Here is a 72089-nt window from a genome sequence, read left to right on the forward strand (position 1 = left end):
GTCTCCAATAGTGGTAGTATTGCACCGAGTAATGAGTGTATAATAAATAAATAAATATGATCTTTATTGTAAGGTTCCTAGGTACATGCAGGTACCCTTACCTTTACAAACCATTCACGTTTGTAAAGGTAAGGGTACCTGCATTAAACCAGGGGTTAACAAGCGGCAGAGATATCATCTCGCTGGAAATGTAATAAATACATAATAGGATAAATAAATAGCATACAGCAGATTGAATTTAGTTAAAAATAAAATATAATAACAATAATACTTCAGATTAAAATAATAAAATAAATTAAAATAACACATGACAGTTTCTTGAATTCAAGTTTCCCTGAAATTCTTGCCGAGCCGAAGCGATCTCACATCAGTTGATGGGTGTGGAACACACGTGCAGATCCAGGACGCGCCGTCTGTACTTTAAGTCATCGAATTTTGCACAGGTCGGCGCCCAAGGACTGAGCTAGATGGAGCTTCTGATAAGGGAGGAACCGATCTTTAAAATGTAACCTCGACGGAAGAGCAAGAAGCTTGGGAGTGGAGCGGATTGCTGGTTGAGGGATTCTCCAGCACACGGTGTCCCAAATGTTGGGCTCTGAGACTCTTCCAGCGATCATTTTGATGGTGAAGATTAGTCTTCTTTCGTTCATTAAGGCACTGAATCTGGTTAAATTCACTGCTTTGGCCATCGGTGTTGTGTGAAGTTGTGGTGGGAGATGACACTTCCAGGTAGCTCACTTCAGGAGCCAGTATTCCGCGGCGGTCAATGGTTTGATTGTTGTGTCTGCGGCCGAGCTCCACAACTCTACCCCATACAGTATACCTCCGAAGATCATCGTCCTGATATACGTTCTTATCAGATTGGTGTTATGAATATGTAGCAAGTGCTGCTTGGCAATCCACCGTTTTCTGTTGAATTTTGCACAGAGTTCTTCAATGTGATGATGGAATCTTAATTTTCGATCAAAGGTCACACCTAGATCATTCTGCTTTTCGACGCCGGGGACCAAGACTCCGTCTATCGCAGGTTGAATTATTGTTGGTGTGGGTTTCAGTGAGAAGACCATGATGGCGGATTTTGCAGGATTGACTTGCAGGTAAAATCTCATGAGGTACTGCTTTATTTCTGATAAAGTCTTGTTGATGGTTGCTGTTGTGTCTATTGCTTTATCGGAGCTTCAAATCATCCGCATATGATGATATATCTGGTCTGTTGTGTACTAGCGGGTTAATTATGGATGTGAAAAGAATTCTAGACAGGACCCCCCCCCCCCCCTTGTGGCACGCCTGCTTGTATTTGCCTAGTATACGTCTGCTTTCTTATGGACATTTTGATGGTTCTATTCTGAAGAAGAGATGTCAGAAACTTCAATACTTGGCTTGTGATATGATAGAAATTTTGAAGGAGCTTAAGCAAGGCAGGGATGTTGACACTATCGAACGCTGCTCGTAGATCCAGGTATGTGATAGCAATTTCTTCTTTCTCCTCAAACGATCCAAGGATGACATTGGTGGTCATAAGCAGATTGCTAATTGTTGATCTGTCCTGCAACGCATAATGAATTTGATGATGGCCTGTGAGGGAGGGAGGATGTGTGTGGTAAGCGTTTTCAGTACTGTTTTCTCAAGCAGCTTCAGTAAACACGAGGAGTGAGAGATGGGTCTAAAGTGCTTGGCTTCAGTTGGCTGGGAGACCTTTGGGAGTGACCTGATGGAGTACACATTCCAAGCTGGAGGGAAAAATTCTCCTTTTAATATGCTATTAAAAATTGGTAAGAGGGGATCAATTAGATATTGACTCAAACATTTTATTATAAACTGTGGAACTTCGTCAATCTGCAGTACCAGTTGCAGGCAATTGATTAATTGCAGATATGAGGTCGTGTCTTGTGATTAAAATGGTTGCAAGTGCATCTCTGGGCACATCATTATCAAGCAGAGGAATATCACTGGACTCATGGTTACCTCGCTGAAATTGTGCAATAAAGTCCATCCAGACATCAGGATCGAGCTGTGAGGAGAGATCAAAATGTTTCTGTCGGTATGATGGGGCACCCTTACATAGTGTGACTTCAACGTGGTGTTTTATGGCTTGAGACTTGAGTCGATCGAAGCTTGCTCGTACTTTAGAGTAAGCAATTCGGTCTGGGATTTGTCCTGTTCTTTTCCATTGTTTGTAGAGTTGCTGTTTAATCTTAAAGCTTTTGCTGAGCTCAGGGGGTCCACCATCCTCTCGAGCGTTCCGAGATCCTTATTTTCTTTGAGGCTGCAAATTTGTAAATTGTGACGAGCCAGCTAGTTAACAGATCCAAGGCAAGTTGGCTGTCACCCTGCTGAAGTGCATCCCAAGGAATTGCAGTGGCTGCTTGAAGGCATTTACTAGTGTTGATTAATTTCAGGCTGGTTATTACCTTTGTGTGCACCCTAGTCGAAACATTGTAGTTTGGAGTCGGAAAAGACACGTTAATGAAAATTGACATATGATCAGATTGAAAGGCAGTTTCTGCTATTGAATGAAGTTCACAGTCGCTTGATGATAGCACAAGATCAAGATAGTTGTCACCCCTCGTCGGGAACTGATTGATTAGATAGATTCCTAATGGATGAAGGCTATTTAGCATTCTTGACTGAAGATGCACAAGTTGAGTGGATGGCATTGGTGGCGATTACTTGCCTTGCCGACGGACGAAGCCCATGAATGAGCCAATTAGTTATCTCATCGATAGTTTCAGCATTGGGTCCTGGGGGTGTATAAATAACTGCAATATCAATGCGGAGTGATATAAATTGGCATGGCGCAATTAGTGCTTCGAACTTATTAGAATGGCTTTTGTAATTCTTTGTTACAACCATGTTGTAAACTTTTCTATAAAATACCACGTTTTATAGAAAAGTCCCACTCCACCCCCTCTTTTGTCCTGTCGAGAGCAAAGAATCATATTATAACCGAAACTGCAAATGGAAAATCCTCTTCATTATGGTCAAGCCAAGTTTCTGTTATGCAAAGCACATCATAATTGTGTGAGAGTAAAAGATCTTCTGCTGTTTCCAGCTTATTACGGATGCTACGGGCATTCTGATGGAAGAGGGCCAGGCTATTACATCTGGGGATCTTCCTTAGTACTTTTTGCCTCTGTGGTCTGTATCTACCACCTAGTACTGCCTGGTGATACAGGGTTGGTCATTCTCCTGTGTAATGAGGACCCCACCTTGACCCTTGCTTATGTTAGTTCAGACTTGAATTGTCACCTCCAGTATACTAGGTGCAGTATTTTTGACTGCATATGAGAAAATGTGGGTAAATCCAGTAAAAACTCCACCATTGTGAAAATGCAGGCAGAGGACTTCGTGGACTTCGCCGAAATTCGATCCACCTCATTCATAAATAGGACCTGAATGCCAGTTTCATTAGTGTTTTAGATTTCCAGGTGGCAATCCCTGTCATACCTGGAGGAAATTTTGCGACAGACCTCAAGGCACGTTAAGATGGCATTTCGATGAATGATTTCTCGATCCCTAGACGAAATTCTTATCGAAGAATCGAGGGCTCATGAAAGTCTTATTAAATAATTTTGGTTGTTGTTGTTATTTGGTTTTTAGGAGCATTAGCAACTAAGGCCATATTACTCTGGGATATGCGGTGGTCATTCCCTGACCTTTCCGCATCCTCCGTATTTGGTGGTCATGGGCTCGAACCCCGGTCTAATCAAGAAGCGTGTGTTACGTACTGCTGCTCCTTCCCACCTGGCTACGGTGGCGCCTAATAATTTTGGTGTATCCAAATTTCATCGCGCTGTCGATATTAATTGCTTTTTCGTATGGAAAAATCTCGGGCCCCTAACATGTCAACAAATTTTAAGGAAATTTTGTAAAACTCCATTAGAATTCAACTCATCCTTTGCAAAACCGTAAAATATTAAACTTCATCTTCCTTCGTTCAAGTGACCACATTTTAAAAACCTCAATGCTGGGAAAAAAGGGGGGGGGAAAGAGAGACTGTATACCCTTTAATTCAGTTCCCCCCATTACAAAATGAAAGATTCAGTAAAACAAATAACAGCAATAGATGCTAAAAAATTATCATTGCAAAAAATTAAAACTATTAAATATATTTGTTGGAAGAATGCATTTTTTTATATATTGTCCTTATTTGATATTGCATTGAGAAACTCTTGCGACAAGTTTTTAAGTGAAAATTGTACTTAATAATAAAAACTAGCTGTTCTCATTGCGAAAATTTCGCAATTGGTAGCAGTTTTTCTCCAGCTGTCCTAAAGAAATGTAGTCCGTGTTTCGTGTTGAGCAGGTAAGCCAGTACGCGTAGAATCCTTTCTTATTTCTGTAAAATAAAACTGTTCTTTCTTTTAAGGTAGGCAGCGCTAGTAGAGAAAATTGGTCCGTTCTGTAAAATAAAACTATTCGGATTTTTGATATTTTCCCAAGTTTCTGCACACCTAGGAAGAAATAATTTCAATTTGAGACGAAATCAGTTAGGCCTATCGTACGCAATGGCTACAGCTGGCTGTACCCGTTGCGAAAATTTCGCAGTTGGTAGTAGTTTTTCTCTAGCTGTCCTAAAGAAATGTAATAAACTATGTAGTATCAATATATACAGGTAAATGTATTCAGGATCGGTCTTTCAAAACGATCCTGAATATATTTGCAGAAACATGAAAAGGCGTGAGTCTTCTTTGCCGCAAGGTACGTTCAACACGACTTATCAGAGTGGCATTTTGACTGTGACATATTTTCTAAATATGTCATATTTCATACTTCTAAATCCTGAAATTACTTACCTTAAATAACCTCAAAACAAATAAATTCAAAGTTAATAACAATAACGACAAAATGACGAGTTCTGAACGTATTAAATGTAACAAATGGCAATGAGTGTATGAGCTCGCGTGCGCAACGTGGGGACATACAGTGAGCTGTGATGGAATCCGAACAATTAGTTATTTCTTTTAAGGTAGACTGCATGCACTAGTTGAGAATTTTGCAATTAGTAGCAGAGTTTTTTTATTATTTTTTTTCAGAACAAAGGACACGATTGTGCGAACGCACAAATTGTTAAATAGTTAAAGTGCAAATTGTTAATCTGAAAAAAAAAAAAAAAAAAAAAAAAGCCTTATCAACTTAGACAACAGTTTGTTTAACAGTTAACATCTTCCTGTGGCTCCATCTATGAAGTGGCAGTTGAACTATTCTCGTTTGTAATACAAAACTGGCCCGTTCCGTAAAATAAAACTATTCGGAATTTTTAAATTTTAACAACTTTGTGCACACCTAAGAAGAAATATCTTCAGTTTGAGACCACTTCCAGTTCAATCGGTTAAGCCTGTCGTTCACATTGATGGAGTAAAGAAAACGGCTTCCGTATTAAATATATAGATTATCCTTGTTGTCTGTTGTCCGCTGAGGTTATGCTGTGGACCACAATTTGTTTACCAACAAAAATATTCTTTCATTAATGATATTCGTCTCAGGTTAGCATAGAGCAAAATTGATTACTTTTTAAATCTGTATGTAGAGCAAATTCTCATTATCAAAATGTTCATACATCTGAACTCATTTTACATCTGTATGATTTTTTCCTAGTTTGGAGTAAATTGTGTATTTTTTTTTTTACATGTACAGTACTTTAATGATTTTTCAGTATCCTGCCAGAATATTCAATTTTAAGGCTTATCCACTTAAATGTACCCATTTTTAAATAGAAAAATTTAAATATGTCTCTGATAAGACCTTTAAAAATTAATAATCTGTGGCATGCTACCGCCATTTAAATTAAGCTATAGCACGCCATAAATACCTCACATTACTGTCTTTTGCACAAATTTCAAGGACGGTTCGGTATACTTTTTTATTTTGAACTGTCTTCAGTTAATTTAGACTATAGACAGTTGAATGCAATTCTTTCTTTCTTTGCAGAATATTATTATTATTGATAATTATAATCGACAGGAAAATTCACTTTGGATTTTTTATTCTTGTGATTCATGAATCCAGGGTCCAGAGAATCCTTTAATATATATATATTTTAGAAATTAAAACATCATATTGCGTAAGTGTCATTTAACTAAAAAAACATTATTAACTTAACATCATCTGCCTGACAGATAATATTGTGCGTAGTATGGTGCTGCCTGTAGAAAAAAAATCAGAAGACACAGTGAGGAAAAGGTAAAAAATTGTATTTTTTACAACTGACTCATACTTCAGATTTTTACATGTAGTCTGTATACAGTAATAAATAATCTTGGCTTAAATAAAAATTATTTGTAATGGAATAAAAAAAAAGAAGGAAAAAAAAAATTTCGCTCCTAGTTTTCTAAGAAAGTTTATGCTTTCTGGTTGTTTATTTTCTTATAGTCTCTGACGTCAAAGTCCTCCTGTTGCCAATTTTAATAATAAATTTCACACAGAAACACGTCCCTCGGATAACTGCTAGAATGCAGCACCCTTGGATACTGAAGAATCTCGTTATTCGAACGCTTGTGCGATAAAAACATTAAGGAAAAGTTCTCAATCATCGGCACATTTTAGGAAAAAGAATATTGAAAATGCTGCTTTTCTAGTTTTATTAATTTCCGAACTGATATTGAAACCTGGAAAAGCTGACGAATGAGAGAGATATTTCACATGGAATACTGTATAAATATACAGGGAATTATTTTTCCTCCAACTTTGTGTTGTCCTGTGAGTACTTTTCATCTCGGCACGCAGTCACAGGCCTTTTACGAGTGTACTTCTGGATTAAACCTAACGGAGTCCAATCTTTCATACCGTTTCAGAACCGCAAGGGTTACCTGCTTCATTTATTAGCGTTGGCCCCCTCCCCTTTGGTGAGTCTCGAGGTGCTGACCCTTTCCGTAGGACACGCATGGTGTGCATATTTCACGGTTACCGATAGAGCTTCCGGCTCTACGTGATGCGCCACTAATGCTGTCCTCCGCTGCCTCATAGCGATACTGAGGGCCTCTTCTTACCTTCATTCAGGTTGTTCTTGCCAAACACAGCACTGATGATCTTGGAGACCGTCATCACGCTGATTTTCCTTTTGCCTGGAAGTGAGTTACTCAGTTTCATGCTCCGTGTTTCTCGAAGCAAAGTCTGGAAAGCTAGAGTTACTCCCATATGACTTTCCGCTGCAGAAACCTCATAGAATTGGCATTCGAAGTGGTCCGACAGTTCCTGTCCTTCCGTTATCCGAACTTGTCTCACGTGCTCCAAATCTCTTTTGTTGCCGAGCAGCAAGACAGGAGAGTGACGTAACGCCATGTTTTCCCGAATCTCCCGTACACAGTCAGCTGCCACCAGAAAACTTGACCTGTCTGCAATGCTATACACAACTACTAGAGCATCTCCCCAGGTAACCTTCTCAGACGGAAACACGTCCTCCTGAAAAAGAAAGAAACACTCATCATCAATGCTAAAGTTCCTTAGTTTTGTAAAAGAAAGTTTTCAGTAATTACAATTAAAAAAAAAAAAAAAAAAACTCAAAATTCTAGATTCAATCAATAAAATGCATTCCTGCTCATTTGCCTTTACAATTACAATTACTTTACAATTATTACTTTAAAAATGAACTTTCACCATAGTTTCATTTCAGTATTTAAAATTTAAATAATTTTATTATAGTATTTAACAAGTAATCCCTTATCATTACAGCACTAATTTCCAAAACTGAAGGATATTGTTTGAATATATACTTTTACATATAATATAAAAAAATACGATGCTGTCTATATATAAATTTAGAATATCCTATTTTCAAATTACTTTGAAGTGCGCAAAAAATTACATGTAATACCGAACTTACAGATCCAGTTTAATCAACCCACCCACACCCATGAAAATAGGTAAATAAATCGCCAATACCAAGATAGTCGCCATTACCTTAAATATGTTGCTCTTCCTTATTGGTTTTAATATGTAGTAATGATATTGCTGCAGGTACAGGAACTCCCCGACTTACGCAAGGGTTGCGTTCTGCTGAACACTACGTAAGTCGGAATTTCTCCCATGCTTGTGCAGCACTCGCAACTGTGCTGGCTGAATTGAATCAAAAAAGAAATGGTCGACGAACATGTAAATAGAATTATTTTATTATACTTATTCAATTTTTTATCTCAGACGCAGGAAAAATTACACAAACGTGCAATTAAAAAAAAAAAATTCAAAATTATAAAATTACAAAAAAAAAAAAGAGGAGACAGGCATAACGTCAGTAAGTTTTGCCTCTTGGGCATCGTTGCCGGAATCAACGTCATCAGCTGATAAGTACGCCGCTGTGGAGGGGGAGGGCTGTGGAGATTTAGAAGGGATCGGCCGCTCAACGCTAAAGAACATATTAATGGATAACTGGACGGTGGCTTTTTTTCTTTTCATCTTAGATTTATTTGTAGCAAGCAGACATATCATTTACCCTCTGTTAACTTTTAAGAATCGTTCGCTGTCAGGATCCCACTTCTTAAATTTCGCCATTGCCGATGTAATTTCACGAAATGCCATTGCCAATCTCTCTGGTGATCAAGCGTCTCGGCTCCTCATTTGGTTCATCTTGAGCTTCGTCAGCATTATCTTCTTTCACCATCGCTGCCTGCAAGCCAATAAGTTCTTCGTTAGATAAATCCTTCTCTTCTTCCTCTATTAACTCCTCCACGTCTTTGGCGTAAACTCCAACTGAAGTAGCTCTGCAATCTTTATAACCTTATCTGTAACCTCTTCATATGATTCGTCTTTTTCAAATCCTTCGAAGCCTTTTACGTGGAGACCGTATTTCTGATATATGTTTTCTTCCATGCGCCATTTAAACAACTTTTAGTAATTTCCGCCCAGGCCTCATTAATGTTTTTAAGATGGCGTGGTTAATATCGTAAGATTTCCAAAAGTCACTTAACGTAAAATGTTTCTCATCGTCTACTGCAGACAATGCCTGAGAAAATGTTGTGCGTAAATAGTATGCTTTTATCGAAATAACACCCTGATCCATAGGTCGGATGAGTGAAGCCGTGTTTGGCGGTAGAAATATCACTCTCACACTCGAATTGAAATCATGTAGATGTGTAGGATGTCCAGGAGCATTATCTAATAGAAACAAAATCTTGAAAGGAACGTCGTTGTCTTTACAATATTTTTCAATCTCGGGATTCAAATCCTTCGAAGCCTTTTACGTGGAGACCGTATTTCTGATATATGTTTTCTTCCATGCGCCATTTAAACAACTTTTAGTAATTTCCGCCCAGGCCTCATTAATGTTTAAAAGATGGCGTGGTTAATATCGTAAGATTTCATGGTAGAAATATCATGAAATCTTACGATATTAAGATGTTTCTCATCGTCTACTGCAGACAATGCCTGAGAAAATGTTGTGCGTAAATAGTATGCTTTTATCGAAATAACACCCTGATCCATAGGTCGGATGAGTGAAGCCGTGTTTGGCGGTAGAAATATCACTCTCACACTCGAATTGAAATCATGTAGATGTGTAGGATGTCCAGGAGCATTATCTAATAGAAACAAAATCTTGAAAGGAACGTCGTTGTCTTTACAATATTTTTCAATCTCGGGAATGAAGCAGCATTTAAACCAATCCTCAAAGAGCGATATTGTTATCCATGCTCTCTGGTTCGATCGGAAATGCACGGGTAGGGTGGCTTTATCGATGCCCTTAAATGCACGAGGAATTCCAGACTGGTACACAAGCAGTGGTATTAATCTGTAATCCCCTGCTGCATTAGCCCCAAGCAAGAGCGTGGCCATATCTTTTGACGCCTTGAAACCTGGCATTGTATTTTCCTCTTCGGCAATGCATGTTCGATCCGGAATTTTTTTCCAGTACAGAGCAGTCTCGTCAATGTTAAAAATTTGCTACATTGAATAGCCGCCTTCATCAATAATTTTTTCCAGCACATCACAAAATTTCTCTGCAGCTGCAGAATCGGCACTGGCGACTTCACTGTATGTACTTTAATGTTTTGGAAACAGCGTGATGTTTGAACCTATTAAACCACCTGTTGCTTGCCACGAACATGGGTTGGGGTTTGCCGTACTTATCCTTAATATCTTCATAAATACTTGAATGGCCATTGGAATCAGGGGCACTTGCTTCTGAATCTGATTTTCCATCCATGTTATTAATAGCTGAACTTCCATCTTCGATACCTGAACACTGTTTTGTGATCACTGTTGATCTTAAGTGCGTTGATCCTTTGACATGTTCTTTTATACGCGCACTGTCCTTTAAAACAGTATTCACTGTTTCCGTGCAATAGCTGACAAACTGTCACGCATCGTGCTTCTTAATCATTTTCATCTTCATTTCCAAAGCATATTTGTTTCGTTTCCAGGCACTACCACCAATTGCACTTTCCGTTGGTCGCTTTTCCTTCATCATTGTACACCGTAAATATGAATGAAGCGAAGTTTCTGAAAATTTGTTTTTATATGATTAGATTTCAGTGAAGGGTAACACATTTCACCATAATACCGTAACGTAAAAACCCACACAATTCCAGTTATCGGGATTATTGCAAATACAATAAGATCGAGTTTACTACCCATTTTTAATAGATTGCGCTAACAGAAAAGCCCAATAAACCGGAAAGTGCAAATTTTTTTTTATTGTTTTTTGGTCGTAACCTCCAGAAACGTGCTTTAGAAAAATATCACAAAGGAGTTCAAAAGTGATTCTTATAACGGATGCAATTTCCAATTTCCATTATAAATAGGATGTTTTAGAGAGATAAATGTCTTAGTAATATAGCGATTTTTTTTTTTTTTTCCCGAGTTTGCACCAGCCGGCAAAAACTTACGTAAACTTGAATTTGCTTAAGTCCAGTATTACGTAAGTGAGGGAGTTCCTGTATTGTATTTTAAGTTTGATGTCTAAGTATGCTGATGGTGCAAAGATGGTACGGTGATTAATGACGGTTATCAGGATATACTTCCTTAAGATTTAGATAACCTAAGCGGACGGGCTGTAAAGATACAATCGAAGAAACTGAATAACATTGATAAATGCAAGGTGCTCTATTTGGGTAGTAATCCCAGAATAACATACAATTTGGGTAGCACTGAACTCAAGATAGTTGATAAGTAAAAAAAAAACCTGAGGGATAATTGTACAGTTCGATATGAAATTCTTCGACCAGTGAAGTTCGTATATACTATATAGATCATCCTATCAATGATACATACGAACTTTTCCATCCTGGTGAAAAAGGTGATTATCCGATTGTATAAGGCAATGATTAGGCTACATCCAGAATATTGCATACAGGTTTGAAAACCCCATTTTAGGAAGGATATGATTTTATTGGAAAGGATGCAGGGAAGAGCAACAAGATTAGTTGTAGGCACAAAAGGATAGTCTTACAAAGAAAGACTAGGGGTTCTGTAAATTGGACTCTGTGCAGTAGGCACTAGTTGTGGACGTGGTAGTTTTGAATCAATTTAAGGAACGTTTGGACAAATTATTGGCAATAATGGGAAAACGAAGTGGGCAATTTTTTGGATGGTGCTGTATAAACTTGACTTCAATGCATCATGTTCCAGTACTAATACAATCAACCCTTATTTGGCGATGAAATTAAATGTAGAAAAATTGGTAGTCCACAAGATAGAAAGAATACAAAAACACCACAGTATTTAGCAGTCACGTGCAATTGGGCCACGATCAACTAAAACGCGCGCGCCCTCGCTTTATTAATTAAATTTTCCCATTCTCTCTGAGGATGGGAAAATTTAATTAATGGAAAACTGGCTTAAGATCTGCATTGATTTTTAAAAATTTCTAGGCGATTTTCGTGATGTCTGAAACAGCCGCTGGCGAATTTTACCCAGTGTTTCATTACTGAGCGCTATGGTGAACGGGATTGATTGTTGTTTCTCACGAAAACGACCGGTGAGGGGTAGAACAGCTGCCGTGGCCGAGTGGTCAAACGTGAGGGTGTACGCCTTTTATTTGATCGTGGCTCAATAACACGTGACTGCTAAATACTGTGGTGTTTCTGCATTCTTTTTCTCTTGTGAACTCCTCTGATCCTGTTTTATTGTCAGTTTATTTCAAACTGAAAAGCTGGAATGTCACCTGTGCGCATTTGTGACATTTTCCATAAGAATGAATCGTAAGTAATATTTAGCAATGAACAGGCTTTGAACTTGTGAATAACATTTTTGTTTTAAAATGTTTTCTACACAAATGGACAATGAAAGAGGTTCAAAAGCATATGCACAACACTATGTATTAGAATGATATAGTAATGTATTGGCATATTGTCTTCTGTAAATACACTGCATTTTTCTAAGAAAAATGTCGTGGTATTAGGTTTTGCTACTTTACGATCACCGCTGTATATAACTCCACTGTACCTTTATAAATAATAATTATTATTATATAAAAATTATCTGAAGCTGTGGTGTGATAGTATAGACCAGTGTTTCTCGAACTGTGTTCCGTGAAAAATCGTAATTAAAAATTAAAAAAAATAAATAATAAATAAATAAATAAATAATAAATAAATAAACTATTATTAAAATAAATGACCATGGATTTGTGATTGAATAAAGGAATTTTAAAACGAGAAGCAAAGTACTTCTAGTAGTGCAACTGTGGTCGGTGAAAACGAACACAATATTGTCACACTTCAAAGTGAGGATGAACAATCGCAGCCTTTTGTTCCCCAAAAAAAATTCAAAGTGAAAAAATAAGAACTAACTAATAAAAGACCAAAACGAAAGAATGATGATAGTTATTTGAATTTCTGCTTTACATATGTTGTAAATAAAGATGCTCCTGATGCACAGTGCGTCGTATGTAATAAAATATTACAAACAGTTCTTTGGCTCCGCTAAACTTGTGTTTCGTAAGTGTTCCGTAAATATATGTGTTTTTCCGTCAATATATTGTGAGATGAAAAGTGTTCCGTGACTAAAAAAAATTGGGAAACGCTGGTATAGACATTGATATTAGATTTGAACGTTAACGGTGTTAAAATACAGAAGTGAGCCTGAGTCTAACAATTCCAAAGTATGAGGCTGGGATGTAGACTAAGGGGAGTGGGGGACAACACCGTTCAACGATATATTTTTTGCTAAGCTCTTGAGGGTCTCATAAAATTTGAAACAGCGGACGATCTCCCACGTCTAGAACCGGCCCTAGTAGAATAATTAGCAACATATAATGGGGATTTTATTATATTATTATTTATTTTTCTTTTTGGCTTATACAGTCGAAGCTCTTTATAGCAACCCTCTTTTTAACGTCCCACACGTTATAACGTCCTATGTGGTTGATTTCTCATTTTGATTCATCTATGATGCTAAACACTGACTCAAATCGATAAAATGCCTTTATTAAACAAAAATTCACATACTGACTGTATATTAAAATAAAATTAAAATGAAATAAGATGGTATATAACAAAAATAAAATGCGATAAAATATAAAATTAAAAGCACTAAAAAGCTATTTAAAATTACTAAAAACCACTAAAAAAGGAGCTTTCTGCAGAAGCGGCCGCCTTTATCAGCATTTTATCATTAACCTAATGCGATTTTTGAACAATTGATATAACGCCCTTCCAATATAACGATCGTTTTCTCATTCCCTGGGGGGTCGTTATATAATGCTTCGACTGTGTTTTTATTTTAAGCCGAAAGATCCTGTAGCTGAATCATCTTATTCAAACGATTTCGCAGTAGAAGGAGATGCCATTTTGGTTCTTCTGCTACTACTAATGTTATATCTGGATATAAAGAAGATGTTAAAACTGTTGTGTATTTCTGGCCTCACTCTTGATATGTGGTGATTAGATAGAATTTGTATATGTAGTTAACTTGTCAACAAATATATGACTTCCGTCACCTACTATGGTCGAGCTAAAGACGGTTAGCTTACATTTTTCATAAAAAAAATATATGCAAAATGCAAACGTGAGTCGTGCTTTGTACGTACAAAAGTAACACGAGTACAAATTTTTGATCACTCTAAATCCAAATAATAACACGTACGCGCGCACACGCGCACACACACACACACACACACACACACACACACACACACACACACACACACACACACACACACACACACACACACACACACTATGAAATTTCGAATTGGAAAACTGGAATTGAAGTACCAGCATTCTCTCACTGGAGTTTTATATTACTGGTGTTGGGACTAAGCATATTAGATCCTTATTGGTGGAAATTTGGCCTAAACATGCAATACAGTACTTTTCATAAATGCTGTCCACGTAAAGGTTCAAAGTATATTATAGTCACGTTTCGGTGCTTTTATTTCATTGTGTTAATGTGCTTATTTCTGATGTCTCAACATATCTACCTGCTTTCATAGTTTTTGATTTCTGACTGTTCAGGTTATTCAGTTATACTTGATTTCTGACCACACTCCAGTCACAACCCCATCTAACGGCGACGTCGAACTTTAGATGTTTATAATTCTGTTTTGGAAACCAGTGAATGCATCTTACTCATGGAAACATTTCAAATGGGAGTTTATAACACATCGTAGTTGAGCCCGGAAACCTTGATATTATATACATAGGTGGACGCGTTTACATATATTGTAAGCAGACCAGAGCCTAAAGGAGAATCCTTTATTTCGGGTAGACTTGATGCTCCCATCATCAATAGGCTCATCATTCTACCCAAAGATAACAGAAGAGCAACTAATCATCAAACATCTAGGATCCGACCTGCCCTCAACCAAATCAGCTCGCTCAGTCATGTTTCCAGCAATCAAGATTGGTCTCCTGAACGACCTAAATATTAACCCTTGCGTCGACAAGCCATACAGATCAAAAGTCTTTGCGGATACCCACACAATACAGTACTGCAATTTTAGTTGTTTTAAGTTTACTCCGCTCTCCATAGGCTTCTGTGTCTGCGGACAAATTGTACTCCTCTCCTGTTCCGGACAGCTTTCTACAACTTGCCTGTTCTCTCGCACTGTGCTTCGAGGGATGTTGAATTTATTTAGAAAATTTATCCTGAATATTGCGTTAGCCTGCTGTAATAAATTTCAGCTGTATCTTTTATATTAATGTATATATTGTTAATTTGTTATTGTTATGTTTATCCTCCTAGAAAATGTTTGCTGTGTAGGGGTAGATGTAACTTCTCCTTTTCCTTTACTTGAATAAATAAATAAATAAATCCTGAGGAATTTAAAAGGAACTGAAACCTTACCTTCGACAACAACAGATAAATGATGGCTACTAAGCAGTTGTTAAGAATATTAAGTAAAGCGACACATATACCATGGTAGAAATTTTAAACAGGATCGGAATGAACAAAATCAAATACATGACATATATCAAGGAATAGTGACTGTTTATATTTATCAAGATTAGCACGTACATTGAGTCTGTGCCTACTTTTATTAGTTACATGGTTCTTATTGAACCGCTTGATACCAGGGCAACACCATTTGAAAATTATTTCCGATCTGGTACATCCCTTAATGGCTGCAGTATATCCATCTCTGAATGGGTTCTTTCTACAGGTTAATTTTCTTTTTATACTCCGGCACAACCATCAAGTCAGTGGTTGTGCCGGAGTATAAAAATTTGAATCCAAGGATGCTTTCATAATTACTTGAGAGTATACCGCACAGGTGGTACGTTTCTCTGGGTTACTTCTACACATATGCAGTACTTTGCATTTGTCAATGTTAAACTTCAGTTGCCAATTCTCAGCCCATCTGCCCAGCTTTTCTAGATCCTTTTGCAGTAGCATACTATCATTAGTGTTATGAACAACCCTGCCAACCTTTCTGTCATCTGCAAACTTGGACATTAAGCCTGATATACCTTCATCAATATCATTGATAAATATACTAAACAACAATGGGCCCAACACTGAACTCTGGGGGGGCTATACTAATAACATTAGTCCATGAAGAGCAGTGTTCATTGATTACCATTCATTTCGTCTCCCACTCAACCCCCTTTCATCAATTGTAGCAACTTGCCCTTAATGTCATACTGCTCCAATTCGTACCGCAGTCTTCCATGTGCAACAGTATCAAAAGCTTTCCTGAAATCCAAGTATATGATATGAAAATTATTTTTTGCATCCAGTTCCTTTGACCAATCAATCATCATGGTATCCAATCAAATTTTTCAGACAAGACTTTCCGTTAACAAACCCATGCTGTATCTGAATTATTTCTGCAGTCTTGTCTAGATGATCCTGCAATGCTTCTTTAACCAGTGACTCCATTATTTTCCTTGGAACAGTTAAACTAACAGGTCTGTACTTACTTGTGTCACCCTTTGATCCCCTTTGTAAATTGGGGATACATTTGCACATCTGTAGTCCGTGGGGGACCTAACCTGAGTCCAATGATGCTTTCATAATTATGGCTAAGGATTTGCTTACTCTCTTTGCGCCTCCTTTAATACAACTGGATAGATCCCATCTACCTCAGGTGCCTTTCTTATGTTTAACTTCGACAGTTATTCCTCCAATTTCCTCTTAGCTATTACAAAATCATTTAGCTTCCTGTTAAAGCTTGAAAAACGTCTGGCCTCCACTTCCCTAGAGAATTCCTAATGTGTGACTGTAGATGCAAAATGCTCATTCAAATTGTCAGCTTGATGAGCAGGATCATCAACAGTCGAACCATCGATATCAAGTGGATCAACTTGATTTATCCCTTTCCTTCTAGCGTTTATATAAGTAAAGAAGTCTTTGCTGCTTTTCTTGCATCCTTTGCCAAAGATTTCTCGTAATCTGCCTTCGCTTGCCTAACCTCCTTTGTTACTTAATTATAGACTAGCTTATATCTACCATAAGCTTCTGTGTCTTCTGATGATTTATATGCATCCCATGCATTTTTCTTCTCTGCCACGAGTCTCATTAGTTCATCTGACATCGTCGTATCTGTGGGATAAAACGGAACTATCTTTTGGGAGTAGAGATCTGTAACCATCGAGTTTGCAACAGCTGTGGGAAGTAATTGGGTTAAATGGACCAGCATCCCTAGCACATTCTGCTCCTTGTTGAGCCTGTGTCACGACGAGTCCAGGTTGTTCTGAATGCTGATGGGCGAGGATGAAGAAATTAAGAAACTTGAAAATTAACGTTTCAAAGATATTGGAAATAGCATTGAATATGATATTGGGGTACTAATGCATGGGATCAGTTCTAAATTCCCTTTTTTATTGTAATTACTGTGAACGTGTTTAAAAAAAATCTCAAACTATTATATTAGAGTCACCTTTAATTTCTTATATATGTGTTAGGTCTGTAAATTGCGTGTTCTCTGGTTGATTTTCCTGTTTTGCTGGATGAAAAAACCCCCGTTTCTGGGAAACAAAAAAACCTTGCTATTTACACCTGCGACTAACTAACTAATTCAGCAACGGAGTGAAAAAAGCCCATTAAAATTCATCGCGTCATCGACGGGATTCAAACCCGGTCTTCTTCCACCCGTTGTCGGTGATGATAACACTGTGCTACCGCGCAGACTGTGTGCATGTTTAAAAGCGATAGAGTAACAAACACTATGAAGACAGTAGTTGACCAAAATGACCAGAAGAAGAGATTATGTAGCCGGCCGCCGTAGCTGACTGGTCAGGCGCGAAGGTACATAAGTACGCGTGCTTTGAGTGACTGCTGAATACGGTGATTTTTCTTGTACTCTTATTATCTTGTGAAGTCCTCTGACTGGGTGGTCGTACCGGAATATAAACAAAAAAATTATTTTTATATTTCTTTAAAAAAAAAAAAAATGTAGAAACAGCTGGATTAGGGTCAGTAAAATATTTTAGTGACACACTGATAAAGTTATGATGGTATGATTTTGTTGCAAGAATTGAATAATCCTTTGAAAAATAAAGATATTTGCTAGCAAAACCTCCAAGATCGTATTAATTTTCCCATCATTTTATATCTGTTATAATCAACCCTTTTAGACGTTACAGTTCATCCACACGTGGAAGGACAGTACATTGTTGTGAAAATAATTTATAAATTAGAATTTTAATATGAACTTTACGGTTCTTTTAGTGGTCTGTCTAGAATTACAAAATAATAACCTTTCATATACGTGAATTTTGTCTTCATTACATTATCAATTGCTTCATGTAGAAGCAAAAACAAAAAATGTAACAGTTGATCTCTGTTTCCGTTGCATATCCTCCCGTGTCTTCCAACTATAAATCATTATTCTTGTAAACTCATATGTTCCTGTATATCACCTCAGATGGCTTTGCTTAACAGAAAATGTTTATCGTCAAAGAATGAGGAAAGTTGATTCTGAAATTGAAACGAATGCTCTCTGAGTGGTAAACAGAAAATTGGAACCTACCTGGTCTCTTGACGTGTCCAAGATTTCAAGGTCATAAAGAACATTATCCAGTTGCATTTGAGAGCAGTACAGAAGATCTGTAAAAATAAAGAATTATTATTTTCACTAATTTTCTAATTTCTACTTGAATACCACAATAATATTCTGGTATTTTAAATAGCAAATTCTGGACCCTACAGCTTAGGCTAGACTTCCAGAAGTTCTAATTAGGGAAGAATAGGGTTCCAGAATTCACAGCTTTCTTAGTAATTAGGGTGAGTGGGTCTCACCAAAATTACAAAGTTGCAATTAAAAATTCTAATTATATGGATTTTTTGATATTTCATATAGCAAAAGCTATATAGCCTAGATAATAGAAATAGCAAACTCTCAATAACACTCCCGCTCATAACGCTATTCCGCTTTTAACGTTTTTTTCTTGTTGTCCAATGCAATACAAATATTATGAATTTTTTTAACGGCTACAGTGCCGTGACCACCAAATACGGAGGATGCGGAAAGGTCAGGGAATGACCACCGCATGTCCTCGGAGCAATATGGCCTTAGTTGCTAATGCTCCTAAAAACCAAATAACAAACAAACAAACGGCTGCAGTACTTTACTTTTGAACGGTTTTCCGCTTATATTGCATTTTTTAAGGTCTCAAGAAGTTAAAAATCCTGTTATAACCCTCCTTCTCTTGATTTTTGGCTTTGAGAAAGGAATCATAAAGACTAAATTCTAGGAATCTTTCATGGTGCTTTACTTCGTAGAAATCGTTTCCGATGCAAGTGACATTTTTTTATATTTAACTGGAGCCTTTGAAGATAAATAGGCCACTTTTTACAACTCAGAGTCTAACTATTTGTGATTGCATACGGACATGTTTTTTTTTTGTTTTTTTTTATCATTGTGTATGAGTGTTTAACATGGCATTAATAAATTTCATTAATGAAAATACTATTATTATTATGTTAACAATACATTTAATATTAGTATTATTGTTGTCAAATTATGCAAGGAAGCAAGCTTATATAGTATCAGCTAAAAATTATTTTCCACATCACCTGTCCACCTTCTCTAATAATTTATCCAATTCTTCCTTACATTTATTCAAACTACCCACTTCCACCACACTAGGTGGTAGTTTGTTCCAGCAATCGGTTACCCTCTGGCTGAAAGCAAATTTCAGCACATCTCAACATTTAGCTTATTCAGTCCATTCAGAGCCTTCAACTTTTCAATTATATCTCCTCGCATGTACCTACATTCCAGACGCTGCAGTTTGAAAAGGTTAAGCTTTTCCCCCCTTCTAAAATGAGGCTTTCAAACCTGTATGGAGTACTCAAGATGTCCCATCCATTGCTTTGTATAACTTTGTATGTCCCAACCATTGCTTTGTATAACAAGATAATCGCCTCCTTATTCCCGCTAGCAAACTTCCTGTAAATCCCTGACAGACCTCTATTAGCTATCCTGGCTATCTGTTTACACGGTTCAGAGAACATGTGTGACTTCACAGTTATCTACGTTCTTTTTCGTTCTCTGCTGCCTTCAATGCTGTACCACACAGTTGATATGTTATTCTGGGATTACTGCTGCCCATGTGCAATACCTTTCATTTCTCAATGTTAAATTTCAATTGCCGCTTCTTAGCCCATCTGCCTAATTTTTCTAGATCTTGTTGCGGTAGTATACCTTGATTACTCTCATTATCCACCCTTAATAATGGTGTAACTTCTCTTTAACTAGAATAAAATAAATTTAAATTTAAGAAAATAATAACTAGTGACTCCATTAGTTTTCCTGAAACAGAATTAAGCTTGCAGGCCTGTAATTGCTCACTTCCCACTTGTTTTTCCCCTTTGTGAATTGGGGGCACATTTCCAATCCATAGGGATTTCCTTTGAATCCAAGTATGCTTTCATAATTATGGCTAAGGGTTTGCTTATCTCTTTTGCCGCTTCTTTTAATACAAATGGAGATATCCCCAGGGGATTATTTACTTTTAGGTTCAACAATGTCTCTTTTGCTTTCTTCTTGGTTATCACAAAACCATCTAGGTCACAGTTATTACTCTTGAACCGTTGGTATTCCAGTCCCTAAGAAGTTCTTCGCAAGTGAATACAGATGCAAAATATTTATTCAGTTTTTCAGCGACCTGAGCAGGATCATCAGTAGTTATGCTATTCATATCTATTGGGCCAATGTGGTTCATTCTTTTCCTTCTAGTGTTATCATAAGCAAAGAATTCCTTGCTGTTTTTCTTTGCATTTCTAGTTACAGATTTCTCACAATCTGCCTTAGCGTTTCTAACCCCTTAGCAACTTGATTACATATTACTTTGTACTTGCTGTAGGTTTCTGTGTCCCCTGATAATTTATAATCATCCCATGCATTTTCTTCTCTACCGCCACTTTCAACAGTTCATCTGACATCCATTTAGGTCTAAACCCGGAACAATATCTCTTAGTTGGTATAAAAAGGTTACGTAGCTTCTTCGATTACTTCTCTGAATGCTTCCCATTTAGAATTTGCCGTTGGTGACTTCATCAGTTGGTTCCACTGAAGGGAATTTTCACCTTTATGAAAAATAAAATACCTCTTTCTTTTACCCTTGACAGTAATATTAGCATTAGTAGAGGCATACGATGCAAGAAAGCAAGCTTATGCAGCATCAGGCAAAAAAAATACCTTCCAATTTCACCCCTCCATTCGTTCCAAATGCCTGTCCAGCTCAGCCTTAAATTTATTTAGGCTATCAACTTCCACAACAAAGGATGAAAGTATGTTCCAACAATCAACTACCCGCTGGCTAAAGGCAAATTTCCGCACATCTATTCTACAACTGTCTTTTTTCAATCTGAATTTATGCCCCCTCAAGTTCTTAATCTGAGCAAGAGGAAGAATCCCATCAGCATTCAGCTTGCTCAACCCATTCAAGGCCTTATACACCTCAATCAGATCACCTCGCAGGTGCCTACTTTCCGGGAGCTGCAATTTGCAGAACTTAAGCCCGTCTTAGAAACAGCATCCCCCTTTGTTCCCCTCACCAGTCTTCTTGCCCTTCTTTGTACTCGTTCTAGCAACTCTACATCCTTCCTAAAATGAGGCCTCCAGGCCTGTACACAGTACTCTAGGTGTGGCCTGTCCTTGCTAGCAAAATTCCTATATATCATTGACAAGACTCCATGACCTGCCCTGGCAGTCCGTCTTCACTTTTCAGCGAACTTCATATTTGACTGCACAATTACTCCCAGGTCATTTTCACTTTCCACTTCCCTGAGTGTAGTACCACACAGTTGGTACGTTTCTCTTCGGTTATTGCTACCCTTATGCAGTACTTTGCATTTGTCAATGTTAAACTTCAGTTGCCACTTCTCAGCCCATTTGCCCAACTTATCTAGATCCAGATGGAGTAGCGTACTGTCTTTACTGTCGTTAACAATCCTGCCAAACTTTGTATCATCTGCAAACTTGGACATTTAACCTGATATACCTTTATCAATATCATTGATAAATATACAAAACAACAGTGGGCCAAACACCGAACCCTGGGGAACTCCACTAATAACATTTGTCCACGAAGAGCAGTGTCCATTGATTACCACTTTCTGTCATCTCCTACTCAACCATTCCTTTATCCATTGTAGCACCTTACCGTTAATGCCATACGTCTCCAATTTGTACAGCAGTCTTCCATGTGCAACAGTATCAACAGCTTTCTTGAAATCGAAGTATTTACATCTTCCCTTAGACCCCACATAAATATATTATGATCACTGCCACCTAAATATATTATGATCACTGCCACCTATTGGTTCCTTTATCTGGATATTCTTAATACATGAAAAGTCACTACTGATAATAAGATAAAGAGTATTGTTTTCTCCCGTTGCCCCTCTAACATACTGCTATAGAAAACAATCATCTAATAAATTCAGAAAAGTCTTGATACTGAATTTATTTGTATGACTTTTTTTCATGTTGTTTTATCACACTTATAGAGTAATACACAAGGTATGTTTATTTTAATAAAAATATTTTTAAAACATTTCATTCTTTTTTAAGAAAAAAACGTTGTAGGTGCCAAAAGAGCAACTTATATACAAACCGTTGCTCCATAAACACTGAAAAAAAAAAAAAAAAAAGTTAAAAATCAATGTCATCTGACGAAATATTGATTAAAAATGAAAAGCACCCTCTGAAAAGGGAGTGCTTATAGTCTAGTTTCCTTGAAAGCGCCTTGGACTGTTTTACTGGCAAATTTTTAACTGCACTGAATAAACAGTGTTGTGCGCGCGCACACATATGCACCAATATTCTCTCTCTCTCTCTCTCTCTCTCTCTCTCTCTCTATATATATATATATATATATATATATGTGTGTGCACCAATATTCTCTCTCTCTCTCTCTCTCTCTCTCTCTCTCTATCGTAAATTAGTAAAAAATCTTTCGATTTTTTACAAATTGCATTGATTAGATAATTTATATTGGTTTATCATGAATTTTATCTTATGTTATACAGTTGCATCATTTCTGTATGTAGCCAACTACTTAAATAGTTATAAATTGGCATCATTAAGTATATCTCATATTGTGAATACCTTCACAACAAGTTGCCATGATATTGCACTACCTCGAATAAGTAACGCTTGTACGTCAGTTAACTCCCTACGTAATCTGAGGCTTTAGCCCTAAACTATTCTGCAGTCTAAATTACCCCACGCCATCAGGCATCTCTCATATTGTGGAGTTATTTCGCAACTGGGTTGTCATCATTTCAACACCAGGGTACCGCCCACCCACTGATGAGGAGCCAATAAGCTCCGAAACGGTGCCGTATGGGTGATGGTATCCGCTGATAATAAGTAACAATAGTCTTCTACTATGGTGAAGCGTTACTTATTCAAGGTAGTGCAATATCATGGCAACTCGTTGTGAAGGTATTCACAATATGAGATATACTTAATGATGCTAATTTATAACTACTTGAGTTGTTGGCTACGTACAGAAATGATGCAGTTGCACTAACTTGTACGTCAGTTAACTCTCTACGTAACCTGAGGCTTTAGCCCTAAAATATTCTGCAGTCTACTTGTATGTTCGTGTTGATATTTCTACGCATCGCAGTCTAATTTTCACAGCAGATGTATATGGATAAACTAGATCCTGCCATAGCATCAGATATGGTTTAATAGTATATACGTACAGTTCTTATGCATGCCATTCTTATTATGCAAAGCTTAACATAAAAATTTCTCTTAAAGACGAAAAAAAGTCAACAATCTTTGGATTGAGCAGAAGAGAAAAGTTTAAAAGAATTTCACAATCCTATGAACACCAGAAAATAGAAACAAATAAACATATATTTTTTTCCGAGCGGTTTGTCTATTCTATAACAATAGATGTAAGTTTTATTATAGAAATAATTATCTTTATGATTATCGGCAGTTAGGCTAAGAACATTAATAGTTCAAATTCGGTGTGGGGTTATGCGAACGAATGAAATGTCTATTAGCCTCCGTAATATTCTTTCTGTGTTCCATGCCATCATTTCTCCATATTTCATAAACTAGCTGTGTACTATAGAAATTATTTATTATTATAAAAATTTTTTCATGGTCCACATTGTATTCAGTCAAAGGTGGAGAGTTTTGTCGAAAAATTCTGACAGTTTGCATTTTTCCTTAACTCTAAACATCTGGGGTATGCAGCATTGTCTAGATCTGTGGTTTTGAACCGGAGTGCAGGTGCCGCAACAACACTGTACATTCCAGGCGTGCCACGTAATTTGGGTTTAAGTTACTTAAACTGATTTTTTTATTCATATATTTATTTCATTATAAAAAGGTGTACGGTATCTTTTTAATTTTGTGGTGATCTATAATTGACGTTTATTTAGTATCTCTATATAAAGAATAAAATTATTATATAAGTATATATAATTTGTATTTTGAATTGTAATTTTGTTTATAGTTATATTATTATAATAACTATGATATAACATATTTTTAATAACGCGCGCGCACACACACACACACACACACACACTGGGATCTAACAGGCAAAAAAATTGAGTAGGGGTGCCACAAAATAAAATAAATTACTTAGGGGTGCCGTTATTAAAAAAAGTTCTAAAACCACTGGTCTAGAGGGCACGAGCCCTAAACTTTTTAATACTAATTCTATCCCGTTCAGGCTTTTCAATTAAATATATCATGAACTTCTATCCATTCTTATATAATAATGTTGATATTTTATGCATTATCCTGCATTAAACGTGTCCAGTAAAATCTTGAACATTTCAAAATCTGAGGATAGTTTTCAGATTCCACGTTAAGTTTTTATTGCGTCATAAAAAACAGTTAATGTTCCGTTCAAGTTTCAAAATTTTATTGGCATTTTTCATGACGTATATTTGGTTAGAAGTGACATATTTTTAATTGTGCATGATGTTTTTCCTTACCTCTAAATCAGTGCTTCTCAAACTTTTTTGGATCACCGCCCCCCTAAAAAAAGCCCTTGCCAGGGCTTTTTATTTAGCTAGTTATTTAGCTTCACTTTATATTGGTGGGCTAAAAAAAAGCCCACCAACATAAAGTGAAGCTAAATAACTAAAATGAATATTTGTCTGTTTGCCTCCAAAAATGTAAATACCACCCTGCATGTATGTGTGAATTATAAAGAAAATTATTTACTGCACTTTATTCCTTCTTCGTAAAAAATTACGACTACATAAATAAAGTCAGTTATAGTCACTTAAATTAAGTCATAAAAATTAAAGTTAATTACATAAATAAGTCATGATATTAATGGAAATAGTTAATTATATTTTAATATTTAATGCAATGGATGAGCTTGGTGATTTATTAGCTTATCAATATTAGGTTTAATATCTGTAAATAGAAGTCGTAAATCGCCACGTTTAACAACATCCAGACAATTTCTTTGTTTTGTCAGCAATTCAGATACAGCACTGAAAACCGGTTTCGACTAAATATGATGTTGGAAAAGAAATAAGTAATTTTTTTACAATTCCCCACAATTCAGGATAATGGTCAGGGATTTTTTTTTTGTAACCAAATTTCCTGATATGAATTTTGAAATTTTGGCTTTAGTTTGTAACTAAATCAATTCTTCTGCTACAAAACGTTCACCATCGTCATTATTTAAAAAAGGATTTATAACCCAATCTGGAATTTTCAAATTAAGGAGATCTTCGAACCTTTCCTGCATATCTCTGTGCAACATTTCTAGATGATTACAAAAAGTTAGTCGAGTTTTATCAGCTATTTTTTCTTTTTTCTCTATTTCCAACAGATTTGGAAATTGATACAATTCACGTCGTCCTGCGTTGCGCATAAAAGGCTTTAATTTTGAAATAAATGCTCAAATTTGAGCATTATTTTATTTATTGTATTTATTTATTTATTTATCTTATTAAGGCGAAATAAGTAACTCTTATTTCGCCTTAATAAGAGTTACATCTTGTCCTTGTAAATGTAAGTTCATTGAGTTGAATCTAGTAAATAAATTTGCAAGATGAGCAATATCAGTTTTCATTTTCTTGAGGTCATTACTAAGGTCGTTGTTCCTATCTTCAAAAAACTCGATAACAGTATCAAAGAGTTCATAAAATCTGTTGAGACAGTTGCCTTTTGACAGCCACCGAACCTCGGAGTGAAGTAGCAATCGTTCAAAATCTTCACTGTTTTGATCTCAAAGCTTTCGAAATATACGATCATTCAAAGAATGTGCTTTAATTTTGTTTATAGCAGTAATAACAGTTTGTAGAGAATTGTGCAGTTGATCACCAAGTTTTTTCGCAACTAAATGCTGACGGTGAATGACACAATGAACAGTAATAATATTTGGCACAGCATTATAAGTCATAAAACCCTTGTAACGGCCAATCATTGATAGTGCTCCATCCGTTGCACAAGCAATACATTTGTAAGTGGAATTTCCCTGTCTTTAAAAAACTTTTCAGTAACCTGAAATATAGACTCGCCTTTGGTATACGTTTCTAGATATCTTGCAAATAATAATTCTTCGTTCAACTTTTCATCTTTTATGAAACGTACGTATGCTAGTAGTAAAGATTCGTTACCTGGCAGAGTTGATGGCCTATCGTCCCCCTGTTCATGCCTAACGCCCCCCATGGATAATTCAAACGCTCCCCCCAGGGGGCGATATCGCTCACTTTGAGAAGCACTCCTCTAAATCATGTTACTTAGATTAGAGAATGAAATTGTTTCTCTCTAGAATATGCAGTTCACAAAAATACTAACATTCTGATTGTTTATCATTTGTAGGAGAGGGTAGTCAGACGGGACAATCATGCTACTGAAGATACCCATGTTATTTTTGGAACAGAGTAATTTGAGAGTGCCTGTTAAGATCTGGGGAAAGGTGTAATGTAATAAATCTTGTCTCAGTCACTAAACTCCCTTGCTAGGCTAGGGTGAGTTTTTTGATTCGTGTATAATCCAATGTCTTGATGCACCTATCATAAAATTATAGTACAATAGGAGGTGATGAAGACTTTCGGCAAACAAGAAAATACTGCCCCTTCTGATTACTTGAAAAGATAATGCAAAATTCAGGAACGGCAAATTGAATAGTACGAATCCATTCAATATATACTGTACAGTATTTAATACTGTACAGTATATATTGAATGGATTCATACTATTCAGTTTGCCGTTCCTGAAAGCCAGCGTTTGAATGCTGGGTGCTTCCAAGGTTTCATATTAAAATTTTACTACCCTGAGACAAGTTTATCTGCTTTTGTGAGCTTCTAGGTATTTAGTAAACACAAAAGTAATTACACGAGTGTAATTACTTTTGTGTTTGAGGGGGGGGGGAAGGGAAAAACTTAGAAATGAGTTTAATTATGATAAAAAAGAGAGCCTTAACTTCTTGAGATTTCCTCCTTCCTTTCTTTCTCCTCTGTCTAGTACTAAATCCATTAATTTCTACAGGTGAAGAGCGAAAATGTATCCACATTTTTCATATTTCTGCTTACAACTCTGAAAAATATGAATTAATTTTGAACAGGCAGATTTGAAATTTTTACGACACTCAGTAGAGAGTGTGGCTGAAATAGTCGATCTCAGGCTAGTGTCCACCCACTGCAGGAAATTCGGATTTTTCTTCTGGCAAATAGGAAAATCTAGAAACCCCGGAATAGACACTACTTAAAGACATTATACTGACGCCTCATAGCCCCGGTTGCTTTGGCACTTAACACACACACACTCATCAGGCAGTGACCACTCGTAACGAGAGAAAACTATAAATGTCTCTTTGTTTTCTGTCTATCTATGTTTTCTTATTTATTTTGTTATCTTATCTATTTATTATTATTATTATTTTATGAAGAGAAGCAATAATATAAAATTTTTAAAACTAAATGAAGTTTGGAATCATATAGTTTTTCTCTTCTGACTAACGGAATTATCCCGACTAGAATGGGAGAGTCTCACAATTTCCTTCTTGACTTCGCAATTGGGGAATGCTCACTAACCTATGCAGTACTGGATACAACCATTTCTGATCATCGTCCCATCTTAATGGTAATTGAAAATGAAGAAATTGTGGAAGAGATCATGCACACCTACAGATCTGTGACTCCAGTCTCTCTCAATCAGCTCTGTTATGATCTCCAGCAGTCTTCGTGGGATGGGGTGATTACTACAGATGATCCTGAAATTGCGACGAACTTCTTCTTTGAGTATATCCTAAATAGTTACGAAAAATGCGCGTCATACATCAGGATCCCAGGGAATAAAAAGACCACTAGGCCAAGACGGAAATTATGCCCATTTATCTCAAACAAAATTTGTAACATGCTAAAGAAAAGGGACAAACTTGCAAGAATTGCTAGAGAAACAGAAAAGGAGGCGGACATAAACAAATACACAACGTACAGAAACAAAGTCACCGACAGTATTAGGTCGGAGAAAAGGAAATATTATAGTTCCCAACTTAAAGGCGTCATTACAAGCAAGGAAAAGTGGACAGTCTTGGACAAGCTACTACCTGGAAGGAAAACGAAATCACAGAGCTACGTTGGAGATGTAGTTGAGAACGAGGTACTCATCTCAGATTACCAGGAAAAAGCCGCAACCTTCTGTACTCACTTTATCTCAAGTGTGAATAACCTTTCTTAAACACGAAGTTGACTCTAGAGATAATGCAACAAGAGGATCTGTCAAGCACTCAGTGAGGAGCTCGTTTTTTCTCGCTCCGCTCTCAGATCAAGAGATTTTAGAAGCAGGACATCAATTAAAAGAAAAGGGAGCCCCTGGCTTTGATGAAATATCTCCTGCTCTGCTGAAAAAGGTCCTTAACTCAATTCTAACACCACTGAAGTATATTTACAATCTTTCCTTTAAATCTGGTAAATTCCCGTCTCAATTCAAAAAAGCATTGTTCCTGTTCCTAAGGGGAAAGATTGTAACTCTATCAACAATTTTCGTCCAATAGCTCTACTCTCAGTTTTTGCAAAATTATTCGAAAAAATTCTTCACGGCAGACTCATGGGCTTCCTGGAAGTCAATCAGCTTATCCATCAACAACAGTAAGCTTATCGTTCGAAAAGATCCACTGACCTGGCAGTTTTTGACTTTTGCTCTAGGATCACGGACTGTCTTGAAAAGGGTCACTATGCAATAGCACTGTTTCTCGACCTATCAAAAGCTTTCCACTGCATAAATCATAATATAAATAATAAATAAATTTTCTGTTTATACTCCGGGACGACCAAACAGTCAGAGGAGTTAACAAGATAGACAGAATACAAGAAACAGCACCGTATTCAGCAGTCACGGGCTTGAACCCCGGTCACTCAAGGCACGTGTACTTAGGCACCCGCGCGCCTGACCACTAGGCTACGGCGGCCTTTCCTACTCAACAAGCTCAACAATCTTGGCTTGAGAGGAAAAATTAAGCTTCTTCTTGAAGACTACCTTACTGATAGGCCATTTGTCGTTAAAACAAACCAGTCTTTTTTCAGACATTTCTTATTTCACCAGGGGAGTACCTCAAGGCTCACTTCTCTGACCTATCCTATTTGTTCTTTACATTAATGAATTTCTCTCTCATCTTCCATCTTCCCACCTAGTAGCGTATGCCATTCTAATCACTGATAAAGACCCTAACCAACTTCAATGCAAGATCTGTGCCCTGCTCTCTGAAATGCATAGTGGGCTACAAAAGAATCAGCTTATACTAAACCCAGAAAAATCCAAATATATGATGTTTAGGACGAAAAATAAATCATTAAATATTGATTTCGAAATAACATACAAAGGAAAACAACTCGAAAGGGTGAATGATACCAAGTTTCTAGGAATCTGGCTAGATGACAAGCTGAGTTGGGATAAACAAATGATCACCTTACGAAAGAAGACTTCGTCACTAGCAGGAATACTCGCCCGAGCGTCTGCCTGGGTACCTCCTTCCCTTCTCAGACTAGTATTCCTTTCCTTAATACAGCCTCACTTCACGTATGGAATCATCTCATGGGGTACGACCAGTCACGATAACCTTGCGAGAATCAATTCAGTTGTCAATCGATGTGTTCGTTCAATTTTGGCCTTTCCTGGAATGCATCGGTGACTTCGAGATATAAGGAAGCGAGACTCTTGAGCATCTACCAACTGATACAAAAAGCTGAGGCGGTCTTTATCTACAATGCTTTGAAAACACCAAACTTTCCTCCTCTCTTCAGATCCTTTTTTATAACAATAGAAGAAGAAGGAATAAGATATAATTTAAGAAATGAAGCGAACCTGAAGGTTCTGCTTTTTAGAAAAGCCATAGGTCAGAAAAATATAAAATACAGAGGCGCAAAAATCTGGAATAATCTTCCTGAAAATATCAAAAATGCCATTTCACTAAACAGGTTCAAGAAGCACCTAACTGAACACATTACCAGGGATGTCTGTTCTAAATCACCTTCCACTCAACTCCTGAACTTTCCACAATGCATACCAGTTTGGAAATTATGTAAACAAGTTGAAGGAATAGCTGTCAAAAAGTTTGTAACACTCTACTCAATTATTTCATAATTTTTTTTATTTCATACTTGTTATTGTAAAAGTACTCATAATGTAAGTATAAGTACTGTTGTTAACCACGTGACATATGTGGTTGGTTTTCGAAGGTCTCTGTAATGGAATGTAGAAACATGTCTGATTTATTTATGATGTATCTGTTAAATGACACCTGTGTAATTTAAGATCTGTTTTTATTGTTATCTTTTACAAAGGGAACACCCCCTAAAAAGCCTCTGGCTTATGTGTTCTCCCTCCCTTCTTGCTGTTATCTCCCAACAATTGTAACACAAAATAGGGATAAATAAATTATCAAATCAAAATATACAGTAAAGTGTTTTGGCGGTTTTACAGAATATTGATTTATAATGTTTTATAGAGATCTTTATGATGTGGATAGCATTCAATTTGTTAACAGTTATAAAATGTTTCAGTTAATGATAATAAGTATGTATGTTTTATTTAGCGAATTTTGAAACATCATCCGGTTTTTCAGGCGTATCCTTTTTTGTAATTTAAGTTAGATAAAGTACTAGAAGATGGCGCCACTAACTTACCTTTCTGTGAGCTGTACTCTCCAATGAAACGCTGCGTAAGATAGCGAACAGTCACCGCTAGAAAACAAAGATAAAATAAAAATTAAGTTAACAAATTTGAAAATTTAATAAAAATATTTCTAGAGGTCGTATTTTATATATAAATTCAAATAAAAGTAACTTTTGTTTATTATTAAAAAATAACGAATTACGTATTGAAGGGGTGTGAGAGAGAAAAGGGAGTGAAGTTCTGTGGAGTTTTATTTATTTATTTTTTTTAATGAGAATTCATTGATATGTTCATGGGGGGAAAGGACTTTGGCAGAGGAATCTAGGAGGACTAGAACGAGGACTGAAAATATGGGTGTTGAAAGCTTTGTTTAACATCTTGCTACACTATATTTCAGGAAAAAGGTAGTGTTTTTTTTAGACCTGACCATTCCCCATCCCCCACAAGGACCTAATTCATGGATGCTGCTCTTGGCGCATCGGCTATACTCTGATAATATTGTGCCGGTTCCTATGATATTATCCGCGATTTTTTTTCTCTTTATCGTGTATTATGTTTGTACAAATGTCTTCACTTGAAAGTAGTACATTAGTTATAATCACAGTGTGAGAAGTCACAGTCCTCTCTCACACTGTGTGGTAAAGGCCTGGATTGAAATACCCAGGCCTTTTCCACAGTGCTGAAGTATAAACTGAATATTTCTTTCTTTCTTTTTTCTTTTTCTTTTTATACCTTCTGTCCCAGCGGCACTGCATTAATAACTTAACTTTTTGAAATACCCGATCCTCTATAAAGATACTCTCTGAGTATCTTTTTAGAGGATCGCGTTAAACTCTGATTAAAATTGCTAATTAATAAGAATTTTTAAATTGATAATATAGTAAAATTTCATGAACATTTTGTAGAGTCTACCCTACATTTGGCTTGATGATGTATCTCATAGTAGATCCAGAAACATAATCAACTTGTATTCAGTAACTAAGTGCACTAGGTATTGGGTTTAGTAACCTGTCATAAGTTATTAAGTAAACTGAATTTCTTTATTTTACACTGAGAAAGTGTTTTTCATGCTTTATTGAATTAATTTATTAGAATTCCACGTAATGTCCCTTTTCATGTTTCATTAATTCTAAATGAGGTTTTAAAACGAGAGCCATACTCGAAATAAATTGATATAATTTATACCAGTGGTTTCCAAACTATTATCTACGGACCCTTTCAAAAATGAAAAAAACTTCGCGGACTCCCTATATACAGGGTGTTTCAAAAGTGATGTTCAATAATTTAAAGGTGAACTGTACAGACTACAATATGCAAAAAAAGTTTAGTAAACATGGGTCCTTAAGTGAATCGTTTTCGAGATATTGCACATTTCTAGTTGGGATCCACCGCTGACAAAATGAACTGTACAGAGTTGGGATCCACCACTGACTTGTTAGTTTAGGTTAGGTTATGCTCATTCTCTCCCTTTCACCTTTCTAAATGCTCTGAGACGTAGCAGGCATAAAATAAATTTTCTGTTTATACTCCGGCACGACAACCAAGTCAGTAGAGTTTACAATAAATCGTCAATACAAATATTTATTTATCGTAAATTATTTAATCGTATATAGTAGCCACGGGCTTGAACCCCGGTCCACTCAAGGAACGCGTGCTATGCAGGATAGTCAACATGGAAAGAGGTTACAGCAACGAAGCGTATGCTGACATGCACTTCATGTATGGTAAAGCCAACGGCAGTGCACTCGAGGCTGCACGTTTGTACCAAGAAGAATTTCCCCGCCGAAGGCAGCCCAACAGGCGCACATTAATCAGGGTGCATCAACGCCAACGCCTTAGAGAACATGGGCGCTTCGCACATGGAGTAAGAGCAGGTAGGCCCAGAAGCATAACACCTGATGTTGAGGAAAGGGTGTTAGAAAGAACAGAACGAAATCCAAGAATTTAGACAAGGAGGGTTGCTCTGCAAGAGCGTGTACTGGTCATAGTAGTGTGTGGCGAATTTTACATCGCCAGTTACTGTACCCCTACTATATCCAGCGTGTACAAGGTCTCAGCACAGACTACCCTCCCAGAGTGCTCCCATAGTCAGTGGCAGCTCTTAACAGAAAATGTGCATTATCTCCAAAACGGTACATTTGCAGCCCGATGTTCACTGGGACCTTTTTTTTCTTATTTTAGTTTGTACTTTTCAACTTTAAATTATTGACCATCATTTTTGAAACACCATGTATTTGAAGCTATATATATGTGTGTGTTTCCCTTTATATGTATGAACACTTGGTTTTCTGAAAAGAAAATTCAAAGTTTTATGTTTAAAACAACTGAACACTATTCTTATTTTTACTATATAATATCGGTGTAAATACACCATAGTTAACCCATAAATTTGAACTACGTATGTAGCGTAATAGGCATTGTTTTAATTGTATCCCATAAGGAATTATGCTTTTGAGCATTTATTTTCTATCTTATTTTTACATAAATATATAATAATTTTATTAATCATCAATTTGCTATACATACAACGAATAATTTGACCAGTTCTAGATGGTTGTTTCGCGGACCCCTGGAACTGGTCTACGGATCCCCAGGGGACCGCAGACCCCAGTTTGGTAACCGCTGATTTAGACCATTTTAGGTGCTCTTCAGCCATTGAAAACTTCGGATAGTTCAGGAAAGTGATTCACCCACTCAACTCATATTATCAATAAGTTGCAAGTCCTATCATCAATCCTTGGCATCACTGGAAACCTTAATAGGCGTCAAGGTATGCATAAAATTATCAATTACGTCAGCTCATGTTTATTCAGAGCTCATGTTTACAGTGCCATTTCATTTTCCTGTTAATTCAAATTAAAAATAAACAAATAAAAGAATGGCTGTCCCAGATGCACCTTTAATAAATCCAAAACAAACAGCATAATGTTATCTCTAACTTATTTTATTTCTATTTCTCGTAAATTTTCGTTTTATTCTATAGGGATAATGCCTGTCCACTAAATCGTGTTGTACGTTAAACGTGGAATTCTCTGAAGCAAATTGTTGTAATTCGCCGACGCTAAGTGTTGTATAGCGGTAGTGAAAACTCTGACTGGAGCCTATTCAGAGTTTGAAGACCTTTTGAATAAACTAGCTGGAGGTTCAGATGACTCCCTGCTCATGTTTGACATGCTCGGTAGGCTTTCGCAAAGCGATGAAAGGTGAGTAAATCTTTGCTCTACTGCACTCTCTGCAATGTGAACCCTGTAAAGAGTGCAGGATACATTGGTTTCGTTTTGCTTACAGTTTCTGCATAACAAGAGAAAGTGACAACACGACTTAGGTACAGCATTTCAATTTACTTCACTGATCATAAAAGAGAACAAAAGTGCTTCATACGAAATTTCGGTTTTTCTATCTGCTTATCTTGTGCCGTACAGTATTAATAAACGAAATCGAGAGCAATCTCCTCATTGGCTGTGAAACCAAACCGCTTCATTGTTAAATAAGACGTTTTAACTGATGGTAAATACCATCCAAATGGCATTTACATCACTGGGGTGCCGCACGGACGAAATCTTGGTTCAGTGGATGCTGCTTGTTATTTCCAAAGTCCGTTAAATTGAGATCAGTTAAATCGTGTGTTTGCTGTGTGTACTTCGTATATTATTGTTTTATTTATTCACTATTTTTGCTGTATGGCTGTTTTGCGAGTTCAGTAAAAAAAAAAACAAAAAACGAAACCATCCCAATAAAATTGATATTTTTGCAGCTGCCAGTAGCTTTTGGTAACATGCCGATGTTTACTATAATGATATTCTTAAGTTCGACGTCGTAGTTAGACTAGATGATGATTGGAATATGATCAGAAATGTTAAATATAACCGAATAAAAATTTTCACGTTTAAATTTTAAAATAAAAGCGTGGGAATTTGTTTATCAAAATGGACGTTGCGCCATTTGGATAGTTTGTAATCAGAATACATTAGGAAGCAGAATAAATATCAATTCTTGAAATCGGAGTTTACTAAGAAAATAGGAAAAATGTGGGTAATATATAAAATGTATCTGTTAAAAACAGTTAACAAGATCACAGGTTGATATCATTATTACCGAAGAAATATATATAGTAGTAACATTTCTCAGAAATTACAGAAATTACACACACACACACACACACACACACACACACACACACACACACACACACACACACACACACACACACACACACACACACACACACACACACACTTTTTAATATCGCGATGTTACGATCAAATTGTTGGGATTTCTATAATGCTAAATTTGGCTACAAGAAGAGTAAAAATGACTAATGACCATTGGGAATCTCTAAGAAAAGGAGTTATGTTAAACGGAAGTGACGATGTTTTATATTTACAGGAAAAATGAATCACGGTCTGTACTTTTTTGTACTGCAATTTTAAACGATGCTTTGAAACAGGTGCTGTCGTTCATTCACAGGTCGTAGACTGAGAATAAACGCGAGTGTAAAGTTACGTCACTGTCAGCATAGAGAACTGCTCAGCAACATGAAATTACACGTGGGTGACGTCATAGTGAAATAAAATGTCGACCGAAATGGGCTAAAATTAACTCGTGTTCATTCGCCTGCAAATTCACCTGGCAAAGTTATGTTGCCGACAAGTAGGCTAATTGAAGGTTTCTTCTTCTTTTGCACCCGGAGACTTCATGCTCTGGTTTCAGTAATATTTAAAGATCAACACTTTTTATGTGGTGGGTAGAAGTCCGAAATTACATCTTGGAATTTTGTGCCCTCAAAAGGGTTCATGATCGGGGAAATACGGTATTTCCAATGAAGCTACCAAACAGACGTGTATAAAAAGAAACGTACTCTGCAGGAATGGATTGCAACGTACAGTACGATTATCCTAGATATTACATAGGAGATAAGTATTCTACTCTCGAAATTTTTTAAACACTAGTACTTCGAAAATGTGTATTTATTCATCTGATAATTGCCTTTACTCCTCCTTCAAAGAATCGATCAATAGAGTTAAAAAGGAAAACGCATTGGCTATGACTCGATGTCGAACTGCTAATCATCAGAAGATGCTCAGCGAGATCCAGATCAGTACTCTGTGGTGCTCTGTTGATACTTGTATAGGTTCTCCATACAGCCGACTGGACCTACTTCAGTGTCTTTGGGAGAGATGTCTGAATACTTTGGAGAGTATTTCAAATTTAAATATTTATTCAATTACATAAATTAGAACAGTAAAACAATTTGTGAACTTAGAAATCACAATGTAATTTTTTTCTGTATTATTTTGATATGAGCTCCTCCTTTGTGCACGCACATTTCTTTGGCTATTGGATATTTATTTTCCTTTTGACTGTTGAAGTGAAAAAAAAAAATGAAATCTAATGGATTAAGATCGAGTAAATGGAGAAACCATTCTTGGTCCTTCTCTACCCATCCAATTATTCCGAAACTGCCTCACAACGATACTAAATGTTGAAGTGTGCCATTTTGCTCGAAGATGAAGCTGGAATGTTCCCCCAGTTAAATTTTCTAGCATGTTCAAGACATGACCGTTTATTATTTATTCTACGAATAGAAATAATCCTAGTACTTGTGAGTATTTCTTTCATGTTTTGCGTATTTGTTGGGTGGAGAACTTCAAATTTTACAGTTATGCCTGTTTACAGTCCGCACACGTGGAACGTTGCTTCGTAAAAAATATGATTTGCTCACAGAGTCATCTTCTTTTGCCTTCATACTCATCAAAGTAAAAAATTTAAAGCGAAGACTGTCTATTAGCTTCGGTAATATGTTTTACCATCTTCAACATATAGGATCTGTGTCACATGTCACAATTTTTTAGAGTCCTGAAGCATGGTAGACCGAGGAATACCCCACTCTTGCACAACAGATGATTTCTTAATTCAACATAAGAATGTTCCATGAATACTTACAAAGGTTTTTCCAAGAGGTTCACATCTATCCTGTACATTTTGATTTTAAAGCATCCAGTCTCGTAAAATTGATTATAAAACTTGATGCATTTATCACAGGTTGTATTAGCGTGATATGTACGTATAAATTCATCATGCACTTGAATTACAGACTCATTTAGCATACTAAAAATTACAGACTCATTTAGCATACTAAAAATTACACTGTGCTTTATGTTGCCATCTTAGAACCGATTGCCGCGCATTATGTTGCAGCATAATTACGAGATTGCGCGCATACGCATGAAATTGAATGAAAGTCATTTCTTATTCATATAAATGCCACAGGAATCGTAGATAATTCCTAACATATCGATAAAATTAAGTCAAACATAACAATACTGTTAGACTTCGCCATGCGTTTATGGGGATGGAGATCGACTGCGATTTTATTTTATTTTTTATTAATAAATAAATAAATTTTATGTTTATTTTCCGGGACGACCAAACGGTGAGAGGAGTTCACAAGATAGACAGAATACAAGAAACAGCACCGTATTCAGCAGTCACGGTCTTGAACCCCAGTCACTCAAGGCACGTGTACTTATGCACCGTGCGATGACCACTCGGCTACGGCGGCCTGTTATTAGATAGTAGTGTTGTGGGATGGCAATCACTTGCTGTCTGCACATGTTTACAGTGTATACCACGTGTTTATATATATATATATATATATATATATATATATATATATATATAAGTTTAATACTCGTATTGGGCGAAATAGTTACTTGTATAGAGTGAGTTAATTTTTTAATGTAATGGAGAGAAAAAAATCAGTACAGTACATATACATTCAGAAAGTTGTTATTTCGCTGCAGAGTATTAATATTATGTAAACAAAAAAAAAAAAAAAAACCCACAAAAACTTGTAAAAAAGTGAGTCGAGTTTTTTGGCACAAGCATTGCAAAAACCTTTTTGCAAAGTGATGCCTAGATCAACATACCCTCAGCCATGAAAAGCATTGGTATAAAAAAGATGTATCATGAAATGAAAAAGTTATGCTAAGTTTACTATTGGCTAACCAGATTAAAAGTCTGTCATGCACTTGGCGGATTCATCACCTTAAGAACCGGAATGAACTGCCTCCATTAATACACTTAAGGTGCGCTGCCGTGTGCCTTGATTGTATTAATGTACGTCCTTATTATATAGCATTTCTACAGCATTACTTTTGTTTTTATAGTGATAAGAAGTATCGCTTAAATTACATAAGCAATATTTTATTATGGCTCTCTTCTTTTCTTAAACCTTGAACTGCTGCCTTCCTATATTCTTTTCCTGCTTTCTCAATATTCTTTTACCATGTCTTACAGGTCTTTTTTTGTGTTTTTGTCTACAGGTTTTTTTAAATAAAAAAACACCTCTCACAGGTAATTACATTACGGTCTGGAATGTGTACAATAGTATAACTCTCTGATGATAATACTGCTCGTGGAATCAAACGGCGTCGTGCAGTGTATAATATAAGAGTAATTTATTTGAACAGTATAAGTAACACAGAGAGCCTTCTTCGTATGATGAAAATTCTGCATTTATTCCTTTCAGCTTGTAAACTTAAGCACTGATCTCTAGTAGCCAAGTGGCTATATATAGTCTGTACTTGATATTTTTTTACTAATAGCATCTGTTTGGTATTTTTGGAATGTATTTCCTATTTTGAAAGGAAGGCCATAAAGTATTGCATTGCAGTATGTCACCAAGTGATCCAATAACATTACGACACAGGAATTTCACTCTGTTATCAGCATGGTATCTGGAACCTGGCAGCCAAACTAATGGCTGCAGATACACCTCCTGAACTTCCAGCCAACTGTTTCAAATTTGGCTGACAGGTGCTGAGAGTATCTGTCGTACATAAATATAAAAAACGGAAGATTTCAATTTTTACTTTACAAAGGTCATGAATTCCCGAAATTCCTTCCTTTACATACAGCTGAGTATTGCGGTCAAGTTACACTTGCGAGCTTTATTGAAAGTCCTAACACAAAAATAACTGAGAGGTAGACCATCTCAAAAACGGCTATTTGCGCTTTATCAGACATAACGTTTACTTGAATGTCTAATACACCTTGTCACTGCGGTTTGCAGATAGCTTTTATGTCAATAAAAATCGTTTGTTTATTTATTTAGAGTAATACTGATTAGAGTGGAACTTTATAACTGCCCAATTATGAATTGTATCTACGAAGGCCCAGTAATGAAGATTTAGATATTTACAGTGCTTTTAATGATATATAAACTATTCAAATAGGAAGCATTATTTAAAATGTCCAGCTAATCATAGGTCTCCATAGTTGATGATATAAATTTTTCTGTATCCGAAACGAAATCAAGAGTTTAAGTTTAAGAAAGCGTTTAAGAAACTCAGTAAACAAGAGTTTAAGAAACTCAGTAAATAAAGAGTTTAAGAAACTCAGTAAACACTGAGTTTATTTTTACCATTATTATGGTTTTATACGGCAAAGTTACAGTCGGATATAAAATAAGTTTTTCTGTATCGGAAACGAAACCAAGAGAATAGTTTAAGCTTGTGTAAACGATTCACTTAGTGTATTTTTACCATTATTATGGTTTTATATGGCAAAGTTGCAATCGGATATGAAATAAATTGTGTTCACTATTAAAACTTGACTCGGCTTCCTTCATTGATTCTGACAAATCGGAATAGCTCATTGTATCCTTTTATGCCCCTGCAGATAATGAGCATTATTTTTCTGTATTTTGTATACATGATATTTAAGATGCTGTTACTATAATTGTTCATAGCATCGTACACACGGAAAGCTAGCGTTATAAGCCCGCTCAATAAATAAGCGATTTGAATAATACTTCATGTTTACAAAAATTATGTCGATTTAAAAAAAAGTTGAGATATAATAATAAATGGTAATATATGCTAATCGGTAAATAAAAAAAATCGTAACAGTGAGCTGATTAGGATATTAGTGGTCAGCTGGACTCTTCTGGTTAGTCCTCTTTTGAATTATGCAAGATGTACTCTTGTTTAAGTATTGACTCATCAAAGTGCACCCAGACTGGTTAGTCATTTGCTGTCGTCGGCATTCCCAGTCATAGCATGTTTTCCCTTCAATTTTTTTTTCTTTTGTTAGTTGTTGGCGTATCGGCTTCTCTGGCCATAATGCACCTCCCAAAGTTTTTGCATTTTACTCTGATCCAAGCCCGAGGCGGGATTCGAACCCGCGACCTTTGGGTTGCCAGGCAGGCACTTTACCCACCTGGCTAGCCCGGTCGGAATTTTTCCCTTCATCTGCTCAGTTTCAGTTTGGAAGTCTGATTTCATGTAAATCTTTCATTTTCGGTATCACATCGCGAGTATTACTGCTTTTTTTCCTGTTATTGTTTATCACGTTCTTTACACTCTGTATACTTTAATTAATAATATAATTAATCAATTAATTAACGTGTATTAATTAAAATGTGTTAATTAAAGTATAAATAAATAAATAAATAAATATATATATATATATATATATATATATTCCTTTTATTGCTGGATAGAAAGGAAAGTTAATCGTATTTATGAAATGAGCAACGTTGAAGGAGCCGCCTTGTATTTAATTTTTGCGAAATGTATTGTGTCGTTTTATTCCTTATTTTTTCTCCTCCTTCTGTTTTGTGATCTGAGGGTGCGCATACATATCTAGGTCATTTGCAGCAAGCAAATACAAAGCCAACAGCAGAAGGTGTCTATGGACATAGCGCATCTCAATAAAGGGACCTATGTTTCACAAAAAATAGGAGTGGAAAATATATTGTTGATATAACCCATATTTCAGAACGCAGCACTGACCCAGATTAGTTAAGTTCCTCTTCACTAGCAGCCTTTTCTTCTACCTTCACCCTGGAAACATAAGAATATGAGTAGGTCAAAGAAAACATTGAAGTAGGTTCTAGCGAGAAAAGTAAATACAGAAAATTCTATCCTCGCTTCGGTTTGCTGCATGCAACTGAGCTCACATACACATGCAGTTCTTCTGACATGTGAATTTTAAACAATGAAGACACGAGCAGCTGCAGCGGAACTAATGCAGTGTGGGCTGTATACCCGTCACTGGCATCAGTCCCTGGCTCTTTGTGGGATACGCTTCCCCTTTGTACAAACATCTCTAATTCAGTGGAAGCAGTTATGTAACTCCAGCAAAAGCAACCACACCAAAATTTGAAATGGAAACACCTTTCTGAGTGATTAGTTTTCGCAACGGTACTGCAGTTCCTCTATTCTGCGAAGTGTTGAAACACCTAGAATAGATCCGCGAATCAACACTCTATTTAATTTTCTCGTCTCGAACGGTTTTTGAATCACTTCTGTATGTCATAAGTGTGACTTCAGCTGTTTACTTAGTAATGCACCGCCGTACACCGAGGGAGGAGTTGTTACCGTTCAAATATGTGTAGTCACTGTAAAAAAATGTCACGTAAGCGCGTTGATTTAGACCTCTTTCGACCTCTTTCGCCTTGTCATACTGTCATCATAGCAGACAGCTCCGGTGAATCCTTTTCGTGCTCAATATATGCCCAGTCAGCAGCCACGTATGTTCTGGGCCATCGAGATTTTATCAAGTGTGGCAAGTAAACATAGCTAGCTGATGTTACCATGTAGGGACGATTTACTAATGAAAACACAACCAAATTCGTACTTGTTTACTCAGCTAAGCAAGTATGAATATGAAGTGATTAAATGCGGAGCCGTTCTCACTGATCTAACACTAAGTAAAGATTTCGGCTGTTGCCAGGTAACAGTAGAAGACAAGTTTTTAGAGTAGACGTCTTTATGTTTTTTCTTAATGTTAATGCCTACAAGGCTGAGATATCTTAAAACTGTTTCATTGTTGGGAAGAATTATTATTTGGAAGGGAACGCGGAGGAAATATTTTATAATTACTGATACTGCCTTATTCTTTCCATTTTCTGCTTCCCTTTACTGTTTTGTATTGTTTTGCTTGAGCAGCATCACCGTGCTGCGATTTCCTGGCAAAAGCCCTGCACCACACCAAAAGTCCTTCGTCATTTGTTTACTTCAGCACCAGTCATCTATCACCGGAGACAAAGAAAATAGAAATCCCATGGACCAGTAGTTCCTCCGACAGAAGCTCTCCCCCCACGTAGTTACTACTAACTTAGGAGACGCCTACCAACTAATTCTCGGATAGGCGCCTTCGGGGTTCCCTAAATAGATTTTCGTGCGTGCCTCACGGTCTGCGAAGGCCGAAGATGAATAATACCACTAATAATGAAAAGTTTTGATAGTAAACATCACGGTGACGTTATCGGCTTGAATACCCCTCTGTGGCATCCCTCTCTCCTTACCTAATGGTACGTCATCGTCCTGAGCATTATGAAGAAATTATTTGCTGTTGCGTATTGAGTTGATGGCCATTTTGTTTTAGTCAAAACACCTGAACTCTTAGCAAATCGGGCCTCAACGACAGTACAGTGGTTTCGCCACTTTACTCGTTTAGAGAAACCTGAGTTCGAGCCTTTGGAGGAATTTTTAAAAGACTTTGAGGCAATATTTAGCCGATCTCATCGAAGGGATTGGGGTTTTTTCTCCTCTTGAGTTATTCATACTTTTTTCACGTTTTTCGAACAGCAAGCAAGTCTGTCTTTGAACACACCCGTACAGGCATAATTACACTCGAACCATATAGAAAAGTCAGTGCCGAAAAAAAATCTTTCAAACATCAATCCTAGGGAATTTAGAAGTGTTTTTGCGAAGTTTTCAAAAGGAATAAAGAAAGCCAACTGTACTGAACAAGGAAGATCATTACCTATGTATTTTACTTTTCATGTTCACAAAGAGAAGTCCTTATACTTGAGTTAGCTAACATCAGTCTCACAATCTATATTTTCAGTTTATTCAAAGTTTCCTCATTAAAGTGAATACTGTAATGCGGGTTCGCAATAAGTAAAATGAAAGGGTACGGTGATATCGCCAATATAGAAACTTCCGTATCAACTGACGACCTCACATCCTGTCGACCATTTCACAAAATACTATACGTAGCAGATCGCATGATTGAGGGGTAGTGTTTATATTATTCTCTTCATTTCCCTTGGGGATGGGGCCGTTAATAGAAGGTCAGAATCCGTCCATCCGCTTTCTTAGTCATGTGGCGGTTTTGTCGCCGGAATGGTTGTCGCCTGTTATGTCTATCCTTAATTCGTAAACAGCATAGAATGAAAAGCGCTCGTCTAGGCGACGACAGTGCCACCTACACTCCAGCCAGAGGGTCACGTTAAGGGCGCGAGATATATTTCCTGACAAAATGACAAGCTCAATCGTCAGTCGAGCAGTTAGAGGTCTTGGCTCAGATTTCCTACAAGTACGGTGGCGCCTGTATGCGCAGCAAGAACCTCAGTAGCTGTTCCTACCAGTTGACTGACGGCTATATCATCCACACAGGACTAGATGTATAAAAAAAGAAAAGAGGCTAGGCAGAACACGTTGGTTGTAACACATGTCTCCCGTAGATTGTTATCGTCATCTTGCACTTCTCCAGTGGGTGATACAGAGTTTCTTTGTTATGGGCGTCTGTTCATTGTCGGTTCGCAAGGCCAGTCGCAAAATCCCGTATATTACTACGGTGGGCGCGATTTGCCTAGCTGAACGGCGGTTTTCTTGACCTCTTACTGACTTACACAGATTGCTTCACAAATGTTATATGACCACTCCCTCCCCTTTGTTGATCTGGTCTGTAGGACTACATAAAGTTTTAGCAAGGTCATGTGGCGACCTGGAATGATAAAATATTTTATTTATTTATTTATTTTTTTTTTTTTTTGTGAAAAAAGCATTCCTGCCGGAGAGGGCCATTAAAGAGTACTTTTGATGTAATAACCTGTCGTGCACCGAGTTTCATTCATGCAAGTATGCGCATTGTGGAGCGAGTGACTAACTTCTTTAGATGTGCGCACGCATCTGAGCATATTCAAATAGAAAGAAAAGCTATTAAGAGGAACAGAAAGAAAATCATTACGAAATAAAAGATGAAAAATTTTCAATGGGTGACATTAAAGCAAATAGTGAAATTTCTCTGAAAATTTGTGATTTTTTTTTTTTTTTTTTTTTTTTTTTATCGAAATGGGATTTTGGCGTGGGATTTTCTAAAAAATGAGATTTCAACATATTTATGCTGACCTTTCAGTTTTGTTAACCGTATTTCAATTGAAAAATATGATTACGACAGAAAGGGATCTTTAAAATTCATATCACATGTACCTGACTAATTAAAAATCATTTTATTGTTATGATCTTTAAAAAAAAAAAAAAAAGCTTCGCTTGGTTAATGTAAATTTAGTACTGTATTTGAAATATATTTTCTGTTCATTATATTTGCTGTTTAACATTTTAATATCGAAGACACACATTTTAATTGGATGAGAGATCTTATTTTAATTTTAAGTAATTTATCATCGAAGAAGTCTCGCGATGCATTTTCGAAATAGAAATATTAATGTAAAAAGGACTCAAACTGGAATGGGGAAGAGGAAAAACAAAGTTATAAAATAATCATTTAAACGAGGTGTTTAATTTAGTCCTCGTTAAAAATTATATTAAGCTTTTAAAAACCGTGAAACTTGTACTGTAGGCTTTCACTTACACAGCCATTTAGAAAGCAAGGTGCTAAAGTTTGCTGTTACTTGACGCCTTTTATCACCAGCCGACAACAAAACATTTGACATCTATCGCCAATAAACAGGATCCCGACAACAGTCATTACTGTACTTCGCTTCTATTTCCGTTATTGTTTTTGAATGTGCTGAAGACACTGTGATTATAACACTGATTAATTAAAAATAAATGAAAGAAAGAATTTTATTTTATTTTATTTATTTATTTTTTATTATTTTATTTTATTTTATTTTATTTTGTTTTTGTTTTTGTGTCTTCGGTAATATTGCTGATTTTTGTATTGGGCACCTTTTAAGGCATTGTGAACGAGAACAAAATAAGAAGGTAGGTTAATTTCAGGTTATAAGGTTGGCTGTACACCAACATCCGCTTGTATTCACCTCTCAGTCACCAGGAGGTCTCTTTGCATCACAGTCATAAACAGGATGCAAAAACTGGCATCCCTCGAACGTCATCATAGAAGGGTAGCGAGCCTTCTGGGCTGTTAGTCATCGTAGTTCTTGTTAATTGGGAATCTGTTGCTGGAATGATGCCTGCAATCCTGAAGAGTTCAGCACAGAGTTTGGTTCTTGGCCAAGGTACAAGAAAACAGAGATGAATGAGATTTGGAAAATGGTTTAAGAAAAATATATATTTTTAAAAATCGGATTAATCTTTTTGGTTGGATATGGTTTTTTTTTTTCTCCCTTTGTTTTTTAGATTTATGCCAAGTAACAAGCAAGCAACAGGAAATAAAGGACTTAAATTAATCATTGCTCTATTCATTTAATTATGCCCATGTTTATTCAAAATAACGAAGTTATTACCATTTTTGCGATGTTGCATAACTCAAAAATAAGAGATACGTCCCATCTTCATATAAAATGCTGTAACATTTAAGTTCTTCCTTATATTCTTAGCCAAAAATGTAATTTTAAAAATTAAAAAAAAATTGTGTTGTAGCCAATTGGCGGCTATACTTTCTGTTCTTATTACCCACAATTTCTGTCCACAAATTGAATAGTACTCATTTTTATCGATTTAAAAGATACCAACTTTAACTTGGAGCTTATTCAGGTATATTCATGTTATTCAGTACCTTAGAGCAGTGTTTCCCCAACCTTTCTTAGAAGCCATGGACCTCAAAAAATATTTAAACTGACACGCACTATATTAATAGTTATTTTTTAAATGCAGTGATATGTAGTAGAACTTACCATATGTAGTATACGTTAGTTTGTTATAAGTATACTTCTATTTCCATCAGTGTTAACAGGATTGATTGTTACCTACTGCAAAAAAAGCTTTGTTTTACCGACGTCTCATTAACCACTTTCATAAGTTACGGAGCACAGGTTGAGAAATATCTTAGAGCACAATTTGGTGATCTCTTTCCCTGTGGAGCTCTTTTCTCTTTGTAATTTTCAGCCCCGCATTGTAAGGCAAATTCCAAACTGGGCGATGTGCATAATTTATAAATTACAGTCAATCAACACATTCTCATACAAGTTAAACCTTTTTTTTTTTTTTTTTTGTTTGTTCATTTCATTTTAAGTTCTCGTCCTCTTTCGAAACTTTGATTTTCCAACCGATATGTTAAGGCCATTCAATAACATTCCCGGATTTATTTTCTGCTAATACTAAAAAGTATGCGTGTAAATAGTCTATAAGTATAGCCAAAAATGTAATTTTAAAAAGTCCAAATCTGTGTTGTAGCCAACTGGCGGCTATACTTTCTGGTTTTATTACCCACAGTTTCTGTCCATCCTTCCATTTTTTTTTTTATCGTCTAAACGGCTATGTTGAAAATTTAACCAAACAAAACGTTTCTGCTAGCTTCTTAATTTTTTTATGGATCTCTTGCATTGTTGTTGTGATCTTGGCAACTATTTTTCAACCTTATCAGACTTTCTACTCAATGATTTCGTTGAATTTTTACTAAAAAGAGATAGACGAATTTTGAACATTCTTTGAATCCCTTTGCATCATCTCTAGGTCTCTTAACGGAATTTATTTGATTGTTTATAAAACTCTGTGCTTCACAGTTAATACATGCTTTGTTTAGGCTTTTAACACTTTCTTATTCTAGTGAAGTGGATAGAGGTTGTGCTTTCTCACTCGTGTGGAAAAGGCTTGATTTCGATTTCCGTTGCTAGCCTAAGTACAAAAATAAATCCAAACTTGTATTATTGTTGGTATATACACTGTATTTTGGTGTTTATCCTTCTGTGTGGAAATCGCCCATATTTAACCTATTCCTTAAAAGGGAGGAAATAAACCTTGATCATCAAATTATTGTCCTGATGCCCTATTTCCCACCCTTTCTAAAGTAAAAGGGGAAATCCATTAAGGGTCAACTTTTAAATTGTCTCAAAAATTTGCATCTTATTATTTACATGAGATTCTGCTTAGTTCCCACCTCTGAACAAATTGTCAACCAAGAAAAATTCTTGAAAAACGGTATAGAAACAACTTTAAGCAATTAGCTAAAGATTTAGAAGAAACTTTTGATTTAATTAGACTTTTTAATATCTTTGTTCAATATGGTAGAACAGCGTGGAACAGTATTTAGAATTTTCTTAGGTTAAATACAGCATTATAATATTAGTAGTAGAAACTGATGTAAGAAAACAAGCTCATGCTACATCAGCTAAAAAAAAAAAAAAAAAAAGCCGGCACTTTCCACATCACCTGTCCATCCCACTTTAACAGTTTGTCTAGTTCCTTGAATTTATTCAAACTATCCACTTCCAACAACAGATGAAAGTTTGTTCCAAAAATCAACCACCTGCTGGTTGAAGGCTAATTGAATCCGCACATCTATTCTACAATCATCCTTCCACAGTCTGAATTTATGCCCTTTTATATTTCTGAGCTTGAGACTTTCAAAGTGATAGGCAAGCGGTTAGTTTTATTAAAATTTTAAATCGAGTCCAGAATGCTAGTTTGCTTCTTTAGTGTAAACATAATTATATCTTTTTTTTTTTTTATAAAGGTCCAAATCCACCAGGACAAGCCTATATTAGTTTCGTGCTCTACGAAAACAATACTGCCTTTGTAATAAATAATGCGGGAATCCTACTTCAGCTGTGAGAATGCCTCCTGGTGAAAGTGTAATTCGGGAAGCTTTATCAAGTTTCATGAACGTAGGTCTGTAATGTCGTCCAAATGGCAACAGTTTCTGAATAAGTTAACTGTCTACACGAACAACATAAGCCATAATGCTCCGCTTATTTTAATGATTCCAGTGTTTCTCGTACTAAATTTCATTGACGTCACGGATGCATTTCTTTTCCTAATCATGAAGTGTGATTATAAATGGATCACTGAAGTTGACTAATTCGCTAAATTACTCTTAGTCGTCAGCGATATGAGTTACTTATTGATTCAAGTTGTTGTTTTAAACGTCTGTTTGATACTGTATATTGGTACTGTATTGTCAGTATACTTGAAGACTTTGTGTTCTTCAAGAAGAATTTACTTTTCAGATATGGAAAACTGTTGTTATACTTCAGATAAAAATAAGTTTGTAATTTATTGGTGAAAAACAGTAATCCAATTATTGCTTTCTTGAATTCTCTTGCATATTTTCGAATATTGCAGTTGAACGTTTGAGTACGTAGTCATGACCACTTAAAGATGGAATGGCTGTGTTTACTTTTTCTTGGGAAAGGTAGATGGAGCCACTGACGTATTTTCAGAAGAATTTTGGAGATAGAGATGAAAGGAATGAAGGAAGTGGGAGGAAGGCTCTTAAGTCTAAACTCAGCACTACGTTCAAGCACTTAAAGTGCTTGCGCATTCCAAGAATAGCAAGAGCTCAAATATCAATGTGTTGAACAGGATCTTGGACGCGGAGAGTCTACCTGTTTCTCACACGCAAATTCAAAAATCACGCACATACCACCGTCTTTCAAAAATTTTAAATGTGGAGATACTTATGCATGATATGCAACATGTATCTCAATTATTTCTTCTTGGTCGTGTTTAAGTTGTATTAATCGGTTTGTCAGGCAGTGGATGATACAGATTTTGCTTTTTATTACCTTGTCAAATATTTCAAGAAAAAATTAATATATGATAAATGTAAGTGATATATGATAGTTGTAAGTGATTGCATTAACGTATATCATCATTAAATTGTATTAGCATACTACTGATCGTTGGGAAAATAGTGTTTCACGGACATTAATTCAAATTCATAACACGAATACAAAGAAATATCTCCCCTTAATTTTTTTTTTTAACTTTACGTGCTATATATTCAAAGAATGTTACATTAACATTCTTTAGATATATAGCACGCAAAGTTAAAAAAAAAAAAAAAAAACCAACAACATAGTGTTTGTGATAGTTTTAATTATGTTTGTTTATAAACCAAAGAACACTATTTAGTAATTTCTTCCTGTCAACATTCCATGCTTATACTGTTCTATGTATTGTATCATGTAATATGTCATGTATGAAAAAATGATTACAAATAAGTTCACTTCCAGTTCCTCTCGCTTCCCCCCCCCCACAACTCCACCTCTTGCTCTTGTTTACATATATTTTTCATCTTCATCACCGCCTTATGTGGTTGATAACTAGCTGCATATCCACTTTTACTGGCGACTTTTTATTCCACGTGCCGATTGTATAATGTGAATACAGATGGGATCGGAGTTAAGTCGGTTCATTTGTAGCAACTGCAATAAAAGATTCAGCTCCTTGACTTTTACTTCTTACATTCATTTTCATTTACGTTTTGTTAACAATAGCAGTTTTTATTAGAGATTAGTCTAAAATATAGAATCACTGATGATTCGCCGGTTCCTCCAAATCAAGTGCCGGCTTGAGGTTCCATTTTTGTGGTGCTCGATGGAGTTTTGGCGTTATACAGAGTATTAAAAATAATAAACATGGGCTAATTATCACCCTAGATGCCCTATGCTTGCGCGTCCACGTGCATTGCACCGTGAGGACATCTTGAGCCAGCCTTGCTTGAATTCATAACTATCCTTAGAACATTTTTACAGTAAATTTGCATTCGTAATCATACTAATAAAGAGTAAATAAGAGATCTTTATACAGCTTATTTATTTGTAGCGGATGCCAGAGAAATGTCACTTAAGTGAAATTCAGGTTATTATTAACTGGCTGTAGAAGAGAGAATCTTAATTACAAATTATAAATGTTCAAACACGAAATATTTGTACTTACCAGACTTGCCAACTTTTGGAGCTCCGAGCACCACCATCCTGATTGGAGACACTTGGTTTTTCTGCATCATCGTGGTCCGTTTCCTGTATTCACTAAGAGGATTAAAAGGACGTTGTAGAGTCCTTCAGCTCTGGTCGATTATTATGCTAGAGAAACAGGATGCGCAACGTTGGATCTTGCGAGGCAGTGTGGGTAAAGAAAGGAGTCGCCAAACACTTTATATTCTGTTTTCACGGCGGATAAAAAAAAAAAAAAAAAAATTGTGATCACTGTGTCGCAGCCAGCATGTTACTGAAGACTTTCGCTTACATTCTTTGCAGGTCTATTCGAGGCAACGGAAACCCCACGTGGTTGTTAGGTTGCCACGTGCCAGTGCCACGAGCCAATGAAATCAAAACATTGGTTACACTGGAACGTCCCGTATCTGTGGCGCCGAGTGCCAGCAGTCGATTACAAAGGCAGTGTTCACTACCGCCAGGGGACTAGTAGGTGGGTTCTTAGTGCTGGGAAGTTGCTGCTGTCATCCCGAGACAGAACTGGGCCCGCCCGGCCGTGGAATTCCAGATGGCACGCGCTCAGCAGGGGTAAAATGTGTGTGTTATCGGAGGGGGGGGGGTCACTAGGGATTCTCTAACTGTTGATGACGACGGTGACATGTCCTGGTAACCGCCACCCTGGCTTCTGCACCTATTTCTTTTTCTAAATCGCGCACTTTATCACCTGAAGCTGCCGGAATTTTCTTCATAGCTTATCCTTAGGGGATCAGATCCGGGTACGCCTATTGAGAGAATTTTACTCAGGAGGACGTCTTTCGGGGGAGGGGGGGAAGAAGTCCGGAATGCGTAAGCATCAGTTAGGAACTTTGATACTATTTGTAATGAGACCATTCCCTCCTTCCTGTATCATCGTGGTCCGTTTCCTGTATTCACTAAGAGGATTAAAAGGACTTTGTAGAGTCCTTCAGCTCTGGTTGATTATTATGTTGCGGACATCGCTTGTTGACAGTGAACTTAGCTTGCTGTGTTTATTTAGGAATCAGCCTGGTTTATATGATGATCTTACTGCGTTCTTCGGTGAATTAACAGCGGTTATTGTTCGATGTTCTAACTTCACCTCCCCGTCCACTTTGTGGTACACGCCGGTTGGTTATCGTATTATTGAAAATGTATTTGGGAGCATAAATGGAGAGGGGATTCATATTCGCACTATATTCTTCACTGTCGTTGACTTAGTGATCAGGAGCGAGATTGCTAAATACAATAATTAACAATTATATGCATGATTTGTCGTAAACTCCTGTGACCTGGTGGTCGTGCTGGAGTATAAACAAGAACCTTTTTCTTCTGTGTTCTTATGCACTGAGCGCAGTTTAAGTCGTGGTGGACATTTATCACCAGCATGCCTGGCAAAAAGTTCATATCGATACTGGATCCGCATTTGAGATTACTGGTCACAATAAATTAAGTTCTGCAGTCACTGTGTTACCCTACGTTCCGTGATGGTAATGTGATGCTGGTTTATTCTATTAAAGACATACTATTAGCCATATGGTGCAAGGAAGCCTGAGGCTTTTGTTGCACAGGCAAAAAAAAAAAAAAAAAATTCTGAGTTACCCTGAGAGAGAGAGAGAGAGAGAGAGAGAAAATGAATGAAGGAAATCACCAAGAAAGAAAGAGAAGAATGATTATATCCAGCTCAGGACCCTAGGTGTGCCAAGCCCATACTCACCAGATGTGAACCCGGTTATCGTATGCACTACGTTAGTTAGGTTTTGAGAAAAGGAAACAAATAAAAATAAATACCTAATAATAATAAATTTCCGTTTATTCGCGATAATGACGAGGCGAAAATAATTTAAATTACAATTTAAAATTTTAATTTAAACTCTTTAAGCTTTTCTAAAATAAATTTTTAATTAAAAATAATTTACTTAAAAATAATGATAAGTGTAATAATGTGTCGGATTATTAGGTTATTTAAGGCAACTAAGGCGTCAGTAATGTAAACAGGGTATGCAGATTTCGGGTATTCTAGGCTGGTTTACCGAAGAAAAAACCCAATTTATTATTTGTGGTAGGAGGAGGAGGAAAACAAAAAGTATAGGTAACCAACTATGCTGCAGGGAAGCCTCACTTAATGTTACCTCAATTAAAATGGCAGTAATTTTAGAGACTTTTAAAAGAACCGAATGAACCGAGAACATAAATGTATCTTTTCTCGTTCATAATATAGTGAGCCAAATACCCACGAACTGGGAGTATCTTATTTTTTTGCGCTCACAAAAACTCGCGAAAGAGACATTTTCATCCCATATGGTACTTAAATCGCTCCTTGTATGGCACTCCTGTAGTCTACAGAGTGCCATACTGTAAATCGTAATTTTATTTTATTGTTTCTCTTATTAAAGAACGCAGTCTGTGCCGACTTAGACGGTAAACTCTTGGATAATTTAGCTGATATAACTTGCAAGGCAAGTAATTTCTTGTGAAGCCAATTGAGACACGAAGGAGATGTCATCTCTATTGTCCGAGTTAAAGAACGTTTTTAAGTTATCGACCTACGTGCCCTCAGCCCATTCATGTCTCGGCATGAATGGGCTGAGTGCCCATTCATGCCGAGACGAAAAAGACTTTGGTGTTATGATTCCATCTGATATAAAATTTTCCAGATTGAATCATAACACCAAAGTCACAAATACAGCTTAAACAGGCGGCCAGGAATACGGTACCCCGCCTATGATTTATAGGGCATTTGCTAAGGGAGAAGGACGTCATTTTCCCTCTTTAGAAGGCGGTGGTTAGAACGCATTTGGAATATTGTATTCAGGTCTGGAAATAGCACATAAAAATATGATAGAGCTGGAGAGGGTTTAGACAAGAGCGATCAGATTGGTGACGAATGCAAAGTGATGCACATATGAGGAAAGTCTTAAAAGGTGTGGATTGTAGAGCTTGAAAACCAGACATCTAAATGGAGATTTGATTGAAGTATATAAGGCACTGAAGGCATTTAGTGAAATTAATGAGGAAGGTCTGTTCTCTATAGTGGGTGAAACACAAAACAGGGAACAAAAATAAAAAATATCAGTTTATAACAGAAGATGGTATCTTATGAAGTTTAGCATAAAATTGGAATAAGTTGCCTTCCAATGTGGTAGAGGGTGAATCTGACTAAGTTTAAAGCAGAATTGGAATTCCCATTACCAATGATTACCTTTTGGGAATGGGAATTCCCAAAAGGTAATCATTGGTAATGGGAATTCCCAAAATGTAATTAGGTTTGAATATTCTGTTTTATTTGACTGATATTATTTTATTTATTTATTTTTGGCTGATGCAGAAAAAGTTAACTTCCTTGCATCATTCGGCCGTATTAATACTAAGACTAATATTAATACTAATAATACTATGATTTGCTTAAACCTGAAGACTCCTGGTCAAACCAGAAGAGGTAGCAACTGCATTTTATAAAGTATGCTTAGCAATCCAGTTGTACATCTCCGTCTTGGAATCAGTTTTTCAGGAAGTTGATAAACTATTCACGTTTGTATCGGGTTAGAGTTCTCACAACATACGATGCCGATGACCGCTTCATACTTCATAGTAAATATCTCCCTTGACCATGTTTTTGGTGTTGATACTTAGCCTTGGTAAGAATGTAAATTGCCTTACTGGGTTGTGGAAACATTTTTGCTTCTCTATTAGTTATGGTCTTCCTCATCTAGGGTGCCGTAACAACATTCCAGGGGTGCCACGTCATTTGGGTTTAAGTTACTGAAACTTATATATTTATTATAAAAAGGTGTACGGTATCTTTTTAATTTTGTAGTGATCTGTAATTGATGCTTACTTAGTACCTCTATATAAAAAATAAAATTGTTATATTTATAATTTGTATTATGAATTGTTATTTTGTTTATAGTTATGTTATTGTAATAACTAGCATATAACATTTTTTTTAATATTAGACATATAAAGAGAGAGAGAATCGGATCTAACAGGCAGAAAATTAAGTAGGGGTGCCGCAAAGTAAAATAAATTTCTGAGGGGTGCCGTTATCAAAAAAAGGTCGAAAGCCACTGGCTTAATCAGTTAATTCGGCTAGCTGCCTCTGTAATTTCATAACCTATACCAATTTAATTTAAAACTTCGAGAGTCCTTTCTAACGTTACTAATCTCCATTTTGAAATTGGAAAGCGACGTAATTTTTACAATATTCATCAGACTTAGTACATTTTGGAGTACCTAAATTTAAGAACAGAAACTTTTTAATTTTTAATAAAAAAAAATGCATTGATCCGAATTAAAATTACAAAATAATATATTAATACAGTATATTATTTGTAGTTTGTATTTCTTGAATAATTGTTCACTAACCGAAAGAATGACATCTCTTATTTCCTTTATATTATTGCTATTCCAAATTGAGCGCCATTCATACATTATAGCATCAAGAAAGACTTCAGAATCTAACATTAATTTGATGTAAAAAAAAAAAAAAAAAAAAAAATGTGCAGTTATTAAACAAAATCGCTTGGAATATATTTGTTTTTAGAAACTTTTGTGCCAGAGAGTTTTGTAACTAATGCTACATATAGTATTTACTTGAACATGTAACAAGAGCAGCATTTTAAATTATAATAGTAACTAGTATTAATCCCACCCCGCGGAAACATTTGCAAATTATGATTAATGTTACCGTTTAGTAAATGATAGCTTTTTAAATATATTCTGAAATATAATTTCTTAATTTACCACATGCCCTTTTAATACACTTAAAGAGAGGATATTATCCTTTCCTAGCAACGGCAGAAACGGAAGCTGAAGTCTGCTTTTAAGACAGTGCAATCTAGGCCACACTGAGATTTGTAAGTTTCTGAGAATTTTGATCTGTGTAGCTTAAAAGTGACCAGGACAAATATCACTTAACTCAGTATCCCTACATCATGTTTACCATCAATATCCTGTCTCTGAAAGCTTCCCCTAACCTCGTGGATGCATTTCATCAATCACGTACTTTTCGGGCAAGGAATTCCTCTGTGACGTCACAGCGGCAATGCCTATTTATGGCGAGTTGGCCTATTTTGTTCACTTGTTACCATTGCTGTGAATTATCTGTAGCTCACACAGGATGAGACGCCTTACTATGACAAGGAATAAATCACGCGCTCGAACTGGTCGCATACTACAGAACAGCCATTATACTTCGCACCACCCTATGTGCCATCCTTGACCTTCGGACAAAGACAGTTCACTTACGTAGCGAGATAAACGAATTATCGCACTTCATCCTGGCAATCGTTAGCCTCATCACCCACTTGACATCCGTCAGATGGCGCTAGGTGAGTGACATTTATGCTATCAAGTCACAGATAGCGTCTAAAAGTGAAGAATTAACTGGATAAAAATATCGTAATTCGTACGGGGTCACTGAAAGTCTCCAATTTCTTTTTGTGCTGGACGCCAGTCGATAATCCTGGCGCCTTTGGTGACCCATACACAAGCAAGCTGCTCTGCAGTAGGAAAACGACGTTACAGTTTTTTTTTTTTATTGCTTGTGAAACACCCATAGATTTGGTAACTACAGGAAATCAGACTTATCTTTCAGTTGTTATAATGAACTGTGTTCATTATAACAACTGAAAGAGGAAGGAACTTTCGGTTAGTAAGAGAGTATTGCAGCAGAGTGGAAATGTTTCTAAGAATCAAATATAATTTGAAACAAAAATTTCAGAATTATTTTATAATTCCACAAGGGTGTTAGCAGGATACTAAGAAAAAATTGTGCTGTTCCTAAAATGTAGGTTGGAAACTTATTGGCTGTGCCTTGTATTCAAGATAGGATTTGTATCCGCCTGTCGAGAGTATTTGGTTTGAAACTGTCTGTCTCTTCTCAATATGGTTTATCTGCCCTCAGAGACCGTCGTCCTGTTGTTTTAATATCCATATCATATTATTTACTTATGGAGTAGTGTATATGTAATTGTCACCATTAACTGGAGTCATTTCTTCGCCCGATTGAGACTCATTTATAATCTCTATTCTCATTTTTATTTTCTTCCCAGGCAACGTGGGGACGTGAAATACAAAATCTTTAATGGATCCCACTTGACTCTTTCATAACAATCATGGGTAATTCGGTTTTCTAAACTAGTAATTAGAATTTATTTTATGTTTGTTATTCAACTAGAGTCGAAACCATTTAAGAGGAACCACTTAAGATGTTTTCTCACCTAAGAAGTTAAAAGTGTTCGGTCCTAAAAAATGTTTCATAAGCTGTATGTTTTTTTTCTGTTTTATATGATTGGTATAAACGAATTTCCTCCTAACAAATTTATTTTAGTCGTTACCTGATTAACATTTTACTTTCATAGTATGTGACAAGTTTACTGCTGCGTCCCTATCTATAAATGAAAGCTGAACGTACTATATGTTTTCTTTTATTCTTAAAACCAAATATTGCATTAGGAAAGGAGCAAGTTTTCTTTTCAGTATTATAGCTCTCTTGTGCAAAGTATTTATTCACTATCTTCACAACGAGTTGGCTCCTTCAAGTAACCATGACTTCCTTATTAGGATAAGTGCTGTTTATTTGAGTTCGGAACTCCCTCTCGCTCCTTCTTCAGACGAATTGCTTTGGTATTGCAATACAGGTGATCGTAAAACACGGTAGTTAGGTTCCTATGAAATGTCGTGTTGTGCGGGACTAAGAAAAAGTACAAAATGGAACAGAACAGAACTTTAAAACAGAACAGAAGTTCTGTTTTAAAGAGAACAGAACTTCCTTCTGTTCTCTTTAAAAAAAAAAAATCTGTAATCTGGTTTTGTTTGATAAATCTTGCTTGATAAATCTTTGTGAATTTCATCGTATGGAACTAAGCATTTCTGAAGCTCCCTTTTGAACTTTGGACTCCTTTCATTCAAGAATCTGCATTCAAAAAATAAGATTCTAATTGCTCGGCTAACTTTATGCCTTCTCGTATGCTTTTTAGTGTAAAATTTGGAAGTTTAGAATTTTCATCTCTGCTATCATCCTCTGAATTGATTTTGTTTTACATCCGATGCTATTTCCACCAAATTCGCTTCGCCAGCCTCTTTTTCTGCCAGTAATTCTTGAGCGTATATTGTCTGTAAATTGCGTGTGTCCTGAGGTAGATTTTTTGTTTTGATGGACGAAACACCCGAATTTCAGGGAGAAAAAACCATGCTACCCTTGCCTGAACCCGACTAACTCAGCCACGTTGTGAAAAAGACCCATAAAAATTCCTCTTGTCATCGATTGGATTCGAACTCAGGTCTTTTCCACCCAGTATGGGGAGAGGGCGATTTTATCAATTGTGGGCTTCAGTAGTCATATCATCAAAACCTTCCCCTCCTACCGACGTAGCAAGTTTTGCTATCGCACCGATTCTGTTTTCTGCCGGTTCGACCATATTTCCTGAATGAACTGACGGTGGCCATACATTTTTTCACACGCGTTTAACGTTGACGGTTTTACTTTTTTTAGCGATAAAGCTATGATTCTGATACAGACCACAATTGAGAAATGTTTCCATGCCTCCATTACTTCAATAGATTCGGAATCAATTTTTTCCAAAATCCATTGTAACGATTTTCTGATGTAATTAGTTTTAAAGGTGGATATAATTCCTTGATCTGAATGAAAGAAGTTATATTAAACTAGTACAACTGTGGTAGTAGAAACTTAACTTCAACGTTTGGACGCAAATCTTTTGGATAGCCTGGCGTGTTATCCAATAGTAATAAAACTTTTGAAATCTAGACTTTTCCACAAGTTCAATAGCACAGAACATAACACGGGGATTTCCCAACATTTCTCAATATTTTATTTATGTTTTTATTATTATGATTATTTTTTTTTTTTACTATCGAGTCAACAGTGGAGATTCAAAAAGTGTGGAAATGTCGAAAAATTACATCCAACGTAATAGCAGGGTTTTCCCCGCACAAAAGCTCAAAAATACCCTGTTATGCGAGGTTCCCCGCAATTCTCTAACCGTGCTATAAAAGTATCGTGTTGTGCGAGGATTGCCGCAATTTATCAATTGTGTTAGAGCGAAACTGTGCTGTAGAAGTACCGTGTTATACGAGGGTACTTCAAATAGCATTTTCCTGCTGAGATAAGGGAAGTACTGTTTGAAATAGTGCAATACGGAGGAAAATTATCGTGAAGTGTGTTAATTGTGCAATTAACTGCGTGTCAACTTGGCTAATTGTATTTGATTAATGTGGATGTAAAAGCAATTTATCAAATACAATTTGTGTATCAAATTGTATTTGATAAATGTGGATGTACAATAAAATACTAAACAACTGATTATTGTAATAAAAATTCTTTTATGAGGTCGTCCAATTTTCTTTTAAATTCAATTTGAGGGGGGGGGTAGTTATATTTTCTCATTATTAAGATATTGCACCTGCTTAAGTAGTCCATATTGTTTGTTTATTTCAAAAAGGTCTTAAATAAATTTCACTGTATATAATTGACGAAGCGCAGTTTTTGTCATATAGTGCAATCTCCTACAGACATAGGCGTCTATTAAGGCGCTTAGGTACCTGAGCGCATAAGCATCCCAGTAATCATGCCCCTGTTTTCTAAACAGTCACTAACACCTGGTGTATACCTATATGCGATGATATTATTTTTATTACAATCAAATACTCGATAAATATAATGATATGCCAGAGTTTTGATATACTTTTCTGTCTTTCTGCGTTAAATTTGTTTTATATTCCCAAAAGTTATGACTATTTTTTTTTTTTTTTTGTTAAATACAGGTCTTGATCTTGTTTTTCTGATCTCAGATTTCAAAGTATACATTATTATTATTATCATTATCATTCATTTTTTGACCGTTCCTGCTTTTCTAACAGAATAAAAACAGGAAGCGGTACCCTGTAAATATCCGAATTTAATGTTTTCTGTAGATTTTATTTTCTGAATTCATCAATTATCATGAGTGCATTTTATGTTATTTACTGTTTTCATTGTAATCATGTCTCTTTTGCATGTTTTAGGGCTGACGTAGAAGAGTGGTCAGGAGCGTGTCTTTTTTTTTTTTTTTTTGGTTAGTTGTTGGCGCATCGGCTTCTGTGGCCATATTGCACCTCCCAAGTTTTGCATTTTGTACTCTGATCCAAGCCCAAAGAGGCGGGATTCGAACCCGCGACCTTTGGGTTGCCAGGCAGGCACTTTACCCACGCGGCTATCCCGGTCGGCGGAGCGTGTCTGCAGTAGCACATGTTCTTTGAGTGGACCGGGGTTCAAGCCCGTGATGCTAAATACGATTAACATTTGTATTGATTGATTTAATGTAAACTCCACTGACCTGGTAGTCGTGTCGGCGTATAAACAAGAACTTTTTTCTTTCTTGATACAGGAAGTGACGTCCCGAAAGTTTCACATTGTTTTCTTAAAACTATGTCGTTTTCGAAAACACTCAGCATTTTCAATTCCTTTTATTGTGAGAGATCTGCTATAGAATTCATGACATTCAATTTTGAATCTCCCTGCTTTGGCAGAGGTTACCTTTCTGAAGATGTCAGGGAATAGCAAGTTCGAAAGCGACCTGGTTGAGATGCTATGGTAAGAGAAGAGGGGTTTTAGGTTCTGCGGTCGCAAAGGTAGTTTTGCAGAAAATATAGTTCAGTCCGGTATCAAAATTTGTTTGTGACACAAATAAGCTTAATGCATCCAAGGAATCAGTCAGCTTTCTCGGTTGTGGAGAAATCAGGCATTCTCCAAATTTATAAAAACTACCCAAAACTGCTAATCCGCACATAGGAATAATAATTAAATACGTAAAGAAATCTAAATGACTTTTCATCATGAACGTGAGGCATACTCTCAGGCCTTCAGCCTTGAGGAGATACTTCCCATACATGTAAATTAATTTTCCAGGTGTGAATCTGTTTTGTATTGGCAGCAATGGTCGCACGGCTTTCTTCAAATTTTGATTTTAGACGAGGGGAAAAAAAAAAGAAACTCTTTCCCCCACGACAAATAACATTTCATTTGTTTCGAAACATTTACACGTTTTAAATCTAAGATCTGACATCGATAAGACTTAATATAAGCTGCGAACTGATTGATATTGAAGTGAGCTTCTCTGCCAATAAAAATTACTTGGAAGATTAATAGGTGTTTTCAGCTAAATGAACACATACTCGTAGCTATAGAAATCGTTGTATATGTAACCCACGGTTGCCAGACGAGCTTAGGTTTAGCGATTTAGCGAAACTGGAGTGCCTGATCCCTATGCTTTGGTCAGACTTCTTTCCCTGAGGAAGGAAGTGAAGTATGACCAAAGCGCGAGCCTCGTGGTTAGAACATTCGCCCGCATTTCTCCAACTAGGGTCTCAAATACCTAACCGCGAAAATGCAAATCAGCGAACAGCAAAGCAGGAACCAATATTCCTAAAATTTCTAAAAGTTTGGAATCACAGCGTATGACAACAGTTTTCGTTAATTTTTTTAAAATTAGATATCCCGATGTAAGGTTTAATATTAAAAAAAAAAAAAAAACCCACAACTCACTACAAAGTATTTAAGTATTTTAACATTTATTATTAAGCATCGAAATATTTACAGCAAAAAAATATTGAAATGATTAATGTTAACAACTGTACCGATTTTATTTCAAAATATCCTCCACGAGATTTTATTACTGCCTTACGCAGACGTGGCATTCTGGCGATTAGTTTTATAATAGTGCCTTGACTAACATTATTCCAAGCGATTTGCAAAGTTCCCCATAAATTTTGTGAAGACGGGCAGATTTCACGAACTTTGATGGTCTGGATAAATAAGAAGAAATTTTATGTTTATACTCGGGAACGACCTCTTACGACTATACCTCTGACGACCACATAGTCAAAGGAGTTCACAAGATAGTGAGAATACAGGAAACAGCACCGTATTCAGCAGTCACAGGCTTGAACCCCGGTAACTCAAAGCACATGTACTCATGCGTCGTCCTGCCTACCTGACCACTCGGCTAGGTGGCTTCAAGTTCTATTGGGTTTAAGTCAGGCGATTGAGATTGCCACACCATAATTTGCGTTACCCCCTGTCCCTGCGCAGCTTAGAGCTATGCTTCGGATCGTTGTCTTTTTGTGATATAAAATTTCTTCCACGAAGTCGAAGTCAAAAGGATATTGCATTATGTTCAAGAATGTTTTTATAGCCTTCTTTTTCTTAAAATTTCTTCAATTCTGACGATGTCACCCACTCCAGAAAAATCAAAATAACCCTAGATCATGATGGAACCACTGCTTGACTTAGGCACTAAACAATGTGGCACCATTTTTTCTTCAGTTGATTGTCTTACATGCGCTTGGATCCTAAATTTTCAGATTTGGATTCATCCGTCTACCATATGTTTTTACATTCTTCAATTGTTGATGGCTCTTAGTTCAAGCCAACCGTTTCTTTCGTTTTTTCCGGTTTTAATAAGGGTTTTCGAGCCGACCGGGCTAGCCGGGTGGGTAAAGTGCCTGCCTGGCAACCCAAAGGTCGCGGGTTCGATTCCCGCCTCGGGCTTGGATCAAAGTACTGCAAAAACCTTGGGAGGTGCATTATGGCCACAGAAGCCTATGCGCCAACAACTACAAAAAAAAAAAAAAAAAAAAAGTTTTCGGATCCAGGGTCGTATTAAGAAATCTCGGCCCTCTCGGCGAATTTTCAAATGTGGCCCCCTATTTCAGTTTAAATTTTGTTTTAATTTTTTTTCTGGGTCTCTCTTAGTTGCATTACCCTATGTATTGAAAGAGCTACTGGAAACTGTGCTCCATCACCACGTCAAGGTGGAAACCCGTCGATGGAGTTTTTTTTTAAATTTTTTATTTTTTAAATTCTCTTCTTGTTTTTGTTTTTTTTTAATTTTAAATTTATTTATATATTTTTAAAAATCTTTAATTCGTATGAAATTTGTTCGAAATATGAAGAAAATATCCAAGAACAACTTTAAGAAAAGGTTTTTTTACAAAAATTATAAAAGTGGTTTTCGACATTTCAAAGTGGCAAACTCCTGTATGACATCATTAAAATCAATGTTTTGTAAAAGCTCATTCTCTATTGCCATTAAACTTAAATGATTTAAACGTGACTGATTCATATTATTTCTATATTCATTATTTATAAACTTTAACTCTGAAAATTAACGTTCACCGCCTGCGTTTGTCACCATCATGCTCAAAAAAATTCTCATTGCAATTTCAATATTTGAAAATGCATTGAAAATGTTTTCTCCTTGCATATGAGTGTACAATTTTTGAATACTTATACTTTCCTCTTTCTTAGTTTTATCGCCAGAGTTGTTTTTTGTGTCAATTAAATCTAAAGTTATGTAAATTTGAAATGAATACATTCAAAACTAATTTCTTCGCCATTTAAATCTACGTGATAAAAAGCAGCTAACTTATGAGATTTATTTTTAATTTCGTTCTCACCAAGTAAATGCAGGTGTTCTAAAAAACCAAAGTTGTAATGCACTTCTTCATATACTTTACCACGTTTTTCTAAATTATATATTAGAGAATCTATTATTGGTAAATATGTTTCTATTTTAAATTTTCGACCACTCTGCAGAACTACGCCTTCACCACTCCCATGAAAACGCTAAAATGGCTACGCTTTTTTACACGCTTATAAGAATCGCAATAGTCCTTAATACAAGATTTATCTCTTGCTCTCTTTTCATAATCTTCAAATAAATCTTTTTTCCCATTTATGTATAATGTCGATGATTTAATTAATTTAACAGCCACTGATAGGTTAATATTCTCTTTTTGTAAATTTATATTTGTTTTGTTAATACGGCATAAAATGTCATTCCAGAAAATTGTTAAAAAAGTTGTTTCTATCTCATCCATTTTATAACGTAAATGTTCAGCAGTAATAGGTTTCAGACGTTTGAGTTTTATCATTTAAAAGTTCATCCAGAGCTTTCTTCATATTTTCGTAACCATCATGAATGGCAGTGACAGCATCTGCATGTGAAGACCAGCGAGTTTTTGAAAAACTTTTCACAACTTTTAGGTGAGAGCCTAAATTTGAAATCAGTATTTCCCAACGATGTGTGGATGATGAAAAATTTTTTTTTTTACATATTTTGAATAAAATTAAAGTAAATCATAACGCTTGAGTTACATTCTACCGCTTGCAAACCATTTAAGTTCATAGAATGCCCCGCGCATGGTATATATAAGGCAAACTCGTTTTGATCTTTAAGTCGGGCTTGCAATCCTGAATAATATCCTGACATATTCGATGGGTTGTCGTATGGCTGACCTCTGCAGTTTATGAATGCATTATCATTATCTTTTTTAAAATGAAGTAACCACATCAGAAAGATGATTTGCTGTATGCCCATGAATTGGAACAAACTGCAAAAAAAAAAAAAAAAAAAAAAAGAAGCGTTCTATTGGACCATCGTTTTTTGCATATCGGATAATAGGTGTAGAGTCTACTGAAATGAAAAAATATTTTGCTTTTTGTATTTCAACTACAATCGTAGTCAACAGTTTTGTTGACCCATTATGTTAATAAATTCTTCGCATATTGTAGCAGACAAATACGACGGGTTTCCTTTTCCGGCATTACCATATTTTTTTTTTTTTTAATATGGTCACACAAAAACGGATCAAATTGGCTAAGTGGCTCCATAATTCCCAAATAATTTCCGTTTCTTACAGAACCAATATTCTGGTTATCACCTCTCAGAGGAAGCTCCCCTTTATGCTAGAAATTTAACAACGAATACTATTCTTTTTAGCACTTCCTTTCAATATTTCCACTTTTTAGCACTTCCTTTCGAAACTGAATTTCTAATTGTGTGTCAATACGCACAACTTTTTTTCGGGAATAATACGTCATCATGCATTTTATATGTTCTTGTCCATTTTCATGCTCTGTAGCAGCTTTTGCAGAATGCTTCCAATTATTAAATCCGCTTATATTAAATGCAGACGTGGAATATGAAAATAGCTTACACACAAAACAATATACATTTGCCTGCGGAGGCGAATATATGAGCCACTCTCGGTTTACTATCTCCCCGTTGTATAATTTTCGCACATAGCTTGGGTTAAATGCCTTGATTCGACAGTACCACAGCAGCCTTATATATACGTACTGATTTGATAAAATCACATTCTCTGTTTTGACACGAAGACGGACCTTTTTCTATCCAATAGGATTGTAAATTATTATTTACAGGAAGCCATAATGGAGGATCAGAACTTATGCTTATAATATCATCAATTTGATCAGAACTTATATTACTTACATTACTATGAATTTCATCAAATCGCACTTTTTCGGAAACATCAATTTAATTTTCACGCAGATTTTCCGAAGCGTTCGGTGTAATAGCTATGGCATTGTTAATACTTTTTTTTTTTTTTTTTTTTTGGTAGTTGTTGGCGCATCGGCTTCTGTGGCCATAATGCACCTCCCAAGGTTTTTGCAGTACTTTGATCCAAGCCCGAGGCGGGATTCGAACCTGCGACCTTTGGGTTGCTAGGCAGGCACTTTACTCACCCGGCTAGCCCGGTCGGCTTTGTTAATACTGCATCTTTCTGGATGGATAATACTATTTTGTTTTTCTTCAGCACGGAATCCAAACGTGTTTTAGTAAAGAAGTTTGTAATTTTTGAAAGCTGTTTAGTCATTTCTTCTTGATGCTTTGCCTTTTTTCTTTTTGCAGAAACACTTTAGAAAATCCGTTTCATTTTAAGATATATCTGATATAAATGACCAACAGGACGTAAAATACAAAGTGAAATACTATATTGGTGAAGACTGACGGGTTATTATATGACAAATAATAGAACCAGTACGGTGGCCAACTGCAATAAAGCTGATAATGATGCGGCGAATCTACATAATACAATTCGCCGAGCAGTAAATTTGTCGACCGACAGAGGACCTATAAGGCATCCATGACGTCACTTTGCATGCGAGAAGCTTTGCACAGAGCGTAGCGGACACTTAAAAATTATAATTGTATTATATAATTATAATTACATAATATATATATATATATATATATATATATATATATATTATTAATTTATAATCATAAGCGAGAATTAAATTTGTTAATTATTTTTCTAAATACTGTATTGATATTTTCGGCACTTTAAACTATTTGAAGAAAGCCAAAGACATTATTCGTATATCATTATGTTCCGTGTTTGCGGTGCTTTCGACCGCAACGTAACATATGGGACAGAGGGTCTTTTAAAAAAATGATTTAAGATCAATATGTGAGGCCCCCAGTAGGCCGAGGCCCCTGTCGTCCGCCGGGTGCGCCCATCCGTTAAAACGGCCCAGTTCGGACAGCTGCACGACCATAAAGTCTTGCTTGTTTAAGACGAAATTTTACAGTGGATGTAGACACGGCAGTTTCTCTCTGTTCCTATTGAACTCAGTTCAGATTTCAGGTGCAGTAAGTCGTCGATTGCGGTTAGAAATCAGTGTTCTGGTTTTCTCTTGTGCTTCCGTTGTTACGCACGGTTGTCCTGATCGTGGTTTTTACTGCCAGTCTCTCATTGAATCGTCGAATGGTGGTTTGTACCCCTTTAAATTAATATACAAATACAGTATACATATTTTAATACACAAAACTTACAGAAACACTCTTTCTGTATGATAGGTGTTCGATTTTATAAGTTACAGCTCTAACTCCTCAATTTATATTATTGGATTTCAAGTGCTTTCTACCTTTAAAACATTAATCACAGAAGCATTGAATGCGTATATACCATTCAAAAATAATACTCCACCAGGAGGAGGATTCTAAGTTGGATGAATAATGAAGTTGCCAAATTACTTGAGCAGAAAAAGACAGCATGGAAAAGTTACAGAGCAAAAAAAGTACTGAAACCTATAACAGCTACAAGGAATTGACCTGTAATAGTGCCACAGAAAAGGTTAGGCTGGCAAAGGCAGCCTATGAGAAATCGCTGGCAAAGAGTGGGGATAATGAATTCTTCACATATCGTATAAATGCAAAGAAGAGAAGGACAAACCAGATTGGACCCTTATGTAATGGACGTGGGATAGTATTAGATACGCTAGCTGATGATGCAGATGGACTCAACAGTTACTTTGCATCGATATTAACAGAAGAAAAACCCTTTATGTCAATGAGAAATTATGGGAGTGAAGTTGAAAAATATGTAATTAATGATATTGAAATTCCACATGATTATTTAATGAAAAAACTTTCGAGCCTATAGGCGAGTAAGGCTCCTGGGGTTCATGGCATATACCCTATAATTTTAGGGGAGGCGGCAAGTAAGTGCATTGAACCATTGAGGCTAATTATGAGGTTAATGATTGGAAAAGTGCCAATGCATCTCCAATACACAAGGGCGGTTCTAAGAGCGTAGTGAGAAATTACTGGACCGGTCAGTCTAACTTCAGTTGTAGGGAAAATCATGGAGGCAATGAACAAGGGTGGAATTCGAGATCATTTAAATAGAAATGGAATTCTGAAGGATACACAGCATGGTTTTATAAAAGGAAAATCATGTTTAACAAATCTGGTTAGCTATTTGTGACAGGATCACTCATGAGCTGGATTTAGGGAATAATTTCGACATTGTTTATTTAGATTTCAGCAACGCACTGCCCCACAGTCCCACATGAGCGGTTATTTTATAAGCTGGAACAGGTTGGAAGCACAAGGAAAATTCTTAGATGGATATCAAGATGGCTTCAGGGCAGGCAGAGGGTTGGGATAAATGGTAATGCCTCAGATTGGGTTAATGTAAGAAGTGGGGTTTCCCAAGGATCGGTATTGGGATCTCTCTCTCTCTCTCTCTCTCTCTCTCTCTCTCTCTCTCTCTCTCTCTCTCTCTCTACCGTGTCCGTTAAGGACGTTGGTGATCATGGTATTCCACATCTCTTGATCTTTTGCTATTCTCAGCAGGTCTAGACTCCGTACATTCATCCAGTTGGTCAGACTACTAATATAGTTTATTTTTTTGTCTTTCTCTGCTTCGCTTTCCATTGACCTTGCCTATCATGATGATCTCCTCCAAACCTTCCTTCCTCATGATGTGCCCAAAAAATTTCAGCTGCTTTTCTCTTATGTTCCTCAGTAATGATCTTTGCGTTCCTGCTCTTTGTAGTACCTCTACATTCGTGATATGTTCAGTCCAGGATATTCTGAGCATCCGTTTATAAAACCATATTTCTGTCGCCTCCAAATGCTTTGCCATTTCTCGGAAGATTGTCCAGCATTCACTACCGTACGTAAGGACAGGTATAACATAACAGTTCAAAATTCTGATTTTCGTTTTCATTGACAATTTCCCATCTTTTAGTATGTTGCCCAGTTTCTGAAACGTGGCTTGGCCATACCAATTCGTCTTTTGATTTCATTATCTGATCGTCCCTCTTGTGTAACACAACTCCCTAGATAATTGTATTTCTCTACTTGTCTTATGATGTTGTTCCCTGTGTTCAGTATGTATTTGGGCACAGTTTTCTTTTTGTTGAAAACTATGCACTCTGTTTTTTTTTAATGTTTATTGTTAAGCCTTTCCTTCTACTTGTTCCACTACTTTGTCCAGAAGTTCCTGTAGTTCTTCTGTCTCGGCAATGAGAGCGATCACTGTGGATCGCTCTCATTGCCGATCGATCATTGTATTGGGATCACTGTTGTTTTTGAATTTCGTAAATGACATCGATGAAGATATAGAAGGCGTGATGTCTAAATTTGCAGATGATATAAAGATTGGTAGAGTAGTTAATAATCACCGCCAAGCAGAACTTCTTCAGAGTAACCTAGGTAAACTTCAGGGATGGTTAGAAAAGTGGCAGCTTTGCTTTAATTCAGCAAAGTGCAACGTCTTACACCTGGGAAACAGTAACCCCAAATTAACTTATACACTTGGTGGAGTTGAACTAAAGTTAGTAGTAGAAGAAAGGGAATTGGGAGTTACGATACGGCCAGACATGAAGTTCTCCGAGCATTGTAGACAGGTTGTAAGGAAGGTCCTTTCCATGTTGTCCTATCCATGATTTATCGAACATTTTCTGGTAGAGATAAGGACGTAATAATACCATTATATAAGGCTATTATTAGATCAAACTTGGAATACTGAGTTCAGAGTGGAGACCGCACCTAAAAAAAGACATCGCGCTTTTTAAAAGGGTCCAGAGACGGGCAACTCGCCTGGTGAGATCGGAAAAAGGGCATCCATATGAGGAAAAACTTCGAATATGTGGATTTCACATCTTGGAAAATGATGTGAGATTTGAGGAGACTTGATCAAGGTGTTTAAGGCCCTGAGAGGCAAAAGTAAAATGAATGAGGACGAAATTTTAACGGTTATAAATGATTCTAGAACTAGGGGCCATAAATTCAAGTTCCGTGGGGGGGGGGGGAGAAGATGTTTAGGAAGTTTTATTTTAGCCAGCGAGTTATAAATTACTGGAATAAGTTACCTACATGTGTGGTAGGTAACAGGCTGACAGTTTGGGGAAATTCAGAGGTCAGCTGGATAGGAAGGAAACGCATTGGTTGTCTATTTCCTTTTCTTTTATTGTTTATTAATTATGTAGTTCATTTAATTTTATTATTTTATTCTGGTCCCCCCCCTTTTTTTTTTTGACTGGTAGAAGTAGAAGTAGAGGCATGTGATGCAAGAAAACAAGCTTATGTAGCATCAACTAAAGGGAAAAAAAAAAAAAAAAAAAAAAACACGTCACACATCTATTTCCTCTAAAAGTTTGTCCAGTTCCTCCTTGAATTTATTTAAGCTATCAACTTCCACAACGACTGATGGAAGTTTGTTCCAGCAATCAACTACCTGCTGGCTAAAGTCAAATTTCCGCACATCTATTCTACAACTGTCTTTCCTCAATTTGAATATACACTCCCTCAGGTTCATAATCTGAGAAAGAGAAAGAATCCCATCAGAACTGAGCCTGCTCTACCCATTCAAGGCCTTACTCCTTCGTTCCCCTCACAAATGTTGCCCTTCTCTGTACTCGCACAAGCAACTCTACATCCTTCCTAAAATGAGGCCTCCAGACCTGTACGCAGTACTCAAGGCGTGGTCTAACCATTGCCTTATACAAATGGATAATCACCTCCATTTCCTTACTAGAAAAATTCCTGAACTGTGTATCATTGACAACACCCCATGACCATTGCCTGCTAAAGGGATGGTTCCCAACTGATTGGAAAACTGCGTCCATTCGGCTCATACTCAAAAATCCAACTAAACCGCACGATCGACCTGACTCGTACAGACCTATTGCTCTCCTTTCTGTGCTAAATAAGGTCTTTGAGCAGCTCCTTAAACTGAGACTGGAAAACCACTACAATCCTGTATAGCTACCAGCACGAAATCAATTTGGATTCAAGCCGGGCATGTCTACGGTCGATGCGCTGGAGACCATTACCAATGCTGCCAGAAACTGCACCCAGAAGTACCTCCTCGTCATCTCGATCGACTTTGCTGGGGCGTTCGACACCTTATTGTGGCCTAGCGTCCTCGGACGGCTGAGACGCGCTGAGCTCTCGGGAAATCTCTACAACTGCATTTCCAGCTATATCAGTGACAGGAGCATTGTGGTTTAGGCTCCCTTCTCCAGTGTGGAACGTCGTGTCCACCGAGGTTGCCTTCATGCTCTGTCCTGGGCCCCCTTTTCTGGAACTCTGTACTCGACGAGCTTCTCAGTACTGACTTAGGCGATGTCCAGACCTTGACATACGCTGATGATCTCTCCCTGATCCTGGCAGGGGACTCCAGGGCTCAACTTGAAGTATCTGCCAACAGAGCTCTTACTACCCTGCAAGAGTGGGTCCGGAAAAACCATCTGAGCATCTCATCCACGAAAACCCAATCCATTCTCCTGAAGGGCTATCTTGATCCGCGGACGCCGCCTCAAATCAAGATACATGGCACAACCATCAAGCTTGTTACCCAGCTGAAACTCCTTGGCATTATCATCGACAAACTAACATTTCTCCCAAACCTCAACTATTTACAGAAGAAAATAAGAAATGGCATTGCACTGGTTGCCAGGGTGACCCGCCGAGATTGTGGGCTCGAAAAACGCACTCTAGCATTATTCTATAAAGCCATATTCACACCGGCTATCACCTACGCTTCTGGCATATGGTTCACCAAAGCCTCCACTGTGGTAGGACGAAGAAAGCTGAACATCATTCAACGGCCAATTCTCCTTAAAATAACCAGAGCATGTTGCACCTCTAGCACGTACGCTCTACAAGTCCTCGCCAGTGTACTGCCCCTAGACCTTGAGGTGGCCCATGTGGGGGAGGCTGTATCAACTCAGCAGAGGAACGTCTACCACCTTTATTGATTTTACCACTGATCCTGCTAACACCTATTCCAGTGAAAAAAGCAGACTCCTAACCTACTTACAACAGACCTGGCAAGCAAGGTGGTCTGAATCCACCAAAGGGGCTATCACCCGCAAATTTATACCGGACATATGCAAAGTATATCCCAAATCACCATCCTGGTTCTCCCCAGGTCTTCTAACCATGTACCTCCTAACAGGGCATGGTGCCTTTCGCAGCAAACTGAACCTTCTTGGACTTTCCGACAGTTCCCTTTCCACCTGTGGTGCCCAGGAGACCTGGGACCACTTGATGCATGACTGCCTACTATATGATGACCTCAGATCATCTCTCATCACACAAATTCATTTCATCCCGAGAGATCAGGAGCAACATCTCCTGGAAGACCACGATACCTATACAGCCTTTTCTAACTTTGCTCAGGGCCTCTTCACGAGGCAGAAAACCCTACCACAACTTCAGAATCAGACCCAACCAGACAATGAGATGGCCTAATCAGTCATGTGTCAAGACCACTACTTGCTTCAGCATACTGCAATCCCCGTGAAGACTTTCAACCTGCGCAATAATTGTGCCTTTACAATGCAGCCTCAATATAACCTTGATCTACCATGATTGCCGCTCCGGCTCAGCCCCCACCAATTTGACTCACCACTGAAATGACTCCACAACTGGACGGGACTTCTTTGTCCTAGGATTGACACTACCCGGATTTGGCCCTCTCGGATTGACTCTACCAAATATATCTTCATGCAGCTCACTACTGAAATGACTTCACCACCTGGACGGGACTTGTCTGTCCCAGGATTGCACTACTCGAATTTGACCTTCTCGGACTGGACTCTTCCAACTATGACTTCACGCAGCATTGCTGCCAATGCCACGTGGCGATCCTGAAGCCGTGCTCCCTTGCACGGCCCTGTTTCTCCCCTGTCCTCCTGGCGGGGAGGAGGTGACCGTCCCCTTGTTTCCTCCCTGTCGCCCCCTCTTTCCTTCTGGTGGGGCATGGGCCTGCCTCACTGACTTTGGGGTCCTCTACTGTATCGACCCTATACTTCTGTCTTTCCCCCCAGCCTTCAGTCTCCCCTCCCCCTCTAGCTTTCCAACTAGCGTTCATCCCATGTCAAAATTATCCTAGCTCTACACCCAAAATTCTTAATTCCACACTGTATAACTTAAAATTCCTTTGGCCTGACCCAACCTCTAGCGCACCTCTTCTTTTTTTTTTATTTTATTATTATTATTTTTTTTATGGTCCTAGCCGCTGAAATCCCAGGAAATTAGGTGGTAGGACCTGCCAGAGTACTTATTTAAAAATACTGGTGTACCTGGCTTGCCTCCACAGGGCTAAGTGTGGGCAACGTTGGGCTTCAGTAGGGGTCCAGCGGCTAAATGGCCAGATGAACAACGGTACACGACACTACATCCAACAATATCCATACACTTTTAAATCTCTGGCCTTTACAGTGTTCTGTTACACAAGACAATGTAGACTACACGGAGATGGGGAAAACCCCTATTGCCGTTAGACCCTAAACACACTTTACACTTTACCCCATGACCTGCTCTGGCAGCCTGTGTGCACTGCTTAGAAAACTTCATATCTGACTGCACAATTACTCCCAGGTCTTTTTCATTTTCTACCACCCTAAGTGTAGTACCACACAGTTAGCACGTTTCTCTGGGATTACTTTTACTCATATGCAGTACTTTGCAGTGGAAACTTCAATTTCCACTTTTCAGCCCATCTGACCAACTTTTCTAGATCCCGTTGCAATAGCACACTGCCATTACTGTCATTAACAACCCTGCCAATCTTAGTATCATCTGCAAACTTGAATATTAAGCGTGATATACTACCTTCATCAATATCATTGATAAATATACAAAACGACAGTGGGCCCAACACCGAACCTTGGGGGACCCCACTAATAATATTAGTCCATCATAAGCCTTA

The 72089-nt window shown here is 36.9% G+C and overlaps 1 protein-coding gene across 1 annotated transcript; it reads right to left on the reverse strand.

The window, feature by feature from the left end:
* Window positions 1-6643: 6643 nt before the first annotated feature.
* Window positions 6644-49986, reverse strand: LOC150076364 (ras-related and estrogen-regulated growth inhibitor-like protein A). The gene is made up of 4 exons (XM_090388030.1): window positions 49759-49986; window positions 30949-31005; window positions 18347-18423; window positions 6644-7401 (listed from the first exon to the last, which is right to left on the reverse strand). The coding sequence occupies exons 1-4, from the start codon at window positions 49826-49828 to the stop codon at window positions 6961-6963; spliced, it is 645 nt and encodes a 214-aa protein (XP_090244156.1). The 5' UTR covers window positions 49829-49986; the 3' UTR covers window positions 6644-6960.
* Between the last annotated feature and the right edge of the window lie 22103 nt (window positions 49987-72089).

The sequence above is a fragment of the Mastigoproctus giganteus genome, chromosome 13 (assembly GCF_048544385.1).
Source record: "Mastigoproctus giganteus isolate SK-2022 chromosome 13, ASM4854438v1, whole genome shotgun sequence".
Taxonomy (NCBI): domain Eukaryota; kingdom Metazoa; phylum Arthropoda; class Arachnida; order Uropygi; family Thelyphonidae; genus Mastigoproctus; species Mastigoproctus giganteus.

What these genes read in the sequence shown, in the direction of transcription:
- LOC150076364 (XM_090388030.1), bottom strand. Translation starts at nt 49,828, where the DNA reads ATGATGCAGAAAAACCAAGTGTCTCCAATCAGGATGGTGGTGCTCGGA. An exon ending in AGAGTACAGCTCACAGAAAG is followed by an intron (nt 18,424 to 30,948) that starts GTAAGTTAGTGG and finishes TTATTTTTACAG; the next exon opens with ATCTTCTGTACTGCTCTCAA. An exon ending in TGGACACGTCAAGAGACCAG is followed by an intron (nt 7,402 to 18,346) that starts GTAGGTTCCAAT and finishes TTTCTTTTTCAG; the next exon opens with GAGGACGTGTTTCCGTCTGA.